Below are 72089 nucleotides of genomic sequence, written 5' to 3' on the forward strand. Positions count from 1 at the left end.
ATGGTTTTAGGGCGCAAAACTGCTACAGTCATTAGCGCCCGGTCTGTGGCTTGGGAAAAGATAAAAAAACCAAACTGGAAACCAGTAGTAGTGGGAGCGAAACTCAAAAATGTGGGGAAACTAAGAAAATAAAAAACCACTATAGAAAGCGGGGGATGTTTGTCCCCAAAAAGAGCTTCAAATGACTTACGTCATCTCTCTGACACTAATAAACTCTAGAACGCGATCGGCTGAGTGCGTGTTATCTACAAAAATGGAAGATATATCAGGCGACAGCTGTAGACAGGCGCGTAACGGAGTAATATAGGTGCACTTAAGAAAAAGGTGTTTCACCATCCACAGCTGAGAGCAGCTGGGACACAGCGGGGGAGGATTGCCACTTGAAAGATGTCGATGACTAAAAAAGCAGTGCCCTAGCTGGAGTCTAGTTAAAATTACCTCCTCCCGACGATGAGTTTGGGAGGAAGAGGTCCAAGCATAGGGAAGAGCTTTCACGTCCCACTACTTATTATTGGAAAATGTAGACCAATGTGCGTGCCATAAAAGAGCAACACGACGACATAAAACACTCCGTAGATCGGCGAAGGGAATCATCCGAATAGGAGGCTGAAGGAGAGAGACTGCAGCCTTGGCCGATATATCGGCCGCCTCGTTTCCACGGATACCAACGTGTCCTGGTATCCAGAGGAATGCCAAGGAGACGCCCCGAAGTGGAGCACGTGGAGGCAGTCCTGAATACTTTGGACCAGAGGGTGGACATGGTAGAGAGCTTGGAGACTGAGGAGAGAGCTGAGCGGATCTGAGCATATAATATCTGTATCCGCTGATGGCGACGGATGTATTGGACAGCCTGGAGAACAGCCTAAAGGTGCGCAGTAAAAACCGAACACTGGTCGGGAAGCCAAAATCGATTGGGGTGTCACCAACAAAATAGGCATTGCCAACACCAAATTATGTTTTTGAGCTGTAAGTGTCAATAAATGTGACATCCTTAATTTGTGCACATAGAACAGCAAATGCCTGACAATAAACGAGAGAAGGGGTAACATCCTTGGGAAACTGACAAAGGTCACAGAGCAGGCAGGTCCAGGGGCGATCGAGACATCCTTGAAGACGTCGTTCAAGAAGGCTGGTCCGTTGAGAGCTGTAGTAGAGCGCAAAATCGTCCACAAAGCGGGAGCCTGAGACATCAGGAAGGAGACAAGCCATAATTGGATTTATGGCGATGGCAAACGGTACAACAGCATGAATCCCTGAGGCACCCTGTTTTCTTGGGAGAAAGTACGGGAGAGAGTTGCGTTGACCCACACTTTAAATGTGCGCTCTGTCATAAATTCACGAAAACCCCAAGAGAACAGTGTGCGGAGAATTCCTGTATTCCAACAGGTATCCTATGCTCTCTTCAGATCAAAAACTAATGCTACCTTTTGACGTATCCTGAGAAAGTTGTTCATGAAATAAGCGGAGAGAGGAACAAGATGGTTCTTGAATGACATTTTTACTCTACAGCGGAGTGTGCTCTGATATGAAACTTCGTGGCAGATTAAAACTGTGTGCCGGGCCGAGACTCGAACTCGGGACCTTTGCCTTTCGCGGGCACGTGCTCTAACAACTGAGCTACCCAAGCACGACTCACGCCCCGTCCTCACAGCTTTACTTCCGCCAGTACCTCGTCTCCTACCTTCCAAACTTTACAGAAGCTCTCCTGTGAACGTTGCAGAACTAGCACTCCTGAAAGAAAGGATATTGCAGAGACATGGCTTAGCCACAGCCTGGAGGATGTTTCTAGAACGAGATTTTTACTCTACATCGGAGTGTTCGGAAGGTAGGAGACGAGGTACTGGCAGAAGTAAAGCTGTGAGGACGGGGCGTGAGTCGTGCTTCGGTAGCTCAGTTGGTAGAGCACGTGCCCGCGAAAGGCAAAGGTCCCAAGTTCGAGTCTCGGTCCGGCACACAGTTTTAATCTGTCAGGAAGTTTCAGGAACAAGATGGTCAACTGGAGAACCCTGCTTTTGGAAACCGCATTGGGCAGATGTTTAAAGGCTTCTGAACTCCAGCCACCATGCTAAATGGCAATCACCATACACTCCAAAACCTTACATACACTACTCGTGAGAAATACGGAGCGATAGCTGGAGGGGAGATGTTTGTCCTTTCCAGGTTTCGGAACAGAAACAGTGGTAGCTTCCCGCCATTTTCTCGGAAAGGTACTGTCGGTCCAAATTCGATTATAAAGACGAAGGAGGTAACGCAGACTATGGGTTGATAAATGCAGCAACATTTGGATGTGGATACCATCCGATCCTGGGGTGGAAGAGCGAGAAGAAGAGAGTGCGTGTTGGAGTTCCTGCATGGAGGAAACAGTATTATACCTTTCGCTATTTTGAGAGGAGAAAGCAATAGTTCGCACTTCCGTTGCACGTTTCTTCGGGGAAAAGGCTGGCGGGTAATTTGAAGAGCTCAAAATCTCAGCAAAGTGTTGATCCAGTGAGTTAGAAATTGCGATTGGGTCCACTAAGGCATCATACGCGACAGTGAGCCCAGAGATCGGGGAGAAACTAGGCGCGCCAGATAACCATCTAATTCCACTCCAAGCTACTGAGGAGGGAGTGAATGTGTTAAAGGAGCTAGTAAATAAGTCCCAGCTTGGCTTCTTGCTATCGCCGATGACGCGACGTCATGGCACACGTAATTGCTTATAGTGGATACAGTTGGCCAAAATCGGATGGTGGCGGAAAACGCAAAGAGAACGTCTCCACTCGCGGATTGCGCCACGGCACGCCTCTTTCCACGAAGGAACAGGGGGGCGGTGGGGAAAATCTGAGGTTCGAGGTATTGAACATTCTGTGGCTGTAAGAATAAGTTCTGATCGTCGACGCTAGAAAAGTGACGGTCCTAGAATGTCGCTAGAGACGAAAAAAGTGTCTAATCGGCTCAGGCAAATTTCCAGTGTCTCGGGCGCATAAACGGCAGTTGTGGCTGCAATCGAAGGACACATGGAAAATGGTCACTCGTGTGTGAATCAGCAAGAGCGAACCATTCAAAGCACCCAGCTAGCTGAACAGTACCGACCGAAAGGTCCAAATGAGAGAAATTTGTCGTGGAGACAGAAATGAAGGTTCCCCAGTGTTGAGGCAAACAAAATCTGCTTGGTGGAAGAGGTCAATCAATAGAGAGCCTCACAGACAAGGATGCGGAAATCCCCAAAGCGGGTGGTGGGCATTGAAGTCCCCAACCAACAAATAGGCGAGTGGGAGCTGACCAAGGAAATGAAGGAGATAAGCTCTTGCCATCGGTGTTGACGATGGAATGTATACAGTACATAGAGAGAAGGTGTATCCAGAAAGGGAAAAATGGACAGCCACAGCTTGGAAGGAACTGTTTAAGGGGATTGGGTGTTAATGGAGAGCATCATGGACAAGAATCATGAGTCCTCCATGTGCTGGAGTGCCTTCAACAGAAGGGAGACCAAATCAGACTGACTGAAAATGGGGGAAAGCGAAGCGATCGTGGGGACCAAGCTTTGTCTCCTTAAGACAAGTGATGACCGGGGAGTAGGATTGTAAGACGATCGACAATTCATCCAGATTGGCTCGAATGCTGTGGATATTTCAATGGATAATTGACATAGCGTGGTCAGAAAAGGGAAGAATCTTGCCACTGTTGCTGTCAACTGAACGACTACTGAGAGCCGGCGGCCGACAGAGTGGAACAGCATTCAGCCAAAGCCAGAAGGTCCTGATCCATAGGTTGTTCAGGGGCAGCTCCTGCCACCAGCAATTGGCCGGTTGATCGGCCACCAGCAGTGCGCCTTGGCGACACTGAAGACGGCCGAGGGTGGTTACCACCGGGTGGCGCTGTAGAGGAAACACATCATGGCGGAGGAGAGGAAATTTGTTTCTTATCAGCCTTCTTTGAAACAGAACGGTGAGATGGAGGAATCGATGGTTGTGACGTCAGGGTACGCACAAAGTCTTAGCGAGTAGGCTCTTTTCTGTAAGTCCGGGTGTCTGTATTGAGGCTCGTGATTTAGCAGGAGCCAATGAAGCGTGAGCCTTAGAGTGATCACGTGATAGTGTGGAGGTTCAACGGGTGATCATTGCGCTGGTCGATCTGACGGCCATGGTACTAAAGGTGAGATCACAAGTCTCTGTGGCTGCCTCCTTAGTGGGCCGAGGAGATGCAAGGACAGTGCTATATTTAGCTGCTGGGGGCACAGTGGGCTTTCGAGTGGGGAGTATCTTACGAACAGCATATGTTGACACCTTTTTGCTTCACTCGGATTCCCTGAGTAAGTCGTTCGTCTTTGAAAATGGGGCAGTCTCTAGAGGAAGCATCGTGGTCGGCCATACAGTTGATGCAACGAGGGGATGGAGGTCGACAAACACCCTGATGGGCACCCTTGCCACGTGTAACATTTGGCCGGACTGGAACACGACTGGCTGGTATGATTGAACCGCTAACACCGATAGCAATGCGTAATGTTGGGGATGCAAGGGCGAACTGAAATTATCTCATTGCCTACTTTAATGCTCGATGGAAGTTGAACTCTGTCAAATGTCAAGAAGATGGTATGCGTTAGTACCAAGTCGTTGTCAACCCGTCTAAGACTATGTACAGCCGTTATGCCCTGGTCAGACAGGTAGTTTTGAATGTCCTCATTGGACAATCCATCGAGTGAGTGTATTAACCACCCGGCGTTATGCGTTTATAGTGTGGTGTGCAGCAGTGGAGTTCGCGGCAATGTTTGTGCCTTGAGGGCACTGACTGTTTCTAACAACAAGTTGCCATTTCATAATCGGGAACAAGACTTTACAGGACCTGCAATAGCATCAACACCTTCCTGAATAATGTAAGGGTTGACTGAGAAATGACAAGGAAGTGTGGCACTGATGGAAGAATTGTCCATGGCTGAGACTCATCCAACTTTCGCTTGTGAGCAGAAATTGTAGACTTAGAGGAAACCATTGCGAAAGTATCTCCGAGGGCGCGCTCCTTCCTCGTGGGAATCGCCTTAGGTGATTGTTCACACCTCAGGTCACACCTCCCGAGAAACGGACAGAGGGAACAATCGGCACGTTCGGAAGGTACCAGCTCGGGTAATCACCCCTCCCTAGGCCTGGCCATTACCACGGGGTACGTACGTGTCCTACCTGTCTACACGGGGCGGGGAATTACGCGTTACCCCGTCACCGGATACGCGTGGGTCGGCCTTAGGACACACAGGTAGGAAAGAAAGAGAAAGGGAGGAACAAAGAAAAGAAGAAAGGTCTAACGTCACAGTGGAGAAGAGCATAAAGAGAAGAGGCAAGGAGAAGAAAAGACTAAGAGAGGACAAACATTTTCCAGCATAGACACTATGTCTTACAGTTACAAGCATCCTTCTCTGGACATAGGCACGAAACATTCTCCCACAGAGGGAAAACGGGAAGGGATGCGGTGGGGAGAGGGGGGGAGGATGGGGAGGGATAGGGAAGGATGTGGAAATGGAAGGTACACAACCCAGAAAGGAAAGAGTAGCACTAGCTCAGGGTCCCGTGCTCTCCAATCACGTATCCCCGAAAGAGTTGTGGACCCCCTGGAGGGATTTTACAGTTTGTCACCATACTTTGTCGTAGAGAATACTGCAAGAAGAATGTATGTCACATGCTGGAAATACACTATGTTATCAAAAGTATCCGGACAACTTCAAAAACATACTTTTTCATATTAGATGCATTGTGCTGCCAACTACTGCCAGGTTCACCATATCAGCGACGTCAGTGCTCATTAGACTTTTTTTCCTGGCTTTAGGGCGCACAACTACAGTGGTCATTAGCGCCAAGACTAAATTATGAATGCACTGGGAGGCACAATGTTAAAACAGCAACTAAATACGACAGCACTATAAAAGGCACATTAACAGGCAAGGGATTAAAAGAAAACAGCATAAACAAATGTCGTTAGACAGGTTTGTCAAGTGGATAAAAGGAAAACACGAGCAGCTGCATCTGGGTTATCAGCTAAAATTTCATCCAGAGTACATGGCAGGCCAAGATCAATGCCCAGGGTATAAAAATTCGGACAGGACGTTAAAAATGTGGTGTACCGTCAGCAATTGCCCACATGGGCAGAACGGCGCTGGCGCAACCGTCAGCAGATTGCGGTGGCTGAACTGTCAGTGTCCAATCCATAACCGGGCCAAAACGACCTCCCGCCGACGAGGGCGTGAAGAGGTCGTCCAAGCCGTGGGGACAGGTTTCAAGGCCCGGAGCTTGTTTTCGGTAAGTGTAGACCAATCGGCATGCCACAGCGATAAAATGCACTGACAAATGACCCTGCTAAAATCAGATGAAGGCACATAATAACAAGCTGTCCGAGGCTGGATGAACTCAGCCTTGGCCATGGCATTTGCAGCTTCGTTCCCAGGGATACCGACATGGTCAGGAACCCACATAAAGCTAACCGGAGAACCGTCGTCCGCAAGCTGCTAAAGAGAGCGTTGGATCCGGTGCACGAAAGGGTGAACTGGATACGGATCACTGAGGCTCTGGATGGCGCTCAGGGAGTCAGAGCAATGACATAAGCAGAGTGTCGGTGGCGGCGGATGTAAAGAACAGCCTGGTAGAGGGCAAATAGCTCAGCTGTGAAGACCGAACAATGGCCATGGAGTCGGTATTTGAAACTGTGTGCCCTGACAATAAAACAACACCCGACACCGTCATTGGTTCAAATGGCTCTGAGCACTATGGGAGTCAACTTCTGAGGTCATAGAACTTAGAACTAGTTAAACCTAACTCACCTAAGGACATCACACACATCCATGCCCGAGGCAGGATTCGAACCTGCGACCGTAGCGGTCTCGCGGTTCCAGACTGCAGTGCCTAGAACCGCACAGCCACTTCGGCCGGCACTGTCATTGGTCTTAGAGCTATCTGTATAAATGAAGATCATATTAACGAACTTTGAACAAAGTTTGACAAACCGCAAGCGGTATACCGAAGCTGGGGTAACCTCCTTCGGGAGGAAGCTGATGTCAAGGTGAATGCGAACCTGAGCCTGGAGCCAAGGTGGCGTTTGCCTCTAGCCCACTCTAAAGGTTGCAGGGAGTGGAAAATCAAGTTGCTGAAGAAGGCGACGAAAGAGAACTACAGGTGGTAGCAGGGCTGATACATACAACCCGTATTGGCAGTCAAGAGAGGAGTCAAAAATGGGACGATACTACGGGTGGTCGGGCATTGATAATAGCCGACAGGCATACCGACAAAACAGTATATAGCGCCGGTAGGTTAGTGGCAATTCACCGGCTTCAGCATTAAGACTTTCGACGGGACTAGTATAGAACGCTCTGATCGCAAGACGTAAACCTCGATGTTGTATAGAGTTGCGGTGGCGTAAGATGGATGGCCATGCAGAGGAGTATACAAAGCTCCCATAATCCACCTTTGAGCTGACAATTGACCGATATAGGCGAAGTAGGACGGTTCGATCCACTCCCCACGACGTACTGCTGACGGAGGACATTTAGGGAACGGGTACAACGGGAAGCCAATTATGGCATGTGGAGACCAGCTAAGTTTCCTGTCAAATGTAAGACTTAAAAATTTGGTTGCCTCCACGAATGGGAGAGCAATAGTACCGAGATGTAAGGACGGTGGGAGAAACTCTTTGTAGCGCCAGATGTTAATACAAACCGTCTTCTCGGCAGAAAAACGAAAGCCATTGGCGACACTCCAGGAGTAAAGACGGTCAAGACAACGCTGAAGACAGCCCTCCAGGAATCATGTACGCTGTGCGCTGCAGTAGATGGTAAAATGGTCCACGAAAAGGGAGCCTGATACATCAACTGGGAGGCAATCCATTATTGGATTGATCGCTATGGCGAAGAGAGCGACTCTCAAAACCGAGCCCTGTGGCACCCCATTCTCCTGGCGAAAGGCGTCGGACATAACACAACCCACACGTACCCTGAACTTTCGAACCATTAAAAGTGCACGAAGAAAAAGAGGGAGTCGACCGCGAAGGCCCCATGTATGCATGATGCAGAGAATGCCCGCCCTCCAACAGGTGTGTTAAGTCTTCTCCAAATCAAAGAACACAGCCACTGTCTGGCACTTCCGCAAGAAGTCATTCACAACGAATATCGACAACGTAAACAGATGGTCAACAGCAGAGCGGCGCCTACGAAATCCACATTGTACAGTCATGCTCAAAAGTATCCGAACGACCTGAATTGCATTTCTCCTGATTCGTATTCAACCCGCATAACGCAGCTGTCTAGCAGGTCCACTAATCGCTCCTAGGTACAGTCGTTTGACTAATGAAAATGGCTCCAACAAGTCACCACTAGAAAAGTCTTCTCTATATCGCAAGAACTCAAGATGTAAAGTAATACCACGATACTACAAATATCAGGAAACACCTTATCACCGATAAGACTGTCCTTAAGGCTTGTAAGCGCACATTTATTGCAGTAAATGTCATACCTGAAATGTTACTCTCATTATTACGTCAGATAGGTAATGCACGTAGTAAGTTCATCGCATTCATGATTTCCTCTCCAAAGTAACATACCGAACTTGTTATTGAACACAAAATGACATTAAAAGTTTAAGTTTTTCATGAGCAGCTAGTTGAGAATATGTATGAACTTCAAATGTCACGACGAACCGTCTCGTCCTACATATGGATTCAAAACCAGGTCATGCAGACTAAGATTTCGTGACTGACGGAAACTAACAGTGATTCCTGACTAGGCATACAGAGAGTGATATACCTCGATTTTAGACAGTATCAGTTAGCAAATATCAACTTTAAATTATTTAACGTAAACATTTTTAACGGACGCGAATTCCTACCCAGCATCTATTGTCCCTGTTAACGAACTACGAGAGATGTTAAATATAGCTTCTTCACAAGTAACTTACTTGAAATGCCGTGAGGTAAAGCTTTGTGTTGGACAGGGATTCGAAACCAGAACCTAATCGGATTGTTATCGAAGAACAATCAACTGTGACATATCGGATTTTCTCGGCAGTAGCTAGCTGTTTTAACTGAAATGACGAGACGAAACAATTTTTTCCTTCCCTGGGCCCCAACCCGGCACCTATCGCTGTTATATTCTAGAGAAAACGAACGTTAAATATGGGTTTGTTACACCAGCAGCGACATGTGAGCATGTTTGAACTAGAAATAATATTACGACGAGTTCAGTGCTGACTGGGAATCGAACCCCACACATATCGTTGTTGACTGCACACAAAGAGACGTCAGCTACCGAATTTTTCTCCACTAGCAGCTCGGAATAACATCCTTGATTTTACAGTGATGTTTCAAATAGTTCTGTGTCTCACTGGGAGTCAAAAACGTCAAATATCGTTAGTGTTGACAATGAATGAAAATGCATTAAAGATCAAAATTATTATCCACCAGCAGATAGTTGCCATCAGGCTAGAGCCTGGTAATACATAATGAAAACTTTATTGCCGGGCCAGGATTCGAACCCATTCACGCGCAATATGTGGACATGTTGAGGAATCTGCAGTTTTGAACAATTAACAAATTGTAGTTGAGCTGTATTAACCCTCGAAGTTCACTTGATTTTTCCTGTCATTTCCACTGAATAATCTGAGTTATTATCGCTTTAAGTCCAACAAAAGATTGTAAATTTACGGCTTTCAGCCCAGGAAAGCCGTTGCACGTGGAAATCGCAACTAATATCGTCCTTTAAATAGCGGTTTACGAGTTCTAGGCACTACTGGCCTTGTAAGAGGAAGGCACAAACATACCTCTTCGCTAGCTCTGTGGGGACGTGCTGACCTGTGAAATAGCGTCGCGGTTCCAGTCTCGCTCACTGACTTTTTTATCCCTTCTGTGAAAGCGCTATATGACGTCAGATGAAACATCGATAAGGAAATCGCAAGAAAATACTTTCAGCTCATAGTGCAATGGTGAAAAACTTACAATGCTGCATAACAGGTAACGCTGCCGACAAGCAAATTTTGGATTTCTAGGAATATATAACTTTATTTATGAAATGCCACATTTGCATACCTGTTGAGTGACAGCATACCAATTATACAAAGACCCAATCGAAATCTAAGTGAGTAGTATTTTACTAATTCGTGCCGATAGAAGCACGCTTGTGTACATATACTCAGTTTCATTAAAAAAGACTTTCGTCGTAAGGTTATCATGAGTAGTTTTATTTCATTTCTTATAATAAAGTGCACAATTTTCGTAAGGCTCATTTAGTGTTGTTAAAACAATACTAAACATGAGAGAGAAATTAATTATCAATGACATATGCTAATTCTCTGATATCTATAACAGTCTGACAATGCACATGCAGTTTATTTATTACATGCATGTAGAAAACTTGTTCCGAGTTAAAACAGTCAAACAAGGTTTGAAGAAGAATAAAATGCCACTACCAGACGACAGCTAATGTAGAAAATACTTTTCTGACTATTTTGGCACGATGCGCTCGCCCCATACATAATACAAAAGCTTCGAGATGCATCTGCTGCCTGGCCGCCCATTAAACCTGAAAAGAACAAAATGTTGCAGAAGTTAGCCCTTTTTCCACATGCGGCTATTTTGGGTTGAGAAGTGAAGGGAATTATGTTCAAATTCCATTAAATTTATAACTTCAGAAGACAGCAGAATTGCGTTTTAAAAATGTAGCAGCGATTGTAATAGAACTCGCGACGTCTTATCTACAGTGCGAGACGCTTACCGTTACGCTAGTAGCTGTCATGTAGCTACAGCGTCTCCAGAAGTCAAGAACAGTTCCTCCAGAACTTCTGCATTCCACAGTGCTGTGAGATAATGCATATGGCCGGATGTACACTTCTGAGAGAGACAGACAGTTACAACTTTTCTTTTGCACTGCACGACGTTTTCAACAAACAGATAACGCAGTACTCAAATGGAAAGTTACACTTCCTACTTAAATTTCAGCATCCTACACTTGACAGTTCTGTGTAGGTGGCAGTTACGTGATTTTATTTCGCTGATTACAAAATAGTCGAAGGCATGCACTTGGTGGCCGAGGCAGCTAGTTCATGGCGATTCGGTCAACCAAGTAAATGAATGTACTGAACATGCTGCAAACCACCAGAGGGAGCCTGTGTGTCAGAATTCTCATCGAGTGTGCCACAACGGTGTTACGACAGAAAATGAGTCTCATAAGAACATTTAGGGGTTTGTTGGATTGATGATTGGTTCCTATGATGGTGGTCTTGGTTCGATTCCAGCTTCTGCCGATGATTTTTAGTAGGGAGAGCCAGATTCTTTTCTATTCTGGCTGCACCAAGTGAAGAAAGTACCCTAATGGCATTGTGGTATGAAATTTACATTAAACATGATATTCCCTCTCTACCAAGTAGACGTTACGCTGAACCACAATAAAGTCAGGAGTGGCGAAATGTGGGAACTCGATCTCCAGTAACCTTTTGTAATGCCTCTTGCAGCGGTCTCTCCACGATATTTTCAGAAATTTTATTAATTATATAAGTCAGTACAAATCTCGAAATCTCTCTTTTTATCTTACCGATTATCAATGCAAAGTAGTTTCAAGCCCAATTATTCCTTGGAGCGTCCATTTACTCCATGGAATAGCTTCTCTGCTATCTATGTTTTCTCTTATAAAAAGAATAGGGGACTTCTTGCCGATTAGTCGTGAAAGAAGGATGTATATGTATGTATTGTTGAGCTAGTCGCCATCTTGATGAGATTCTGTATGATAAGGAATTTAATACATGAACTAAACTAAAAGTAAGCGTGTTCGCGTATTATTTAACTGATTATTGACAGTGTCTGCTTACTACGCTGTGTTGCACGGGATCAGTAGGGGACATCTGATTTACACTGGACAAACCTGCCGTTTTGTATGCTCAAGATATCCAGTTACTTCAAATAAATAGGCTAACACGATCTTACCAGCAGATCTCCGGTCTTCCCCATGTGATCACCGAAAGTTAATAATTATTACAGATGTTTCCAGGAGATCGACTGACAATTTTCGTCGCACCGAGACTTCGAAATTGCCTCACTGCCTTATGGAATTTAAGTTAAGCTCAATTGTATCAGGATAGAACAGTATTGAACTGTGTGAATGTGATAAGCCTGCTTTGTCAATGAAAATTCCCTTAATATACGTATGTTTTTACTATCCTGATCAGTGAAGCTAAATCAGGCCGGTGTGAGAGCTTTTTAAAATTTTAGAAATATTAAACTTTCTTATACTAGTTATTTATTTCTATTGACGAAACAAACGCTATGTAGGGTCACAGGACACTTATTCCGTCTTTTATTTGAGCTTCTGTGTGTCGATAAAATTGGTTCTGAGCTTGGATTGCAACTCAAACCGCCCTTAACGCGGAATTTGATCCTTTCGCGACAATACAGCTGGACTACAATTTGTCGTTTGTTCTAAAATGCAGATTCCTCAACATGTCCACATATTGCGCGTGAATGGGTTCGAATCCTGGCCCGGCAATAAAGTTTTCATTACGTATTATCAGGCTCAAGCATGAGAGCACCTATCTGCTGGTGGATAATAATTTTGATCTTTAATTCATTTTCATTCGTTGTCAACACTAACGATATCTCACGTTTTTGACTCCCAGTGAGACACAGGACTATTTGAGAGATCACTGTAGGTTCAAGGGTGTTATTCCGAGCTGCTGGTGGAGAAAAATTCCGTAGCTGACGTCTCTGTGTGTAGTCAACAACGATATGGGTGGGGTTCGATTCCCAGTCAGCACTGAACTCTTCGTCATATTTCTAGTTCAAACACGCTCACATGCCACTGCTGGTGTATCAAACCCATATTTAACGATCGTTTTCTCTAGAATATAACAGCGATAGGTGCCGGGTTGGAGTCCTGAGAAGAAAAAAGTTAATGTTTCGTCTCGTCGTTTCAGTTAAAACATCTAGCTACTGCCGAGAAAATCCGATATCTCACAGTTGATTGTGCTTCGATAACAATCCGATTAGGTTCTGATTTCGAATCCCTGTCCAACACAAAGCTTTACCTCACGTCATTTCAAGTAAGTTACTTGTGAAGAAGCTATATTTAACATCTCTCGTAGTTCGTTAACAGGGACAATAGATGCTGGGTAGGAATTGGCGTCCGTTAAAAATGTTTACGTTAAATAATTTAAAGTTGATATTTGCTAACTGATACTGTCTAAAATCGAGGTAGATCACTCTCTGTACGCCTAGTCAGGAATCACTGTTAGTTTCCGTCAGTCACGAAATCTTAGTCTGCATGACCTGGGTTTGAATCCATATGTAGGACGAGACGGTTCGTCGTGACATTTGAAGTTCATACATATTCTCAACTAGCTGCTCATGAAAAACTTAAACTTTTAATGTCATTTTGTGTTCAATAACAAGTTCGGTATGTTACTTTGGAGAGGAAACCATGAATGCGATGAACTTACTACGTGCATTACCTATCTGACGTAATAATGAGAGTGGTAACATTTCAGGTATGTCATTTATTGCAATAAATGTGAGCTTACAAGCCTTAAGGACAGTCTTATCTGTGATAAGGTGTTCCCTGACATTTGTAGTATCGTGGTATTACTTTATATCTTGAGATCTTGCGATACAGAGCAAAGTTTTCTAGCGGTGACTTGTTGGAGCCATGTTGGATAGTCAAACGACCGTACCAAGGAGCGATTAGAGGACCTGTTAGACAGCTGCATTATGTGGGTTGCTTGCGTATCACGCGAAATGCAATTCAGGTCGTTCGGATACTTTTGAGCATTACTGTACATTGGTAAGTAGGGGTCGAGTTTCGAGCAGCCAAACGAAACGAGAGTTAACCATTCGTTCCATCACCTTATAGACACAGCTGGTAAGCGAGATGCGTCGATAACTGGAAGGCAAGTGCTTGTCCTTCCCCGGCTTAGGAATCGGTACAACAATAGACTCGCGCCAGAATGCGGGAACATGTCCCTCAATCCAGATGCGATTGTAAGTACGAAGAAGGAAACCTTTACACGCAGGAGAAAGGTTCTTCAGAATCTGAATATGAATAGAATCAGGCCCTGCAGCGGAGGACCGTGACCGGGTAAGTGCACTTTCGAGATCCCGCATGGTGAATGAGGCATTGTAACTCATGATTCGAGGAGCTGAAGTTAGGTGGCCTTGCCTCCTCTGCCTGTTTTCAGGGGTCAGGGTGATAATGAGCGGAGCTCGGAACCTCTGCGAAAAATCGGCCGAAGGCATTGGAGACATCGTCAGGGGCCAGAAGTACTTCATGCGCGACCGTCAAGCCAGAATCTGGTGAGTGGACCTTAGTGCCAGATAGCCGGCGCAGGCTACCCCAGACAACAGGAGGAGTAAAACTATTGAAGGAGCTTGTGGAAGCAGCCCAGCTGTCTTTCTTGCTTTCTTTAATAACACGACGACACTGCGCACGTAATCGTTTATAATTAATAAAATTCGCCATCGTAGGGAAGCGTTTAAAGGTGCGCAAAGCACGTCGACCAGCACGTATAGCGTCTCTACATGCTGCGGTCCACCAGGCGACCGGTATGTGACGTGAAGAAGAAGTAGTGTGAGGGATGGAATATTCAACAGCGGTGAGAATGACTTCCGTGACGTGTGCGAGCTGACTATCGCAACTTGCGAAGTTTTGATCCTGAAATGTCGCCCTGGTAAAGAAGAGTTGAGCATGGAGATGGGGTAAGGTGCAGGAGATGGATAACACACGGGAAGTGGTCGCTCGAATACGTATCAGAAAGTGCATACCACTCAAACCGGCGTGCAAGTTGAGGAGCACATATAGAGAGGTCTAAATGGGAATAAGTGTGAGTTGTGTCCGAAAGAAAAGTAGGGGCGCCAGTATTGAGGCAGACAAGATTGAGGTGGTTGAAAAGGTCTGCTAACAGGGAGCCTCTCGAGCAGGATGCTGGAGAGCCCCAAAGGGGATGGTGGGCATTGAAGTCACCAGTCAATAAGAACTGTGCAGGTAGCTGAGCAATAATTTGCATCAGGTCTGCCCTAGTAACAGCAAACGACGATGGAGTGTAAACAGTACAAATGGAAAATGTGAAAGTGGGGAGAGTAATTCGGACGGCAACTGCTTGCAGATCGGTGTGCAATGTGATGCGATCGTAGTAGATATCATCCCAGACCAGCAACATAACCCCTCCATGAGCCGGAATAACTGCCACAGGTGGTAGGTCAAAACGCACTGAGGTATAGTGTGCCAAGTCAATACGATCACATGGGTGTAGGTTCGTTTCCTGGAGAGCTACTACGAGCTGACAGTGAAAGCGTAGCAGCAAATTTAAGTCCTCTCAGTTGGAGTGAATGCCACGAATATTCCAATGAACAACTGCCATCGTGAGAAGAAAGAGAAGCAAGAAGGGATCACCTCGAAGGCCGCTGAGGGCCTGGCTTCGAGCGAGCACTGCTGCCGCTATCAATACGCGGAAAGTCATCATCCATTTGTTCAATAGGTTCGTCGGCCATCTTGGTAAGATGGCCGGGAGGGGGATCTTCGTCCGCCGGTGAAAGGCCAGGTGTTCGGCTACCAGCGGTGCGGCCAGGCGAAACGGATGACGGCCTGGTGCGGCAACCGCTGGGTGGCGCAGGAGAAGAAATGCGCCGTGGCGGAGGAGAAGAACTTTTCTTCCTATGAGCCTTCTTGGGAGGTCGTTTAGTCGAGGTACTGGTCGTTGGCTGGGAGGTCGGAGTACGTAAGAAGTCTTCACGGGACGGTTTCTTCTTGAAGGCCCGTGTATCTGACTTGTGGGTCATAGACTTGGCAGAAGCTGATGAAGGTGCTTGTGTATTAGGGGTGACAGGAGGAAGAGAAGAAGTAGACTGGGCGATCTTAGCACTGGCCGAACTGACTACCATAGAGCTGAGGGTCAGATCGCATGTCTGCGTCGATACCTCCCTGGTAGGCCGAGGAGAGGCGAGGACAGTACTGTATTTCCCCGCCGGGAGCAGCGTGGGCTTCCTACTAGCAAAAAGCTTGCGAGCAGCTGAGGTGGACACTTTCTCTTTGACCCGAATTTCCTGTATACAGCTTTCATCCTTGTAGATGGGGCAATCGTGAGAGGATGCTGCATGGTCACCCTGACAGTTCACAGAACGAGGAGATGGAGGTGGACAGTCACCCTCATGGGCATCCCTGCCACAAGTGACACATTTAGCCGCATTAGAACAAGACTGGCGAGTGTGGTTAAAACGCTGACACTGGTAGCAGCGCTTAGGTGTCGGGACATATGGGGCCAACAGAAATAACCTCATGCACGACGGCAGCTGAACACTATCAAAGATGGTTGGTTCAAATGGCTCTGAGCACTATGGGACTCAACTGCTGAGGTCATTAGTCCCCTAGAACTTAGAACTAGTTAAACCTAACTAACCTAAGGACATCACAAACATCCATGCCCGAGGCAGGATTCGAACCTGCGAACGTAGCGGTCTTGCGGTTCCAGACTGCAGCACCTTTAACCGCACGGCCACTTCGGCCGGCTACTATCGAAGATGAAGAAAAGTGTCCGGGTCGGTACAAGGTCATTGTCTACCTTTGTCATGACCGTATGGACAACCGTCACGCCCTGCTCAGCGAGGAAACACTGAATCCCCTCGTCAGACAAACCATCGAGTCATCTAGTAGATACCACACCATGCGACGAATTCTAAGTGGGGTGAGCCTCCACCCGGACAGGGAACATATACAGGAGTGTGGCCCAAAGGAGTTTTTGTGCCTTAAAGGCGCTCTCAGTTTCAAACAACAAGTTACCGTTATGCATCCCGGTACAAGACTTGACAGTTCCAGCTATGGCATCTACGCCCCTCTAAATAACGAAAGGGTTGAGAGATGAAAAATCCTTTCCGTCCTCATATCTAGAAACTACAAGGAACTTTGGGGCAGGCGGTAGTACTTTTGTCACTGGTGCCTGGTCAAGTTTCCATTTTTGGGCGTAAGTCGAGAGAGAAGAAGAGAACTCCATTGCGGATGAATCCCCCACGATTGCCAGTGTCTCTGATGGCGCACTCCTTCCTTGTGGGGACCCTCTCAGAGGGCGCTCCCGCCTTAGGTGAATGTTTACACCTGAGGTCACACCTCCCGAGAAACGGACAGAGGGACCAATCGGCATTGTCGGAAGGTGTCAGCTCGGGAATTCTCCCCTCCCCAGGCCTGGCCTTTACCAGGGGGTACGCACGGGCCCTACTTGTCTACCCAGGGCGGGGAATTACGCTTGACCCCGTCACTGGCTACGTGTGCGAATGCGTGGTTCGACCTTCAGGCACGCAGAGGGAGGAAAGAAGAAGAGGAAGAAAAAGGGAGACAGGGAGAGAAATTACAGACTGTCTCAAACGCCGAGGTGGAGACCATAGGGTGGAAAGCAGGCGAAGGACGACGAGGCAAGGACGACGAGGCAAGGACGACGAGGCAAGGACGACGAGGCAAGGACGACGAGGCAAGGACGACGAGGCAAGGACGACGAGGCAAGGACGACGAGGCAAGGACGACGAGGCAAGGACGACGAGGCAAGGACGACGAGGCAAGGACGACGAGGCAAGGACGACGAGGCAAGGACGACGAGGCAAGGACGACGAGGCAAGGACGACGAGGCAAGGACGACGAGGCAAGGACGACGAGGCAAGATAGAAAGTAAGGAAGACAGTGAGAGGGAGATGGACAAAGAAAGGAAACAAAGGAAGAAGAAACCAGAATAAGCGAAAAACCAAAATGACCACAGATGTAAGTCGTTGAACCGTCTGTCTCCGGACGCATCCGCAAACTACCCCGTTGAGGGTGAGGACTCCTTTTAGTCGCCTCTTACGACAGGCAGGAATACCTCAGGCCTGTTCTTACCCCGGACCTGCAGGGGGGGATTAGACATCGTGAGAGAGCAGAATGGGTAGCTCTATGGAAATCACGGATTTCGAACGTGGTCAGGTCATTGTGTGTGTCACTTGTGTCATACGTCTGTAGGCGAGAGTTTCACACTCCTAAACCTCCGCAGGTCCACTGTTTACGACATGATAGTGAAGTGGATACGTGAAGGGACACGTACAACACAAAAGTGTATAGGCCAACCTCGTCTGTTGACCGACAGACCGTCGACAGTTGAAGACGGTCGTAACGTATAATAGGCAGACATCTATCCAGACCATCACACAGGAATTCGAAACTGCTTCAAGATCCTGTGACAGTTAGGTGGGTGGTGAGAAAACTTTGGTTTCATAGTCGAGCGGCTATTCATAAGGCACTCATCACGCCAGAATACGCAAAACGACGCCTCGCTTGGCTTAAGAAGAGTAAACATTGGACGATTGAACAGTGGAAAAACGTTGTGCTAAGTGACGAATCACGGTACACAATGTGGCGATCCGTTGGCAGGGTGAGGGTATGACGAATGCCCATTGAACGTCTTCTGCCAGCGTGTGTAGTGCCTGCAGTAAAATTCGGAGTCTGTGGTGTTATGGTGTGGTCGTGTTTTTCATGGATGGGGCTTGCAGGCCTTTCTGTTTTGTGTGACACTATCACAGTACAGGCCTACACTGACGTTTTAAGCACCTTGCTTCCCACTGTTGAAGAGCAATTCGGGGATGACGATTGCGTATTTCAGCACGAACGAGCACCTGTTCATAATGCATGGCCTGTGGCGGGGTGTTTACACAACATCCCTGTAATGGATTGGCCTGCAGAGCCCTGACCTGAATCCTATACAACACCTTTGGGATATTTTGGAATGCTGATTTCTTGCCAGGCCTCATCGAACGACAGCGATACCTCTCCTCAGTGCAGCACTCCGTGAAGAATGGGCTGTCATTCCCCAAGAAACCTTCCAGCACCTCACTGAACACATGCCTGGGAGAGTGGAAGCTGTCATCAAGGCTAAGGGTGGTCCAACTCCATGTTGAATTTCAGCATTACGGCTGGAGGACGCCACGAACATGTAAGTCATTTTCAGGCAAGTGTCCGGATACTTTTGTTCACGTAGTGTATATTTATTACATTTGACAGAGAGAGGTGGCGCAGTGGTTAGCACACTGGACTCGCATTCGGGAGGACGACGGTTCAATCCCGTCTCCGGCCGTCCTGATTTAGGTTTTCCGTGATTTCCCTAAATCGCTTCAGGCAAATGCCGGGATGGTTCCTTTGAAAGGGCACGGCCGATTTCCTTCCCCATCCTTCCCTCACCCGAGCTTGCGCTCCGTCTCTAATGACCTCGTTGTTGACGGGACACTAAACATTAAACACTAATCTCCTCCTCCTCTTACATTTGAATATTAACACTGTTGCATTCCACACGACTAACAGGTCGGAAAGCGCACCGCTCTAGCAGTATAGCATGCTTATGTCCAGAACTGTGTAGCATTAGGAGAGCGTGTGTTAATGTTCTTACCAATACCTTCTTTGTACTGACCCTAGACACTAGTACGATTTACAGTTGATAGCGGAGTTGATTTGCACAAAATGATTCGAACTCTGTTCGTCTGTAGTTTCATAAAGCGTAAAAACCACAAGTTTCTTGTTCTTATTACATCGCTACACTTTCAGATCTACTACTATACAAAAATAAGGAGTGCTAACTTCCTCGACATGGGTGCATCTGGAGGAATCTTGTGCACTTTTATCAGTACAGTAAACAAGATTGGTGCGGAACAGTAGTTATGGGCTCGGGTCGCTCTATTCCTTCACGAGACGCGGAATGTAGCGGTCTACTTCTGGTCAGCTGCATATTAAATCAGTGACAGTGCTGCAGGGAGGGTCGGTCAAAGACAATGTGAGGAGATCTTTCAGTCTCTAACTTTATCCTAAGAATGTTGGAATGCTCTGTGACCTCCATCTGCATAGGGGAAGATCGTAAATTACGCACTATGAGCAAAGTGCTAGAAATATGTAGATCACTGTCTGGTATACTTTGGTGTAAATGTTCGAGAATTAACAACGAACAGATTTACCTACATATGGAATCAAGTATATGGTCCTTGCAAAGTAGTGGAGGGGTAGTTTAGTGATGATACAGAAATTGCGAAACATGCAGCCGCGTCATTGGACAATGTTGAAATTACGATAAAATTGCAGCATCTCGTCGACGTCTCTGGCGCTCATATTGAACAAATTGTGTAGACGGCAGTTAGTAATAAAATGAAGATTGTGCCTTTCCACTTGTTTCACCTTTATGCCCATGTCCTATTCCTAGTCTGTTATGCACAGAAACAATTCCATACTTCTTGCATTCACAGCCGCAAATTTGCACCTGGTAGCTGAACCTAGAACTAATGTTTTCCAGCGTAAATCGGTTCCGTATTCTCATTAGAACATGTTTCAAGTTTCGCTGCCATACGATAATTACAGCCCACACTGGACCTCTGTGACTATCTGCACTTTAATTTGCGCCCAGTACTTCATTTCGCTTTGAGACAATACACTAACTACACAAAAACGACTACGTTAATTGTAGCATGTTGTTCCTGAACTGCTTCCACACATTCCTCACACATTTTCATTTGTGTCAAACATAATGGGATAACGGAAACACAACAAAACGAACCTAGCAAATTCATGGTTGGAAGTGAAAAATCAGGACGGTATTTTAAATCCCATGTTCCTCAAGTTAAATAAATGTCTACCAAAATATATTAGCTACACTAGTTAAATACGAGTCTTTTTTTTCTCGTATCGTGATGAAACATAACATGTAATTGCAGTAATTCAGCTATTTTTCAAACATTTCTTTGACGCTGCATATTTTCTGCAGTTTGTAAAACCAAAAAAGAACTAACTGGATTGTAGGTTCTTTTTTGCCTTCTAATTCATATGTACCCCCTTCAGGAAATCTACCGTTCTTCCTGCAAGTTCATTCTAATACCTCTGATCTGTAAGTGGAATTATTACGGTATTCTTCACTAAAGCAACAAATTGGTTGCAAAGTTTATGTACGGACTCTAGCATAGTGCACGAACTGTTCCAGCATGTGCAGAACTTCGGCTCGAAGCATGAGCAGAAGCCACTTTTCCTCAAATGTCCTAAGTGCTGTTATACAATGAGCACAACAGAGATGGCTTTCGCGTTCTTCCGAAACTTTTTTTATTGGAACCCTGGTCAGAGAGAAAAACAAAATTATGCAACATGTCCGGCGAAATTTAGTATCAGTCATCCTCTCTTGTGCGTCTTTCATAGTATTTACTGCCGTCAGCTTAACGTCCGTGAATTCGGTTATAAATAGAACGTTATTTGCAAGAGACCGATCTGTGCCTAAGTAATGCGCTCTGTCAAATAGTTCAACTTTTACACGTATCGGTCCACGTATATTAACCGTCGTAGACTTTTTTTTATTAATAACTTACTTAATAACAGCAGGTCTTATACGGTTTCGGACTGCACGAAGCCTCTTCTTTGATATGCCTACTTACAGTAGAAATATTTAACGTAACATCTGAAACGCTGACATCTCGATAATTCTTTGACACTCATCAGAAACACCTCTCGCTTCTAAAAGGTGTCATCTGTTTAGCACACATTGCAACAAACTTCGCTGTTGTCTTTTATTACTACCTTCATTTCTGAACGATGTCTGTGTGAGATTTCTTACAACTGTGTTTCTTTAAATGAGTTGTTCCCGACTGGAAACACAGTAATGTTGATCAGTTTACTCGTGACACATGCTGTAGAATTTCTGTTTTAGTTTACAACATATATTTATTCCTTCCTTCACTTTTTGGACTCTCCCGTTTCCTCTACGTTTACGCATTGGTTTCAGTTTTACTTGATACTGCAAATACTTCTTCACTCTGCCTGATTACAAATACACCACGAATGAGAAGCCTCTGCTGGATGTAGCTGCGCAGGGATGAAAGCACGTTTAAGGTGTTTGGAGTCAAACGTTACCTAATACTCGGCCATGGCCTCCACTTAGTGCGGGCCACACACACACACACACACACACACACACACACACACACACACACACACACACACACACACACAAAATTTGTTGACCGACCGACGAATTTGGTGACTGTCTACACAACGCACGTCCTAACCGACAATACTCATTTATTTGAGCGCCGCCCTGCTCCTAGAGCTGGTTGTGACGTTCTGTTCTAGGCGATTCCGCTTAGTATTCCACAGGAAAAGAATTGGGATTTGGCTTGGCTGTTCGAACTAACAAGGCCAGAAAAACCCGTGTTAAAGCTGTGGGTAAAGAAATGGCTAATGCAATGGACCAAATGCACGTACGCTTTGTTACTTACGGAGCCGAGACCCGAAGGTTTTCGGAATTATTTAAGAATGGATGAAAAATGCTTTTCGGAGCTCCTGAACGTCAAACGATAGCCACATACAAATTAGAGCCACTGGTGGAAGTTACGAGGACCTCAGATTCAGTGCAATTAATGCCCACAATTATTATCTAAAATGATTCTTGAAATGTGCAAGGTGATTCGTAGTTGCTTGAGGAAATATTTGTGATAAAGCAGAAGCGAAACGAAAATTAAATTCATAAAGTTTACATGAATATAATTCATGTTCGTATGTAATAATATTATACTCTGTAAGTTCAAGAAAGTTATTTCAGATTAGAAGGACGACTGCAAATGGCGGTGCATATTATGTAATAAATTCAGCAACATATTCTTAAGAAATGAAACACTTAACAGTTGTTATAACTTAAGAAAAGTACTTCACTTTGCTCTTCATAGCAGGAGGGGTGACGATAGGTAGAATTTTTGTAACACTTCCAATCATGATCCAAGTGTGTAAGTCCGTCTACTGTCTGTAATTCGGTTTCTAATTTTTATTTTCTATACGTATCGGAATAAAAATCGAATCTGTCTCTCTTTAAGGTTATCTGACTTCCTTTCCGATGAGTATTGGAAACAAAACCGAGAAACAGACAGACGACTAACAGTTATTCACAAATGTGTGTACTTTTTGTTTTCTCTGTTTGGCACATGAAACTACTACAGATTCGCTTAAAAAAGAAAGAAGCACTTGACTTCTTACCCCTCTATTGCTATACTGCTCGCACGGCACGTCCCACAGACATCTGAAGACTCGAAAACTTTCCAAAAACTCTGTCGTCAAAATTTCGTCTGCCTCGCACACTGCCATGTTAGCCACATTCGGCATGCACTGAACCCCGCGCGTAGTCACTGAAGAGGAACCGTTGTAGGGGGCGGCTCGCACCACAGGCTACACAGTTTGTACGGCGAATGGGGCCGTGGGCAGGCGGGTGCGGCTGTCTGCTGGTCTCACCTAACCAACCCAACGCAAAGGAAAATCGCTCTTTAGACCACCAAGCCTACAGGCGTACAGTTAGTCGGTCGGTCGGTCAACAAGCTACACACGCACAATTTATCGGTCGGTCGATAAATCGGCGCATGTATAGGGTTTAGGGAAGGACGGGATCGAAGTCGGCCGTGCCTTTTGAAAGGAACCATCCCGGCATTTGCCTGGAGCGATTTAGGGAAATCACGGAAAACCTAAATCAGGATTGCCAGGTGCATGTATAGGGTAGGGTCCTTTATTGAAAGTGAGACTCTGACAGTAACTGAATGAGAGAAAGAGCTCGAAAATCTAGATTTCGGAGCAGCAGATTACGATGTCTCATAACAGGCTTCTGACTTCAGTGTTGAAGGATTTCAATACTATATCTTGCCAGATATGTAGTATACCGAAGCAACATTACGACAGATCACTGGCGACACACGCTGAGGAGTTACTGGCAATGCTTGAGGAAAGTTCGGTTGGGTGGCTGACTACGATTTCTCGCGTTCGGCCATTTAGGTATAGTATTTCCGTGATTTCCCTAAATTACTTACTGAAAATGTCGCGATGGTCCTTGTGAAAGGGCACGGCCGACTTCCTAGTCCACCCTTCCGTAGTCCGAGCTTGTGCTCCGTCTCTAATGGCCTCGCTGTCGACAGCACGTTAAACTCTAACCTCCACCCCCAGCTACGAAACTGGAATTAATTTTTGTCCAGATATATGGAGCCACAATTTGTACACGGAAATTGGTGCCACTAAGAACCTGTGCGCCATACTTTGGGAACGATTCTCTACTTTTCATCCGGAAGTAATTAAAATTCGCGCCAGAACGGAAGCATTTATCCAGCTGCGCTGGATATCATCAAAGACCAGGCAAAGGAAACAGAGGCAGCTCAGTGTCAGGAAGCTGGAAATACGGATTTGGCATCAAAAATGGTTCAAATGGCTCTGAGCACTATGGGACTTAACAGCTGTGGTCATCAGTCCCCTAGAACTTAGAACTACTTACACCTAACTAACCTAAGGACATCACACACATCCATGCCCGAGGCAGGATTCGAGATTTGGCATCGGTTTAGGGTCTAAATGAATGGTATTTGAATATACAAGGCTCCTACACACACACACACACCAGTTTATCGGATGGCAGAATGCCCAAATTGGTCGCAGCCTACACACGTCCGAACCGACTATACTCGGCGATTATAGTGCCGTCCTGATTTTTGTTTTATCTTCAGTTCATTGCGTTTTTGTTCCATGAGATCCGGCTGGTTTTTCACAGAAATAACAGGGTTTGCTTTGGCTGTTTTAAAGGTAAGAAGGGAAAAAAAGCGGAGAGAAAGCTGTGGGCAAAGAAATGGCCAATGCAAGGGAAGAAATTCACCGATGTTCAGGCTGAGAGCTTATAGATTTCCTGATTATTTAAGAAGGGGTGAATCATGCATTTCGGAGCTGCTGGACATCATAGAACCAATCTTAAAGGAAAAATAATGCAGTACTGACAGACGTGTTAAATTTCCAGGAGACACTGTTAGCTGTATTATGATATCTCGCCACTGGCGACAGACATTCAGTACTGTCATACCGCTCCAATTATGAACTAAAATTATTCCTGAAACGTGCAACGTGATCTGTAGTTGACAGAGGAAATAAATCATGATAAAGTAAAATAAATAAAACAAAAGACGTTCATGAAAACGTTATTAACTGATTTATGGATGTAGTGTTAAAGACGACCTGTAAATTTCAGAACCTCATTTCATATTTGAGCAAGAAACACTACACACGAGGGTGCATCATCTAGTATATACGATAACAGTTACGTAAGAAATGAAACATTTAGCAACTGTTAGAAATGAAATAAATAAATAAATAAATAAATAAAAATAAATAAAATATCCCAAAATTTGCTCTACATGGAAATAAAATCTAAAAGCAGAAATAAAGAAGATAGACAGAGCTAATCTCGTGTTGCACATAGAGCAATCAATATGGATTCGTTAAAAAATGAAATAAGTGCCTTATTTCTTGCATCTCTATTGTTATACTCCTTGCACGTCGTATCGCGGAAGCATCTGCAATCTTTGAATTTCTCTAAAAACTCTGTCCTTAAATTTTCGTCCGCCTAGGACGTCGAAATATATATTACAAAAGTATTTAATTCCGAGAGCTGTGTCAAAACAGGAGTTCTACTCATGCGGTTGGCACGATCGCGCTACACACGACACATTTTCTTCGGTCGGCTGTCGACTGGTCGGACGCGCCCGACATACCGAAAATGAAATTTTGTCGGTCGGTCAGTCAAAACACCAACACACAGCCAATTTGTTAGACGGTCGGTTGTTGGGGCGCCGCGAGAGGCGCTGCTATCGAGTCACGTGATCTGCCTGACGGCTGCAACGGATGATACGAACAGTTGCGGGTTATTCGTCTTACTTGGTTATTCTTGTAGACATCGCGTATTGCAGAGTTGTTTGTACAGAGTTGGCGGGAGTTGTTGTTGTTGGCAGGAGTTGTTGTTGTTGGCGGGAGTTGTTGTTGTTGGCTGGAGTTGTTGTTGTTGTTGTTGGCGGGAGTTGTTGTTGTTGAACAGAGCTGTTTATTTGTTGTTGGGAGTTGTTTTTTGCTGTTGGGAGTTGTTTTTTGCTGTTGGGAGTTGTTTTTTGCTGTTGGGAGTTGTTTTTTGCTGTTGGGAGTTGTTTTTTGCTGTTGGGAGTTGTTTTTTGCTGTTGGGAGTTGTTTTTTTGCTGCTGGAGTTGTTTTTTTGCTGCTGGAGTTGTTTTTTTTGCTGCTGGAGTTGTTTTTCTTGCTGCTGGAGTTGTTTTTTTGCTGCTGGAGGTTGTTTTTTTGCTGCTGGAGGTTGTTTTTTTGCTGCTGGAGGTTGTTTTTTTGCTGCTGGAGGTTGTTTTTTTGCTGCTGGAGGTTGTTTTTTTGCTGCTGGAGGTTGTTTTTTTGCTGCTGGAGGTTGTTTTTTTGCTGCTGGAGGTTGTTTTTTTGCTGCTGGAGGTTGTTTTTTTGCTGCTGGAGGTTGTTTTTTTGCTGCTGGAGGTTGTTTTTTTGCTGCTGGAGGTTGTTTTTTTGCTGCTGGAGGTTGTTTTTTTGCTGCTGGAGGTTGTTTATTTGCTGCTGGAGGTTGTTTATTTGCTGCTGGAGGTTGTTTATTTGCTGCTGGAGGTTGTTTATTTGCTGCTGGAGGTTGTTTATTTGCTGCTGGAGGTTGTTTATTTGCTGCTGGAGGTTGTTTATTTGCTGCTGGAGGTTGTTTATTTGCTGCTGGAGGTTGTTTATTTGCTGCTGGAGGTTGTTTATTTGCTGCTGGAGGTTGTTTTTTTGCTGCTGGAGGTTGTTTTTTTGCTGCTGGAGGTTGTTTTTTTGCTGCTGGAGGTTGTTTTTTTGCTGCTGGAGGTTGTTTTTTTGCTGCTGGAGGTTGTTTTTTTGCTGCTGGAGGTTGTTTTTTTGCTGCTGGAGGTTGTTTTTTTGCTGCTGGAGTTCACCTATTTGCTATTTGGGAGTGGAGTTTCTCACCAAGTTAACAGCCATGGTAAGTGAACTGATATTTCTTATAAATTCTATTTTACAGGGATGTTAAGTTTTAAGAAAACGAATGTTAATGTTTTAATTGATGTTCTTGTAAACATGTTATGCATGTAAAATGAAAATAGATGGTATGTCGATATCATCCACTCATTAAAACTTCCCTCTGGGATAACTTGTATAATAGCTTGCTCTTTGCGAATATTTGTTTTTTTTTTTTTTTTTTTTTTTTTACAGTAAACATCAAAAATGAACATTTTACATCATTATTTTGCGTGTTTGGATTCGATAGATGGTTGGTTTTATATTAGTCAGCAGTGGCTGCGCTATTTATTTTCGCAGTAGAGGTTTTCCTTCCGTCATCTGACTTCAGATTTCGTATCCATCCAACTCTAAAGGCTCTGGGTGAAGGCTGTGAGAAGAAAAGCTTGTAAACTCACCAAATGTCGCATAAGTAGTTTTCTGAATTTTCGGGAAGAGGACAGGGAATGCATATAAAATTCATTGTCTGTGATAATGAAATTTACGAGCAAGTCATTGCTAGTTGCAGTGGGAGAAGAAATTGTCTGTGATAAGTTTCCAGCAACTATTTCGTCCAATAGCAGACGATTATTTCCATTAATTGAAGGTGTTTTCTTGTTAGTATTTGGCAGTTGTTAGATAGTGGTTGGTAGGTGTCGTCGACTACGGTTTACCGTCGTTGGTTGGTCATATTTTTTGTACTATGGAGAGTTATAGTTAAAATGTGGACTTTGTGTTATATATGTTAACTGAAGGTTTACGTAACGGGTTTGACGATTTCAGTGTTTTTTTGTCACTATGGGCTTTCTTTTTTCTGCTGTATAGACCAAGTGAAATATGCTGTATCGATTTCTGGAGATTTGTGTGCGTTTCTGGTACCGAGGGTTTGGTTCAAGCAATACAGGTCAAGCGATATTACAATGCCATTGGTTTTGCGTGTTTGGATTTTGCTTACTGTGCAGATTTTCGTGTGCTTGATTTTAGGGTTAATATTTGTCTGGAAAGTTACGTTATTCATACAGCCTTTTGTCTCCCCCCCCCTCCCCCACTCCCCCCCCCCTGAGAATTCCTGCTTCTCGTGGTTGGCTCGTTAATGACTTTTTAGTAGTCGTTATTGCGCATGTTACTTAGGTTTGTTCGCGGATGCAATGAGTGGCACTATGAGGGACATATTCTTTATGCTTGAAAACCGGATTTCCGGTATCTTTATAACGTCATGAGTCAAAGCAGAATGGTGGGAGTCACAAACTTTCGGTAATCCCGTAAACAGTGCTATGCATTTTGTCATCTACTGAACTCTTTGTAGTTACTCAATGAATTGCATCCATTCTGATTCCGAACTGACGTTCTGATGAACAGTAAAACTGTACTGGTACATGACAGAATATGTTTACATCCTGATACTTCAAGCACAAGGTTTGCAATTGTAGTTAAGGGATTATATGCTCGCGTGTTCTATAATTTGCAAGTAACAGGTTGGAGTGGAATGTAACGGTTGCTGCTCTACTAGACGAAAGATATGTTCTAGACCTATAAGAAAAAGGTGGGATGGAAGCGACTGCCGATTTACTTCGATACACAGCTCTCAAGGGACTTGTTCGAAGAGTTCGTAATGAGTAGAAAGATAGTGCAAATCAGAAATTTTTTCCTTCCATTGGAACTTTCAAGGAAGGATCCGTCTTAGGAAAAATGAGAATCTAAAAGGGAAAAATAAACACCTTACGATACACCAAATAAAATTCTTAATGGTTCAAATGGCTCTGAGCACTATGGGACTCAACTGCTGAGGTCATTAGTCCCCTAGAACTTAGAACTAGTTGAACCAAACTAACCTAAGGACATCACAAACATCCATGCCCGAGGCAGGATTCGAACCTGCGACCGTAGCGGTCTTGCGGTTCCAGACTGCAGCGCCTTTGACCGCACGACCACTTCGGCCGGCTAAAATTCTTAGAACGGTAACAATATGCTAGAATGTCTCATAGGAAGTGAAAGAAGCCCTTTCATTTTGTTATAATGCCTGAAGGGTATTCGAAAACTGAAACAAATATAGTCATTCAGTGCTATTTAGGCGGTAACGTATACTAAATGTTCCTAGGCTTCGAACCTGTAAAAATATGGTCGCGTATTGTTTGTTGGTCTACATTAAGAAAAGACTACCAAACGTAATTTAAATTTCTGTCACTCAATGACATGATGGAGCTGCACCTAAGAGTGATTTTTATGCACGTATTCAAGCTGTTTCAAGCAAAGAGATCCTACAAGACCCCTACACACACTATCATCATCCTTTGAAGGATGAGGCTGTTGCCTGTTACGACCTCTCGAACAAAATCATACCCACCATTTCCCAGGCCTTCCAATATCTCCCATTCTGCTTGTAGTTCACGATCGTCTGAGGAATTCTGTGACCTGGAATTCTCATGAGGTGTTAGCTTCCAATCTTGACGATTTTTTTTTTTTTACTTTTTCATTCATGAAGAAAATATTTCTCTTCTAATTCTTCGTTTTTAATCATATTCTTGGCCAGCTCTTTGTCTTTCTTAGGAACCCCTTGTTTTTTTAGGTAACCAAACTTTCGACTACTTTATAGAATATCATGATGGTTTCTTTTTGTGCTTTATAGCCCAGTGGTGCCACAGAGGGCTTGACATTTCTGTATTTTATTTTCAATATCAGGTTCCAAATCAAAACTTACAACACAGCCTAAATAAGAGTTGAGACACTTGTTCTAAAACTGAATTATCTAAAAAAAATTTTTGACCTGACTGGAGATTTTCCTCAGAATGTCATTTTTGTTTTGTTACTAGAAATTCAAAAGCTGTTTTTCTTGTTAATTTCGCTTAGCTTGTATATTCATCCTTGTTAGCTGGTACACTGATCTTTGGAGGTCAGTCTGAGGTACATTCAGATACTCCTCATTCGTTATGTTAATTCCTTTGTTTACTTTACATTTACATTTGGGATAATGTCATTGTAGTATTGAAAAGGGTTGGTGATAGTCCACATCTAACGCCTTGGTTCAAATGGCTCTGAGCACTGTGGGAATTAACTTCTGAGGACATCAGTCCCCTAGAACTTAGAACTACTTAAACCTAACTAACCTAAGGACATCACACACATCCATGCCCGAGGAAGGATTCGAACCTGCAACTGTATCGGTCGCGTGGTTCCATACAGTAGCGCCTAGAACCGCTCGGCCACTAAGGCTGGCCTAGCGCCTTGGTTAATAATTGTCTTCTAATCGATTCCTACCTGTGTTCATAGCAATGCATGTGCTATTGTAAAGACTTTTCACTAACTCTGTTAGGTGGTAAGTATATCAATGTTCGGACATAATCTTCCATAGGATATCATGGCTCACACGTTCAAAGGCCTTCTGAAGATTGATAAGGCCCTATGGGTTTCTGCATTAAATTCCGTGTTTTTCCTATCAAGTCCTTAATTACATCCACAATGACTGTGCACAAACGACCTAAAACCATTGTGTTCTTCAGAAATAATAGTTTCTGTAATATTCTGCATGTTGTTATTGATCTATCTATACAGTTTGTAGCCAGTGTTTCGAAGACTTATGCCGCAATAGCTTCTACAATCATTGTTTCCATTTTCTGGAAAGACATTACTTCTGCTATATACAATGATCTGGCACTCTTACATTTCGATCAACAATCATTTATTAATTTTAAAGCCTTATTTAGTGGTAACCCTCTATATTTAATTATCTCTGCGTGTATTCCATCTATTCTTTTTTCCTATATTTCATGCCTTTCAAGGCGTGTTATAGTTCGTCTGTAGTAATTGCATCTACTGATTCATTGTACATACCTCCTCGAGTGTCATTTTCAGCCTTCGGTGTACACCACATATCTGTATAATTTATGCATTGCTAATAATGTTTAGTGAGACAGCGTCTTTTTCTTCCTTGTTGAGGGCTTTCATGACCTCGCATGCACATTGCTGTCTGCCATGTACATCGTGTTCTAAGACGCTTATGAATGGGTCCCATGACTGTTGGTGTGCTTTGCACGGTAATTGTTTGGCAGCATTCCGCTTTATTTCGTACGTCTGCAAACTTTCTGACGTTTTCATCTGTAGAAACTTCATACAAGCTATGTGTTGTTGTTTAATCGCTTCTTTAATTTCTGTGTTCCAAATTGAGTAGTTTTCCCCATCTGTTTTCTTCCTTGTACCAAGTGCTTCTAGGGCTTCTTCAATGATGCGGTTTTGATTCTCCATTCTATATCTATGTCTTTATTGACTGGTAATAAAGCAAGCTTTCCTTGGAATCAGTACTGATGAAGTTTCCTAACACTATATTCCGACAGAAGATATATTTTGATCTACTGTTGCTGTGGTTTCTTCACGAGTTTGTCTCCTTCCATTTTGGCAATAGCCTCATCTTACTACGTAGAAGGAAGTGGTCACTACCTATGTCTCGTCCTGTATAAACATGTATAAGATTCTTCATTTTATAATTAATCAGTGTGTAGTCAATCACAGACATTAATCTTCGCGCACTCCATATAAACTTGTTACTGTCTTTGTCTGTAAAATGTGTTTGTAATTTTGTGTGTCCTCTACATTTATCGTTGACTGAAATTGCCACTCCAACACTAGCTCATTTTCTTTGCGGGACGCCAGTGTAAGCTATCGAGTAGTCCGTCAGATCTTTTGTTCTTTTTAGTTTTTTCTTAGTTTCTGTTCTTGCAGTGTATGCTTCCTTCTCCTTGCGTACTTGGTTTAACTCGTTTTCTGTGTTGATCAGCCCTCTAACATTCCACATTGCCAAAGACACACAATCTGCGCACGTTAAGTCACGTGATAGGGCTGCCACCTCTAGGTATCGCGACCTGCCTGATTTTCTGTCGGGGTTGTCTGGCTTGGGAGGCTGGGTGCACAGCGCCTCTAGAGGCCTCCCTGCCCCACGTATGAACCATAACTCTGTCTCGGTATGGTGACGTGTAGACGGATCAAGTCGGGCATAGATATTTTGACACTGCAGTACTGTTTTTGCGAGTGATTCGGCAGCACATTTAATTTTTGATTCACAAATGAGAATGAAGATTTCAGAAATAGAATTTAAAAAGTGACAGTAAATAGGTCTGTCAGTATGGTTCACGAATGGCTTTGAAGTTGACAGTTGAACTCTGCTGAACATTCAGGCAGAAAATTCGGAACGAACTGCAGAAGCATCAACATTTAGTGCAGAATTTTTCATTTATGTCTGTTCACCTGTTTTCTAGAAAAAGTGTAAGTTACAATTAGATTCCCTTCAGGGGCTCGACTGTTGCATTGTTGCTATAATCTTATTAGTGGGAGTAAATGAGACTATTTTTAGCCAAATACGTGAATCAGACTCAGGTTTCACTTATGAATGGAAAGGAAATGGTGGGTAGATTCGGCAACAAAATAGGTGCTGATATTCCCACACTTGGTGTTCTTTTAAAGGGTTCCGAAGTTGCCAAAACGTCTTGGGTAATATGTAGGATAAATGGCGAATAAGAATGACATTTCAAGATTTCTCTGTCAGTAGGGTGTGTGCATGGATACCAGAATGCACGTCAGGGATCACGAGGTGTGTCCACAGTGGCGAGCGGCACCGCCGGCGTCCAAGTGGACCCTACCAGCGCTCAGCAGCCCGGGACTGCCATTATGTTCGGTGTTGTAATTGCGTTTCCGAGCGAAAACAAGGATGCTTCGTCAATGTGAATTTTTATTAGTGACTGGTGATTGAATACAGAGCTACGGCGTAATTATCGGCGTGTTGAGGGATTTTTAGAGTAAGTTCTTAAGTGAAAAATGATGGTTTGCTATGCGCACTACCCCCCTGCGGGTTCGGGGCTTAGAATAGGCCCGCGGTATTCCTGCCTGGAAAGAGGCGACTAAAAGGAGTCGCCAATGTTTCGGCCTATATGTGATGGTCCCCTCTCGTGTTCGACCCCCATCTTTCCAAATTCTTCTGAAGAGCGAGCCAATTGGGGAAGGGCGCCTTACATGGTGCATTGCCTGGATGCGATTTCCACCATGCACTGTGCAGTGTTGCTTTTTGCGGAGACGGCGACCATGGACTTCCTTGCACCTAATATCCAGCACGGTAGCCAGTCCGTTGTGGTCGGGCCGCCGTGTACCCTGTTGGTTGTAGCCCCTGACGACGCAGGCATCAGCAGAGCGATCCCTGTGTTAACTCCCCACGTATGCCAAGGAGTAGGGGCCTATCTCCCTGGGGCTTCGGGACTCCCAGCAATGGCCATCCTGCCAGGTGACCCGTGCTGAGGCTGCGTGGCGCTCGTTGGGAGGGCCCTTGGTCGGAGTGGGTGGCACCAGGGCAGATGACCCCCAGTGAAGCGTGGTACGTCATCTCTCGCTGGTGGCCAGCCGCCGGCCGCCTCTAAGCGTTCTCCGACTCAATTCAACGCTCAGAAATACGATCCCAAATCGTTCCCCTCCCTGGCCACACCGTGCGAGGAGCGTAAGGCTCTGGATAGCAGTGACACTTATCCGCCCCGGTTCCTAGTTTGTACGAGAGCTGATGGGGAGTCATTCATGTCGACAAAGCCTCAATTCTTCGTAGAGCATTTAGAGGAAAAGATTGGGGAAAACGCAAGAAGTGATTCAGTCACAAAGAGAGCAGGCTGAACACAGGAAGAACGTAGATAATGGAACCATTGATGTAACAGTTGTAAATTGTCGTAGCTGTGTTGGGAAGTACAGTGAGTAAACCTTTAGATGGCAGACCTCTCCTAGTCCCGACTCGGTAGAAGTCGGTAAACGTCGGGAGGCTTCGGTAGGCACGCAGTTTCGACTGCTGCCAACATTACGTAGCTGACTGTGTTGTACAAGGTACCCATTGTCGTCTGCTTCGTTATTGTTTTGCGCTGTACTGTTCTGCGTGTTTTTATTGTGCAGTTGTGCTAAACATTATCAAAATGAGTGAAGAGGCAGTTGCTGGCCGATCTCGGGAGTCGCCAACAACCCCTACTGGTAGGACTACGGTTAGAAGGAAACCAGTATTACTTAGCGATGCTCGCAAAATTATATTGCGTGTGATTGAATGCTGCGAAAGGGAAAGGGAGCAGAAAAAATTGCTTCACCCCATTTACAAATCTTCAGTGAGAGCTGCTACATACATAGGACAAAGCATGTGTAGCATTGGAAGATTCAAACATTTTTCCAAGGATCATCCTGGCGTATCACCACAAACGCCTGTCAAGAAAAGGTGAGTTTCCATGTCAGATATTTTGTTCGCGATCACTTTGAAGGAGCCCCCTATGTCGTCCGAATTACCTTATATTTCATTTTTCCTTGCTACCGTATTGCTTTGTGCCGGCCGCGGTGGTCTCGCGGTTCTAGGCGCTCAGTCCGGAACCGTGCGACTGCTACGGTCGCAGGTTCGAATCCTGCCTTGGGCATGGATGTGTGTGATGTCCTTAGGTTAGTTAGGTTTAAGTAGTTCTAAGTTCTAGGGGACTGATGACCACAGCAGTTGAGTCCCATAGTGCTCAGAGCCATTTGAACCATTTCGTATTGCTTTGTATGGAAACACCACTGGTTACTGTATTATTTCGAAACAAATTCATATTGCAGTACATTTCCAAATTCAAAAAAATACATGCAGTGCGGAAGGCATTTTCTTATAAACCATTCTCTTTCTTTTAAGTTATGAAAAGTGGAGAAATCGAAGTAATGATGGATGATTTTTCCTGTGGTGGCATCTCATTGTTTAACATATCTCCTCAAGAATGTGTCTTATTTCTTTTATTTCGGCTAGGAACCTTCGTGGGCTTGCGCAGAACAAATCACCAAAATTTCATCGCAATCGGATGAATGGTTTGGGAACGCACAGAGGGCAGACATACATACATTCATTTTTAAATACATAGATTGACAGTTACGTTATACTATATGACCTGTTTACGCATATTTAAATTTTATAATTAATAGTTAAACATTGATGGGAATGAAAAAAATGCGGGTAGTGGGAATCGAAGCGGGGTCCACTGCATGACAAATTGCGCTACGCATGCTACAGTGACATTATCGTTGATTCATTGTCCGTTACTCTTTTCGGGCGTTCGAAGAACAACTCACCAAAGTTTCACTGCAATGGTTTGTAAGCGCATAGTAGACAAACATACATGAGTATTTGTTTCGTTTACGAACAACATTTAAAGCGAGTTTTACTTCCAAACCTTTCGTCTGCTTTCGTGTAAGCATGACGCGCAATTTGTAGTGCCAGCACTGCAACTGGAAGGCGTGCCTTGTCGTCGCCCCCCCCCCCCCCCCAACGGCTCCTCTCCCCGAACTCCCCTCACAATTCTACCGTCTTACAGTTAACACTCTGTACCAGAGCTCCAAGCGCTTGTAGAAAGCACTGATGATGAAATCGTTATAGGCACTGAAAGCTGGCTAAAGCCGGACGTAAGCTCAGCCGAAATTCTTGCGAAGAACCTAACGGTGTTCCAAAAGGATAGGCTAAACAAGGTTGGCGATGACGTGTTTGTTGCTGTCGGAAGTAGTTTAACTTGTCACGAAATTGAAGTAGATGCTTCCTGTGAGTTAGTGTGAGCAGAGGTCATTGTTGGCAACCGGAACGAAATAATAATTGGATCCTTCCACCGACCTCCCAACTCAGATGACACAGTTGCTGAAGGTTCAAAGAAAACTTGAGTTTGATGTCGAACACGTACCCGAATCATACGATAATAGTTGGTGGTGACTTTAATTTACCCTTGTTATGTTGGTGAAAATAAATGTTTAATTCCAGAGGTACGCATAAAATATCATCTGAAATTGTGCTAAATGCATTCTCTGAAAATGATCTCGAGCAATTAGTTCGAGCCCATGCGAATAGTTAATGGTGTTGTGAAAAGAAACTTGACCTCTTAGCAACAAATAATCCTGAGTTAATAACGAGCATCAAAACCGATTTGGGGATTAGTGAACACAGGGTTGTCGTAGCGAGATTGAATATCGTAATCTCCATATCCCCGAAAAATAAGCGAAAAGTATACCTATTCAAAAAAGCAGATAAAAATTTACTTGACGCCTTCTGGTGGCGTCGGCATCTACGTCTTTCACTCCCTTTACAGCGAGTTTGTCCCTCTACAAATGCCTTTAGAGGCTGTTGCTTTTCGGGTGTGGAGGACGCCTCAGGCTGTTACTGCCTGCAGTCTCTATCTTCCACCGGCTGGTGATGTCCCACAGCATGTCCTGGCTGCACTGATAGCCCAGTTGCCGCCACCTTTTCTGTTACTGGGCGACTTATACGCCCATAACCCTCTGCGGCGTGGATCGGTGGCAACAGGCCGAGGCAGCATCGTTGAGTAAGTATTGGCACAGCTTGATTTTTCTCTTTTGAATAATGGTGCCTTCACACATTTCAGTTTGGCACATGGCACGTACTCAACCATCGACCTTTCGATCTACAGTCCTAGCATATTACCATCTGTCCAATGGAGTGTGCATGACGACTTGTGCAGTAGTGACCACTTTCGATCTTTCTGTCACTGCCACAGCATCACTCTTCTGGGCGTCCCTGCAGATGGGCTATGAATAAGGCTGACTGTTCACCTCCATTACCACTATTGAGCCTCTTTCCAATGACACTATTGATGCGATGGTTCACTTGGTCACCACTAGAGTCGTTACTGCCGCAGAATCTGCCATTCCCTGTTCTTCTGGGTACCCTCGGCGGAGGACTGTGCCTTGATGGTCGCCCGAGATCCCAGAGGCAATTAAGGATCGCATGTGGACACTCCAGCATCACAAACGGCATCCCTCATTGGAACACCTCATCCCCCTTAAATGGCCCCGTGCGCGAGCCCGCTGTCAAATGCTGAAACACCTCTCGGTGGACTGCCAGCGATGCCTCCTAGACCTTTTCAACCGTATCTGGGTTGAGAGTGAGTTCCCGCGGCAATGGCGGGAAAGTGTTATCCTCGTTTTGAAACCAGGCAAAAACCCACTGGAGGTGGATAGATTCCGCCCCATTAGCCTCACGAACGTTCTCTGCAAGTTACTCGAATGCATGGTGAGCTGGAGGTCGAGTTTGCTACTTTGACTCTCAGGACCTTCTGGCTCCGTCTCAGGGTGGGTTCCATCAGGGCCGCTCTGCCGCCGATTATCTGGTGTGCCTGGAGTCTGTCATCCGTACGGCCTTTACCTGCCGTCAGCATCTGGTCGCCGTCTTTCTTGACATGCGGAAGGCATACGATACGACATGGCGACATCACATCCTCTCTACGCTTCATGGTTGGGGTCTTTGGGTCCCGCTCCCGATTTTCATACAAAATTTTGTGAAATACAAATAGTTGAAGTTAATCATTTAGATTAAAGGTGACCCCCCTCACCGAAAAGCAGAAGCGTCGGTTTGTCGATAGGCACACATGAAAGGGGGAAAACTTGCTAACTTCTGGATTTTATCCTTTGACGAGCTAGAGCAATAGAAGGAAAACAGAGTAAATAAAATCCGAAAGTTTGCAACTTTTCGGCCTTTTGTGTGTGCGTAGCAACAAGTAACACTTTCACTCTTCAGGGAGTGGTTTCCTTTCATCCTTAAGTATTTGCGTTCTTAAGTTTAAGTACGCCAACTCCAACACGCAACTGGAAGACGAATACTCCAACTTGAAATAAGGAGGTGACAGTTGCTAAACACACTCCTCGGACGGCGAGTGACGTCAGCGGCGAGCTGCGGTTGGCCGCTGCCACAAGCTGTTTCTGCACGTATTCGCTGGAAGGTGAAACGACAGGCGAAAGTAGGGAATGGAGTGAACTTTAAACTCTATATCCACATTGCGCGACGCTTACTACTTTTTTTCTACCGGCGATGGTAGCGGATCTGGATTTTGTTTCCATTTCTAAACCATTTGCATGTTTCGACACTTCCCACTTTTTTAAACAGGTGGGGACCGAGTGGGCAGAAGGCCTGGTCGCAGTGCCCCCTATGCCTGACAGAATAAGGGAGAGGGAGCAGGAAGGAAACTTTCTAGCTTTATTAAATTTCTTACTTTAATTATATCCCAGAGAAAAGGTCAGATACGAAAAATAAAAAGTAATGTAGGGCCGAAGTGACGTCCTTGTCACTCCACTGGGAGGATCTCACCGCGTGGTCGGTCGTGCAACATGTTGCCTAGGAAGTAAGCAAAGAACATTTTGCAGGAAAGTGATGTCGGGTGACGTCATGTTGTCCCAGTAGACAGGGCCTGGAACTACTGCCCAATGCCGCGGTAATAGAAAGATCGAGCAGATGCTGAGATTTAGCGAACTGCGTTTGTCACTTATTTATCCTCTGTGCCCCTTCTACTTTCTCTAAACTCTCAAGGCCTGCAGAAGACTTTACCCGTGATTCTACATGTTTTCACGTGAGTGATGAACGCACAGTGTCGTTAAAACAGTTTCAGGCGTTTGTTCAAGTTGCACCTCACAAACGGTCGTATCCTGTGCTTGCAACGGGCAACTATCTCGTGTGCTGGAAAGACTAGCTCGAAGCTTTGTTTCACGCTTGTGCAGCCAGTAGAGATATTTGCAGGTTCGGAAATAATACATAAAACGCTAAATAATCCTTGGAAGTGGTTGTACTTCTGATTTCCAGATTTTGTCTTGCCAGTATTTAACAACCGATTTAAGCAAATGCAGAGATGAAAAGCACTCCCAGATACGTCACTTAATAAAGGAACGATGTGAAGCAACAAAAACCGTTGCAGACTTACGTGAAACATGCACATGTCACTAAGTAGGAGAAAGTAAATTTTACTTTAAAAATCCGACACTTTCAACCGTTAGAAACCATTTATTTCGCTGTGATAAACTGTAGTTACGAGTTTCGCTTTATTTCCGCTGATGAGGGTGAAGGAGGGCCATGGTTAATTTCTGTTGTAGTGTCATTCGAAATCTTCTCTTCAACCGGTTCGCGTTGACTTCCTTCACTACAACGGAGTCTGCAACGCTACCCAAGCAAACCGGGAGACTTCAAGCGTCCCTAGCGCGCTGAACATGCTTCTTTCACTCGTTCACTGTGTGTCTAGCTGAAGTGTGCCACAGAGCTGTAACAGTTGTATTGTAAAGGAGGAAGGGAAAAAAAGGTTTAACGTCCCGTCGGCATAGAGATCATGAGAGACGGGAACACAGGCTCGGATTGTGTCAAGGATGGGGAACGACATCGGCTGTGTCCTTTCAAAAGAACCGTCCCGTCATTTGCGTGGGACGATCTAGGGAAATCGTGGGAAACGTGAAACTGGATGGCCGGACGTGGCTTTGAGCCGTTGTTCTCGTCAAAGAGTCCAGCGTGCTAACCACAGCGCCACCTCGCTCGTTGTAGTACTTTCGTAAACTGATTACGTAACGTAACTTGTTTGGACAGCTGTGTGAACTTGGTTGGCATAACGCAACTTGTTTGGACATTTAAGTATCGAGGTGAGCCGTAATATTATGCTGCTGTTGATCATCGCCCTCTCAACCAGAATCATGCAGTGATGGGAAAACGTCACAGTCTTGAGTAGCTGCTGTTTGCCCCCCCCCCCCCCCCCCCTAGTTGAATCTGGGATGCAGACTTTTTATCGAGCACAGAATTCAGCTGAGAATTATGTTGCTCACGAATGCAATCTTCTATTGGTTAGTAATTCCCCTCCCCTACACCACATACACCATCAGCAACATTAACGCCTTGCTAAACGAATTTTCTTTGAATAATTTTATGTTTAAAATCACGTAAGCTAAATTATATTGTACTTCATTTTTGTAAATGTTTTATTAAACTAATAACTACCACCATCATGTCACTTGCTATTATTTGGAAAATTAAATGTTGGATCTATTCAGTATTACAATTCTGCTGTATTTATGACAATAATAACAATAATAATAATAATAAACCCCGCAGAGGCCCGGGATAAGAATAGGCCTCTGGTATGTTCTGCCAGTCGTAAAAGGCGACGAAAAGAAACCACTAATAGGGCTAACCACCTTTTAGTGTGATTAGTTGGTTCAGGACAGAACTAATGAAGCTTCGGACAAGTGCTGTCATGGTCGGGGACGACGCTTGAACCCTATGCCCGTCCACAATGGTAACGACACTGCTAGCCACACGGAAAATGATTTAAATCGAAATAGAGGTGTTCTGCAGGATATGCTTCCTGCAACCACTCTAGAAGGAAAACAGACAGAGGATGAGATGGTCAGATGAAGTTAATCGACACCTCATGTTCTGTTATTACCAAGCAACAAACTTACGAACCAACACAATGGGATACAGATCACAAGTATACACAACATTTATTACCAGATACTCAGAATTAAAATTTTTAACAGAACAACGACTAGCTGATCAGATCCGTGTAATAATAAAAAATAACAGGATACCCCAGTCAGAATTAGAAAACATCAAATAACAAGTACAACAAATACTGGAACAAAATAATGTGCAATCAGAAGAAGAAGAAAAAAATACCGTAATGGACTCAAACATCCCAGAGCAAACAAACAAAGAACACCACGCATCAATTAAACAATCAGAGGAAAACGAAATTTTAAGACTGCCTCCAGAACAAGGACAAATAGAACATGAAGTGACACACGTTAGATATAGAAGAAAAATTTCAGCTGACATATATAGAATACAAAGACACAAATACAGACATTAGACCATTGTTGCATAGACCACCAAATAACCCACAAGTCGAAACAAGTATCAACACAATCATACAATAAGTGAAAATACAACTATGGGAGAGCTACAACTACTGGTTTATATAGGAGCACTCACTACACTAAATATACACACTAGGCAGAGATCAGAACAAACCCACACACAGAAGAAACCCACGAAACCAGCATGGCAACACAGGCTACAGGTCAGAATAGAAAAACTGAGAAAAGACATAGGACAGCTAACATAATTTATAAGAAATGAAATATCAGACAAAAAACGAAAAAGGTTAGGTAAAATCTCACAACAAGAAGCGATAGAGCAATTAGATGAAAAGAGGCAAAAATTACAAGCATTGGCCAAACGACTTACAAGATACAAAAAAAGTGAAAATAGAAGGAAACAAAACCAAACATTCAACACAAACAAAAAGAAATGTTACCAGACAATAGATAACACACACATTAAAATAGACAATCCACCAAACATAAGACATGGAACACTTCTGGAGCAACATATGGTCAAACCCGGTACAACATAACAGGCATGCACAGTGGATACAAGCAGAAACAGACACATACAAGATGATGCCACAAATGCCTGAAGTGATAATTTTGCAACATGAAGTCACCCAAGCAATTAATTCTACTCACAATTGGAAAGCCCCTGGAAAAGATAAAATAGCGAATTTCTGGCTAAAGAAGTTCGCCTCAAGACATTCACATCTAACTAAATTATTTAACAGTTACATTGCAGACCCATACACATTCCCTGATACACTTACACATGGAATAACTTATCTGAAACCTAAAGACCAAGTAGACACAGCAAACCCAGCTAAATATTGCCCCATAACATGCCTACCAACAACATACAAAATATTAACTTCAGTCATTACACAGAAATTAATGACACATACAAAACAGAACAAAATTATAAATGAAGAACAAAAAGGATGTTGCAAAGGACCACGTGGATGTAAAGAGCAACTGATAATAGATGCAGAGGTGACATTTCAAGCTAAAACTAAACAAAGGTCGCTACACTACGCATACATTGATCACCAAAAAGCTTTTGATAGTGTACCCCACTCATGGTTACTACAAATATTGGAAATATACAAAGTAGATCCTAAATTGATACAGTTCCTAAACATAGTAATGAAAAATTGGAAAACCACACTTAATATCCAAACAAATTCAAATAATATCACATCACAGCCAATACAGATTAAGCGTGGAATATACCAAGGAGACTCATTAAGTCCTATGTGGTTCTGCCTTGCCCTGAACCCACTATCCAACATGCTAAATAATACAAATTATGGATACAATATTACTGGAACATACCCAAACAAAATCACACATTTGCTATACATGGATGATCTAAAACTACTGGCAGCAACCAATCAACAACTCAACCAATTACTAAAGATAACAGAAATATTCAGTAATGATATAAATATGTTTTTTGGAACAGACAAATGTAAGAAAAATAGCATAGTCAAGAGAAAACACACTAAACAAGATTACATATTGGATAACCACAGCGACTGCATAGAAGCGATGGAAAAAAGATGCCTATAAATGGGTGTCCAATACGTAACTGTTTCGATTCCCTTTTATTTTGTAATTTAATTTGCACGTCAGATAAGACAACTTAATCTTGTTTTCCAACTGATATTTCAAGTCCAATTTCCTGTGCTGTTTGTTGTAGCGATTTAACTTGTATTATGTCTTGAGTATTGTTGGCTAGGTGAGCAAGAGCATCAGCAAATCCCAAGAAGTTGAAACTTCATTTGTCACACACCCAATTCTTATTTTCTTTTGATTATCTTCTTACCATTCTCTCATTACATATTCCAGTCGATCATTACATATTCCAGTGCACAGTTGAAGAGTAGTAGTGATAGGCTGTCACTTTGTCTGAAGCCAGTTTTCATATGGAATGCTTCAGAAGTGACCCCTGTGAACTACTTTCGTTGTGGTGTTGGGTAGAGTAAGTTCTGTTACCGTCATTAAGCTGGTCACTTTTCATCCGTTAGTTGAGTGATCAGTGAATATAAATAATACATACAGTAGTGATACATAATACATTCATCTTTATATATTACATATTGCAGTCGAGGGCCTTCGGCTTGGAATTCCTTTAGTACAAACACGTATTTACTAGGAAAGCTAACCCCCTGTTTCACAAATTTTTGATGTATGTGGCAGCTTGTTGAACCATATGTTGTTGTTGTTGTTGTTGTTGTTGTTGTTGTCTTCAGTCCTGAGACTGGTTTGATGCAGCTCTCCATGCTACTCTATCCTGTGCAAGGTTATTCATCTCCCAGTACCTACTGCAACCTACATCCTTCTCAATTTGTTTAGTGTATTCATCTCTTGGTTACTTCCACCGTTTTTACCCTTCACGTTGGCCTCCAATAGTAAACTGGTGATCCCTTGATCCCTCAGAACATGTCCTACCAACCGATCCCTTCTTCTAGTCAAGTTGTGCCACAAACTTCTCTTCTTCCCAATCCTATTCAGTACCTCCTCATTAATTATGTGATCTACCCATCTAATCATCAACATTCTTCTGTAGCACCACATTTGAAAGCTTCTATTCTCTCCTTGCCCAAACTATTTATCGTCCATGTTTCATTTCCATACATAGCTACACTCCATACAAATACTTTCAGAAGCGATTTCCTGACACTTAAATCTGTACTCGATGTTAACAAATCTCTCTTCTTCAGAAACGCTTTCCTTGCCATTGCCAGTCTACATTTTATATCCTCTCCACTTTGACCATCGTCAGGTATTTTGCACCCCAAATAGCAAAACTCCTTTACTACTTTAAGTGTCTGATTTCCTAATCTAATTCCCTAAGCATAACCCGAATTAATTCGACTACGTTCCATTATCCTCTTTTTGCTTTTGTTGATGTTCGTCTTATATCCTCCTTTCAAGACACTGTCCATTCCGTTCAACTGCTCTTCCAAGTCCGTTGCTGTCTCTGACAGAATTACAATATCATCGGCGAATCTCAAAATTTCTATTTCTTCTCCATGGATTTTAATACCTACTCCGAATTTTTCTATTGTTCCCTTTACTGCTTGCTCAATATATAGATTGAATAACATTGGGGAGAGGCTACAACCCTGTCTCACTCTCTTTCCAACCATTGCTTCCCTTTCATGCCCCTCGACTCTTACAACTGCCGTCTGGTTTCTGTACAAATTGTAAACAGCCTTTGGCTCCCTGTATTTTACCCCTGCCATCTTCAGAAATCGAAAGAAAGTATTCCAGTCAACATTGTCAAAAGCTTTTTCTAAGTCTACAAATACTAGAACGTAGGTTTGCCTTTCCTTAATCTTCCTTCTAAGATAAGTCGTAGGGTCAGTATTGCCTCACGTGTTCCAGTATTTCTATGGAATCGAAACTGATCTTCCCCGAGGTTGGTTTCTTCTAGTTTTTCCATTCGTCTGTAAAGAATTCGCGTTAGTATTTTGCAACCGTGACTTATTAAACTGATACTTCGATAATTTTCGCATCTGTCAAAACCTGCTTTGTGTAGGATTGGATTTATTATATTCTTCTTGAAGTCTGAGGGTATTTCGCCTGCCTCATACATCTTGCTCACCAGGAGGTAGAGTTTTGTCAGGACTGGTTCTCCCAAGGCTGTCAGTAGTTCTAATGGAATGTTGTCTACACCTGGGGCTTTGTTTGGACTCTGGTCTTTCAGTGCTCTGTCAAACTCTTCATGCAGTATCATATCTCCCATTTCATCTTCATCTACATCCTCCTACATTTCCATAATATTGTCCTCAAGTACATCGCCCTTGTATAGAACCTCTATATACTCCTTCACCTTTCTACTTTACCTTCTTTGCTTAGAACTGGGTTTCCATCTGAGCTCTTGATATTCACACAAGTTGTTCTCTTTTCTCCAAAGGTCTCTTCAATTTTCCTGTAGGCAGCATCTATCTTACCCCTCATGAGATAAGACTCTACATCCTTACATTTGTCCTCTAGCCTTCCCTGCTAAGCCAGTTTGCATTTTCTGTCGATCTCATTTTTGAGACGTTTGTATTCCTTTTTGCCTGCTTCATTTACTGAATTTTTATGTTTTCTCCTTTCATCAATGAAGTTCAATATTTCTTCTGTTACCCAAGCATTTCTGGTAGCCCTCGTCTTTTTACCTACTTTATCCTCTGCTACCTTCACTACTTCATCCGTCAAAGCTAACCATTCTTCTTCTACTGTATTTCTTTCCTGCATTCCTGTCGATTGTTCCCTTACACTCTCCCTGAAACCTTGTACAACCTCTGGTTGTTTCAGTTTATCCAGATGCCATCTTCTTAAATTTCCACCTTTTTGCAGTTTCTTCGGTTTTAATCTACAGTTCATAACAAATAGATTGTGGTCAGAGTCCACATCTGCCCCTAGAAATGTCTTACAATTTAAAACCTGGTTCCTAAATCTCTGTCTCACTATTATGTAATCTATCTGAAACCTATCAGTATCTCCAGGCTTCTTCCATGTATACAACCTTCTTTTATGATTCTTGAACCAAGTGTTAGCCATGATTAAGTTGTGCTTTGTGCAAAATTCTACCAGGCGGCTTCCTCTTTCATTTCTTCACCTACTACTTTTCCTTCTCTCCCTTTTCCTACTACCGAATTCCAGTCAACCATGGCTATTAAATTTTCGTCTCCCTTCACTATCTGAATAATTTCTTTTATCTCATCATAGATTTCTTCAATTTCTTCGTCATCTGCAGAGCTAGTTGGCATATAAACTTGTACTACTGTAGTAGGCGTGGGCTTCGTGTCTATCTTGGCCACAATAATGTGTTCACTATGTTGTTTGTAGTAGCTTTTTTATTCATTATTAAACCTACTCCTGCATTACCTCTATTTGATTTTGTATTTATAACCCTGTATTCACCTGACCAAAAGTCTTGTTGCTCCTGCCACCTACTTCACTAATTCCCGCTATATCTAACTTTAACCTACTCATTTCCCCATTTCAAATTTTCTAACCTACCTGCCCGATTAAGGGATCTGACATTCCACGCTCCGATCCGTAGAACGCCAGTTTTCTTTCTCCTGATAACGACGTCCTCTCGAGTAGTCCCCGCCCGGAGATCTGAATGGGAGACTATTTTACCTCCGGAATATTTTACCTAAGAGGACGCCATCATTTAACCATACAGTAAAGCTGCCTGCCCTCGGGAAAAATTACGGCTGTAGTTTCCCCTTGCTTTCAGCCGTTCGCAGTACCAGCACAGCAATTCCGTTTTGGTTAGTGTTACAAGGTCATATCAGTCAATCATCCAGGCTGTTGCCCCTGCAACTACTGAAAAGGCTGCTGCTCATATATACCTATTAAAATTGGACTATTCTTATATTTAATTTTGTCCTCTGCATGAACTTGTTTCCCCCTTGTAGTGTCATAATTGTGTGTATCACGCTTGCTTTGTTTTTATTGTTCACAAAAAACTATAGTAAGTTAATACAAATATTTTTCAGACGAGGACTCTCCGGACCTTAGCCTGTGCATTTACGTCGTTGCCCTTGTCTACAATACCAACAGTGTATTCAGGTGTAGGCCTGCCACGCGGCAGCACACTTCGGTATCGTGATTAACAAATTATCCCACGTTTAAGGAGTGAGGATTGAGCTGGAACTGTTTTGCCACTTCAGTTATCAGGTGGAACCTACTGCTTACTTTCTTGCACACAGAATATATGTGGTTTACGCGACGAAAATTTTTGTCGAGAAGGACTCGAAAAATTTTTTTACCTATTTCTTTCTTTGTAATATCACATATTTTATTTTCACGATAGCAAGTTGTTTCATTGTTAGTAACAGATTTACTGACTTCAGGATTTAGGCCTCAATGTAGGAAAATACATGGTTACTTCTGTCACTCCTTCAGTTTCAAATGACTAATTCCTCAGCTTTGCTGGTAAAATAAAAGGGCGGTGTCTTCAGCATAGCTTACCAGATGAAAGTGGAAGAACTGTCACGTAGTAGTAGTAGTAGTAGTAGTAGTAGTAGTAGTAGTACGGTGCACTGCTTGCTATTTATGTTAACAGTGACTGCATAGACAAGTCTTTGATGTTCGATGCCTTAAATTTCATTAGCTATCCACGGCTTACTATATCAGAGGCTTTGGAAAGATGTAATACTGTGCCTGTTGTTCTCATTCCTTCATTCAGGAGGGAGTACAGTCTTTCCTAAAGCCACGCTTCATTTATTTATTTAGTCAAATGAGTGGAAAGCCTATAAAGAATAACCATTTCAAAAATCATACTAAAGCTAGGGAACAATGATACTGAGCTGTAGTTTGAAGCCTCTATTTTATGTTACTTCGCTTCTTAATACCGGCTTAACAGTGTTTATTTTTAGACTACTAAGATGTTTTCCTTAGTACTACAGATTGAGGCAAGTTGTGGTTCCTTCCATGCACTCTCTTCGGGGCTCGACGTAACAGCTGAGTATTTGTTCTTTAATGTTAGGATTACCATGCTTGTTTCGTTTCCCTTAACCTTTTCAGGCTGAAACTTCACAGTTGTGAGTGGTATGATATGGTGTCACATGGTAGATGCCCGTAACAAGTATTGTATTTTCTGCTGGTTATACGAAATTCTTGTCAAAAGAATACATACTGCTCTCGATATTTTTACGATATTACCGTACTGTACTAAGCATAATGGCTTGCTGACTCTAGATGCCTCAATCAGTTTTCAGAAGCCTTTGCTTACGTTAGCAGATTGCAATATTTCGGTACTGTTAATGTTGTTTTCCAAGGTTAGAAAGTTCTTCTTTAAGCGTTTTGTACTGTTACACTTTTACTAGAAAATACGCATTTTTGTTTTGCACAGGACACCTAGGTCGCGAAAGGGATACTGTAGGCTGCCGCACGAAACACGTGAAAAATACTAATTGTTATTGGAACGCAGTACATTTAAATGGACGGTTTCTGTGAAATGAAATATTTTAAGGTAAGGTTGTCCCAGGTTTTTCAGTGAAGCGGAAGGCAACAATCAGTGTGGTGCAATCTTACTGCTCGTCTCACTTTCGTCCCGTTATAAACGGAGTCTAGAAGAAACCGCACCTCGCCGCTCGTCAATCTGAGAAATGTCCCGGCTTCGTGCTCATCCTCAATCCGTAGTTCCCGAACTAGCGTATGGGCTGCGCCCTGTCCTCTTCATCCAGTTTCACTCACAATCTTTCACGTGTACCGTGATGAGAAATATGAATCATCTATGTACACGTTGGTATCATTTCTAACTCTCACTAAAAAAATATGCGTATACGTATTCAGTAAATTGACACCTCACAAAACCTTTTGCATCACCCCGGTTCCCAGACCTCCTGAAGATAGACGTTGAATGTGGATATTGTATCACAGACACAGTCCTTTGACTGTTCAGAGATGTCACTAAACCCACGCAGAGATGTAAACAACCATTCATGAGCAGCGCCTATTAAAGGAGGGGGTCCACAGTCGATCAGTTTGTCATTCCACCAGGAAGCAGGTACAGGGCTTGTGTTTTCTGTAGTTCAACCATGCCTACACGGTCAATACTGGGGTGCCATCGCGTCCGCATTGTTACTTTATACCAGGAAGGGCTCTCAACAAGGGAAGTGTCCGGGCGTTTCGGAGTGAACAAAAGCGATATTGGGACATGGAGATACAGAGAGACAGGAACTGCCGATGGCACAATGCGCGCCCCCATCGTGCACATCTTGTAAATGACTTACTTCAGGATAACAACATCGTTCGCCTAGAGGGGCCAGCATGTTCTCCAGACATGAAAGCTATCGAACATGCCTGGGATAGATGGAAAAGGGCTGTTTATGGACGACGTGACCCACCAACCACTCTGAGGGACCTACGTCGAATTGCTGTTGAGGAGTGGGACGATCTGGACCAACAGTGCCATGATGAACTTGTGGATAGTATGCCACGGCGAATACAGCCATGCGTCAATGCACGAGGACTGCTGCTGGGTATTAGAGGTTCCAGTGTGTACAGCAATCTGGACGACCACCAGTGAAGATCTCGCTGTATGGTGGTACAACATGAAATGTGTGGTTTTCATGAGCAATATAAAGGCCGGAAAAGATGTTTAGGCTGACCTCTATTCCAATTTTCTGTACAGGTTGCGGTGATGCAAAACTTTCATCGATGTGTGTATTTCTGTCGTGCGCATATAACAATTGTTGTTTATTTTATACTTGCCGTTTAATCCCAGTTACATCCAGTTTCTTGTAACATTTGCCGATTTCTGTAGTGCGAATGAGCACGACGTTGCGGACATGTGACTGTCGTGATACGTTGTATCAGGATAATCCCTGGGCAGCGTTTGGTATTCAAAGGACGTTTACATGGCCCATATTTCACGACAGTGTGTGTCCGAAGTCGTGTTCCCTTTAAGAATGCAGCAGTGTGGATGCAACACGCGGCACTTTTGCGGTATGGCTCCGCAACATTTCTGTGTGAAGGCGATGATTCAGGCAGTTTCCAAGGTGTTACCGCTGTCACCCAACAACGGTGGAGAATACCTGTTGCGGCCGGACAGACGGAGACAGCGCTGCTATGCCAGGCCAGGCAATCGGAGCGCAGGCACAGGTGTTATTTCGTGTCAGGTAGAAAACAATGGTGCGTGTTGTAGACACACTCGATTTGTTTACGTACAGGTAACGACAGTCCCACTGCTACAATTGCTACTTATCTGCAGCAGTGAGCCGTAAATGTATTTTGCATAGGTTCTTTAGATTTCTGAACTTTCCTGAAGTTTTCTCAGATGTTTCCTCCTTCATATACACCAGCTTGCCAATTGTTCCTTTATTCCGGGCTTTTAACAAATTACTTTCCACGTCCTACAAATCTTGTAGACGAAATGCATTTATAAAGTTATAGTTCGCTCACTCTACTTGTGAACCGCAATAAAGTATATACATAAAGATTTAATTGGTATTCCAAATTATATTAATGAATTGCACAAGCCCTTGCACAATTGTTGCAGGAGTTTCGTACCTAGAGGCATAATTTATCGTTGACCAAAGGTGTGTGAAAACTTCTGTATGAATCACGTGTAGCCAAGCCATGATGGATGATCAGTAACCCAGCTGTAAACTGGTACAGTTATGTCTTAGTACTGCTATCGCCAGTCTTCGTACCAGCTGCTATTACGATATATTAAAGTGTCTTAATTTGAAACTGCTTTTCTATTCCTGAAGTACAATATTCGTGTTCCACAGTCTTAAATGTAAAAGGTGTCCTCAGTGAGTGTTTTCTGAAAAATACAGTCTTCATTTAAAGGAATGTTTATCAGCCGTTAGTGGGTGCGTTTGACATAACTGATAGAGATTGATAGGTGGGACTCAGGTGGTCGCTCTTGGGTTTCCAGACACACTGTAGTCAGGCTACTCTCGCATTGTGAGCCACCCTTATACCTGCATTACACCATAAATTTACCTAACACCTTTTGTAAAGGTCATGTTGTACGAAGCTGACAAATGAAATCATTAGAAGTCCAATAAAATTCCTAAACGTGGGATTTGACATTTGGCGGGTGCTATCCTTCGTTCAGGAATGACCAGCAGAGAAGTGGAAGTGTTAGGCCTGTGGAAGTGCATTGCCGAATGATAGCACATTACCTGATCCTTGCATGTCCCTGCAGCAAGTTTATGAATACAGCAGAAATTATAAGAGGCGTAACTTTATTTTTTTTTAATTTCTTGGCTTTCGGAACGTGCACATACAGCCAACCAAACACAGGAAATGTTATTACAGTTGGTTTCGATAGTTCATGCAAGACATTATTTGAATTCGTGTCCTGGTATGATGTAACATAGGGTTAAGAAAGGTCGGATCCGACATAAAACAAGATTTACAGTCAGAGTACACGAAAACGAGTGAACAGGACGAAAATGGAACACAAGATACACAGTGCTAGTGTACTATAAAAATTCTACTGGTAACACAACAAGAAATGATAACTCGCCGTTGGTACATATTTGGGATATTCCCATGTCAGTCCCCATTAGTGACTATATATCTACATTAACAATAAAATGTTCTTTGTATGTTCTCTGAGAATTGTTTCAAAAGCTTTGGATAGAGAATCGAATGCTTGTACAGGTCTATAAGTTCCATCTACACAGAACAGAACAGCAGAATAGTTCACAAGAACTAAGGTTGTGCATTACAGCCACACGCATAGATACACCAGTACACAGCCAAGTTCACAGCACATAAATTTAGAGGCTGAGCGTTCCATAGCCTACAGAGTAGCAGAGACAGTCAATTGAGCTTTGGTCTTCAGTATAATTCGTATCAGGATCAGTACCCTTCCCTTGGGAGAGCGCAGTCTGGAGTTCCTCCAGCGAAAAGGGTTGCGTAATGCCACTTCTCCTCTCTTCTTTCCGCCTCGCCCCCTATCTGTTACGTTAGGTGGAGCTATCATGCACAAGAACGATTCTAAAAGTCGGATGTCTGTTGTCTGGTTGGTTTCACTGTTCTGTATTACATTCCAGATCCAGGTTAATGCAGTTTCTTCGCCGACTGGAGTGCAGAAATTGTCAATATATTTAGTTTTTTCTGCGTGAATATTTTCTTGGCTGCAGCTTGTGCTTTCTCAATGGCAAGAAAGCTTGTCATTAGAGATACTTCTGTATATTCTTAATGTCTCCTTGCGTTCCTTGAGGACTGCGTCACATTCTGAACCCCACAATCAGGGTGACTGGCGAGTAGTTGTCCTCATATGTCGCTTTACAGGTGTTGAGACTACCGCTGCTTCATCGATAAGCGACACAAGGCCGTCATAGTCTATTTCATGATTCTCAGTATAGGCTATGAACTACAGTTTTTCTTCCAGTAGTATTTCGAATACGTTCCAGTTCACTTTGTTTGTGTTCAATTTCCGTCTGATTGCGCGGTTGACAGTCTCCCTAAATTGTGCATTTTTCATAATTTGAGTTGGCAATGGATCCGCACCGAAAGTATCCGCTATTACTTTCCATGTTGTTCTGGTACAGAGTGCAGTTGATGCTAGGCTAAAATCCACTGCCGTCAGAGCTTCATTTGGTCGGACGATTCGTGTGGATGAGCCGCCATTTAGTACTGTAAGGTTTTCCCAATCTAGTACATCCACTAGCATTTTTCCCCCATTGTGTTGGCATTTCTGCAGCCCCACAGTGCATGGTGGTCGTTAGTCTCCTAGGAGCAGAAGGCGTTTTTCGAGCGAGGCAGTGATTGCTGTTCACTGCTGTCTGGAAAGGCTTTCATTAGGTGCTTTGTGTACTGAGGCCAAATTCAGAGGGAGGTCGTTGATCCGCAGACGGATACCCATAGTTTGCAGTGGGTCATTCTGAGTGCACATACTGACAACGGAAAAGTGGCTGCCTTGTTTTACCAACAACGCTGCATCGTCCCTATCCTCTCTAATGGCAGAGTAGCCCTGGCGTGCGAACGATTCGTTCTGTTTTAACCGTGTTTCGGTGATGGCACAAATGTCCGCTAGAGTTTCGAACAGAAAATGTCGAAGGCTATGTTTGTTTGCCTTCAGCGATCTTGCGAGACGAAATATACATCACCGTCTCTTGTACATTTTGAAGTACACAACTAAGCCAGTGCAGAACAACCATACTGTCAATGAAGATAAAAAAAACATCGAAATTGGAAATTATTCGTGTAGCTGCAAATCTTTGTTCAGTGGTAGCACGTTGTGAAAGATTACACAGGGCAACAATTTTTTTTAAAAAAAAGTTTCTTACTTTGATAGCTGATCTTTATACGAGATTTTTATGAGCCGAATTCAAATCTAGCCTTAGTTTTTTGTGTCTGCCGTAGTTTACGAGCAATATGCTTTTTACAATGTAGCATAAAAATCGTATGCTACACGGTAAACGGGGAAATTAATGAAACGTTTTGCTACAACATAAGCATGGTTTATATTTACAGTAAGCTACTTAAAACAAAGATACGTGTTAATAGAGCTTTCACTTGTCAGCTGGAATTGGTTTGTATTTCCTTTCTCTTTTTTCGTTGAAGCTTCTTGTGTAGCTTTTTCTACGATGAGTCGCTTGCTGAACTTCTCGGTGAAGTGACACAGTAGTCCCCCATAATGTTGGTGTTCCAGCGGCCTTGGTAGCGTTTTCCCATCACTTTAATGTCCTGGTGAAAACGCTATCGTTGCTTCTCACTGACATCTCCAATATTGTCCGGGAAGTATTCAAGGAGACTGTTCAAAAAGTGAACTTTCAGGCTCATTAAACATCCTAAAGTTTTAAACTTCCTTAACATTGTAGCTATAATAGAAACATTCTAGCTCTTTTTCGTGCCCTAAGAACTTTGTAACGACTTGCTTGAATGATACCCATGCTCTATCTCATTTAAGGTCATTGTGGATTCAAAGTTAACATCAGACATCAATTTTCCAATGTCAGGTCCGACAAAGGCTTCTTCTTTTAGTTTAGCTTCCGAAAGGTTTGGAAACTTTCGGCAGAGGTACTTAAAACATGGTCCATCTTTAGGCAAAGCCTTTACAAACTTTATATGTAAGGGTGGTAGGAGTATGTTGGAGCTACAAGGTTTTCGCGTGGAATGTCCTTTCGCCAGGTTTTAAAGACTCCCTCACAGGCTAGTTCTTTCTGCATCAGTGTTGATCCCTAACCCTACTGTCTCATTCACACAAGAAACATGTAAATTTGGTAAAGCCACCTTTCTGACTAAGGGGCATGCATGTTACTTTTAAATCTCCACATATCATCCAACCATGAGCAGAGTAGCCTATTTTATTTAGCACTATTTCTAGGTTTTCGTAGCTTTCTTTCATATGCATAGAATGTCCAACTGGTATACATGTTACCATTGTGTAATAAAACAGCCTCCAGTCTTCCTTTTTGTATTCAGTCCCAAACTCATTCATCACACTGGGAATGTCTGAGCAGTACACTAAATCACCTTTTTGAAAAAAACTTCGAAAATTGCCGCTATTTCTTTCTATACATGTATATGCTGGTTCCATCTGCCAATAAGTTCTTTTCTTTTAATCTAGAGCCAAACAATTCAGCTTTTTCTTTCGTTAAGCCCAGATCCCTAACCAAATCGTTAAGCTCGGTCTGACTAAACAATTCGGGCTCTAGACTTTCTGTATTACAATGGAATTAATCATCATCTGGTTCATGTAAATCAGATTGTACAACAGAAAATACTTCTGTTGGAATAGAATTTAAATCATCTGGTGGTCCAAGAACCGGCAAATCTACACCATGCCCTACTGGTCGGATGGCGGACGGAAGGTTAGGGTAGCTAATAACCTTGTTTTTCGAATTATGACCAGTAATATCAACACTGCAAAAGTAGCAACCATCGGAATGATTTCTTGGTTCCATCCATATCATAGAAACAACAAATCTAAAGGCTTTTCTCTCCTTTTTGGATCATTACACACACACACACACACACACACACACACACACACACACACACACACACGCCCAAGATTTACCTTGATCACCAAGTTTAGATCCAAAGTACGATAGATAAACATTTTCACAAAGTCTGTAATGTGCCTTTGGTGTTTTTAAATCACAAGTTCGCTACGAATATAACAAAAACTGTCCACAGAGTTTTTACAACCACGATTCGACATTGTACTGAGCACATGTACAGGAAACTGGAAAGTGAAGTTAGGTTGACAGTTAGCAAAACATCATCTGTTAACACAAAACAGAATCGACCGTTTTTTGTCAGCAAATGTTTTTTAGCAGTGCTACCAACGTCATATACATTCATTATACCTCCTTTTAAAATTATTTTAACTATATAATAGCTGTTAAATTCTTTAAAAATCGCTTAAAATAGTAAATTTACCAGAAAAATGTGATTATTCCTTGGGATTCACAAAAAACAGTGGCCATCGCCTTAACAACTGACCAAATGGTCTTTGACTTCTGTGGTGCACTTTCAGCAGCCTTTTTCCATTGTTTCGACTGCTGTTTCGACTCTGGAGTATAATGGTCTGATCGTTTCAGGTTTGATCAATAGTAACAAGTCGGCGTAAAAAGTCTAGCGGATTCCGATGAAACATCGCCAGACATTGTTGAAATGTTGTGCCGGAAGTGCTTTTGGTCAACAGTGAGCAATCGAGACACCCATCTCGTACAGTTTCTTCGTAGTCAACTCTCGGTGCAGAATACTGAGCACTCGCTCAGTTCAGACGTCTACAGTCTCAGCAATCTCAGGAATTTTTATTCGACTGTCTTGCATTAACGTATCGCGGATTTGTCAGCGGTTTACTCTGTGGTGACCTCAGTTTGCTGATGGAACGCACTTCGTCTTCGGTACTTGTACGACCGCGTTTAAATTAATTAGTCCAAAATAAATCGTTTTAAAAGATAGTGGATGCATTCTTGAAATTCTTTGTACGGTTCTTGGAATAATAAAGCATGCCGACAGTGAAGGCGTAACAAAAATTTTCACTTCTTTATACTGTTTGCTAAATCTCAATTTTTGTTGTTTATTTGCTCGAAGGATTTATATTTTTTTCAGATGACGCAATCCGACGGAAATAAAATCTTATCAGGGGACCGCCCCTACTCATCACAGATTCCGTCCAAATTTATGGTATATACAGTGCTTAACAATGAAAGAAGGGAAGAGGAGCTCCCTATGGGCAAGCGTTTAGAAAAAGATTTGCATTTTTAGCGCAGGTCGGCTGATGCATGGGCCGTCTGTTAGCGTAGGTTGCATGCAACGATTGGCACAGCGGAAGGGATACGCAACGGTGGTCAGAGGATCGCAGGGTCGAGTCTCTGTGTGAAAACTGTCTTCCTTTTCAGTGTTTACGTAACTGGCACTGCAAAGCAACCGGAATAATGCGCAGTGTATAGCGTTTATTAATATTCTCATGTAAGGCATGAAAAGGAAAGACAAAGGAAAATTTGATACTGTAAATAAATTTCCAAGAAAGGACTGTAATTGAAATGTACAGGACTTGGTATTCCATTAGGTTCATTTTGGTGTTTAACAGCGCTCAGCAGCTAAACGCAAACACTATGGTCCCAGTGAACTAAAATCGGCCAATCCAGAGTGAAAAAGAAATCATAGACCGAGAAGACATCATCAAAGTACATTTTTTTCGACAACACCGGCGCTTATGACCTCAGTTGCTTCTGCGCACTCTGACAAATCCAAAAACAAAATTCCACAACACCAACTATCCTCATCAAAATTGAGCGAAATAATGGGTAGCAGTTTGTTTGCAAACTGTGCGATGAATGTAAACAAAGTTCGTTTCTCTATAGAAACTTCAAGGCAACCATGTCGCCCAAGTCGAAGAAATGTGGCGTGTACGACGCGTGCAAGATGCCGAGACAATTACTGCATCCCTGTTTTCACTATAAATATTACCACAGCACGTGTAAATAAACTATAAAATAATAAATGTATCAAATTGCATATACCTTCCCGGAAATTTATTTCCTGTTCCTAACTTTCCTTTGCCCTTCCTTTTCATACCGTTATCAAAATATTAATACTCGTAAATATGATGTATTGAGCATTATTTCGGCCTATCTGCAAAATAAAAAAAAATATGCTGCGAAGGGATTAGAGACAACCTTCGAACCACCGCTCTGTACTGCCTCGAAACTGAGCTAACATAAATGGTTAATGACTCTCCTGACCAGGGCCAAAATACTTTTCTTCTAAGCGCATGGAAAACATTTATTCTTAAGCACTGAATGTTTAGAGAGTTGTGATAATGTATCTTCTACCTTCGAAGAACTAGACCCCTATATGAGGCTTGATGAAAAATAACGAACTTTGTAATTTCGCTGGCTTTATGCATTTGGTTTTCAAACTCTTTAATCTTGTTGTTAAACATGCTTCTGATGTGTGTCCGTATTTTCAGCTGTTTTGAATGTTTTGTTTGATGGCGATGGAAAAGGTTAAATATTGTAGAGTGCTGGAGAATTTTTACTTTTCAAGATGATGTATCAAAGAATTTGAATTAAATTTTGATTGACAAGAGGAATAACGTGCAGCACCGCATTCGACATGTTGACTGTGGATCTTCTGTAAGTAAGAAGAGTGTTTACGGTTGGTATAACCATTTCAAAGGGCTTGGAGAAGATATTGAAAACGAATACCGTCCTGGACCAGCTAGCACATAAGACATGTGGAAGAAGCAAAGAAAAAAGTTGCGGAAAACCGCCGAATTACCATCAGAGAGGTTTCTGACGACGTCGGCATATCGTTCGGCTCATGCCAAGCATTATTGTTTCCTGATATTTTGGGCATGAAACGTCTAGCAGCAAAGATTTTTCCAAAATTGCTGAACTTCCGCCGAAAGCAAAGTCGCTTAGACGTCGCTCAGGAATTGGTGAATGAAGTCAGCTATATAGAACTTCTAAAGATGGTTTAACAGGTGACAAAAGATGGGTATAGGAGCCAAACCGTCCTGTTCTTTGCCAAAAACATCACGTATTCCTTATTGACTGTAAGACTCAAGATACACTGCCCCAATGGAATCGAAGAAATCAGTGGAAACTGCCTGAAGAGCAAACACCGAAAAAAAATTCGACAATCACGATCAGATGTGAGGGTTTCTCTCACTGATTTCTCCGATTACAGTGAGATAGGGCATCGTGAGTCGTACGCTCAGTAAGGAATATGTGATTTTTTTGGCAAAGAAAAGAGAACTTTTATGTGTAACCAGCCAACCTATTCGCCGGGCATGCCCCCCCCCCCCTCCCCCCGACTTCTATTCCCGAGGCTGAAACGACGTTTCGGCACCATCTACATCTACATGATTACTCTGCAATTCACATTTAAGCGCTTGGCACCACAATCATACTATCTCTCTACCGTTCCACTCCCGAACAGCGCGCGGGAAAAACGACCGCCTAAACCTCTCTGTTCGAGCTCTGATTTCTCTTATTTTATTTTGATGATCATTCCTACCTATGTGGGTTGGGCTCAACAAAATATTTTCGCATTCGGAAGAGAAAGTTGGTGACTGAAATTTCGTAAATAGATCTCGCCGCGACGAAAAACGACTTTGCATTAATGACTTCCATCCCAACTCGCGTATCATATCTGCCACACTCTCTCTCCTATTACGTGATAATACAAAAACGAGCTGCCCTTTTTTGAACCCTTTCGATGTCCTCCGTCAACCCCACCTGGTAAGGATCCCACACCGCGCAGCAATATTCTAACAGAGGACGAACGAGTGTAGTGTAAGCTGTCTCTTTAGTGGACTTGTTGCATCTTCTAAGTGTCCTGCCAATGTTCCGCAACCTTTGGCTCGCCTTCCCCACAATATTATCTATGTGGTCTTTCCAACTGAAGTTGTTCGTAATTTTAACACCCAGGTACTTAGTTGAATTGACAGCCTTGAGAACTGTACTATTTATCGAGTAATCGAATTCCAAAGGATTTCTTTTGGAACTCATGTGGATCACCTCACACTTTTCGTTACTTAGCTTCAACTTCCACCTGCCACACCATACAGCAATCTTTTCTAAATCGCTTTGAAACTGATACTGGTCTTCGGATGACCTTACTAGACGGTAAATTACAGCTTTCCGGAAATATAGAAATCCGGAATCAACTTGAGATCCCCTGTCGATAGCGGCCATTACTTCGTGCGAATAAAGAGCAGGCTGCGTTGCACAAGAACGATGTTTTCTGAAACCATGCTGATTACGTATCAATAGATCGTTCGCTTCGAGGTGATTCATAATTTTTGAATACAGTATATGCTCCAAAACCCTACTGCAAACCGACGTCAATGATACAGGTCTGTAGTTCGATGGATTACTCCTACTACCCTTCTTAAACACTGGTGCGACCTGCGCAATTTTCCAATCTGTAGGTACAGATCTATTTTTCTTGAACACCGTCCGAGACTTCGTAAAAACTTCTGCAGAACTTATTTCAGGCTTTAGCCAGCTTTCTGTACCTGCAACGATTTCAGCTTCTGTGCTTTCTATTAACGCTTGAAGCTCAGGGACTTTCCCAGCACAACTACAACAATTTACAACTACAATTCCAACTGTTCCTTGATCCAAGCACGTCCTGTATTTGCCATCCACCCTTTGAGTATGCAGCCCCTACCGTACTTTCCCGAGGCCTTCTAACCTAAAAAACTGCCCAGTCCCCGCCACACAGCCTCCGCTACCCGTGTAGCCGCCAGCTGAGTGTAGTGAACTTCTGACCTATTCAGCGGGACCCGAAACCTCCCCACCCTATGGCGCAAGACAGGGAATCTGCAGCCAACACGGTCACAAAACCGTCTGAGCCTCTGATTCAGACCCTCCACCCAGCTCTGCACCAAAGGTCCGCAGTCGGTTCTGTCAACGATGCTGCAGATGAAGAGCTCTGCCTTCATCTCGTAAGCAAAACCGGCAGCCTTCACCAAATCAGATAGCCGCTGGAATCCAGAGAGAATTTCCTCAGATCCAAAGCGACACACGTCATTAGTGCCGACGTGTGCCACCACCTGCAGGTGGCTGCACCCTGTGCTCTTCATGGCATCCGGAAGAACCCTTTCCACATCAGGAATGACTCCACCCGGAATGCACACGGAGTGCACACTGGATTTCCATATCCCTAAGGGGCCCCATTACGTTACTAACACTGGAGCTCCCAACTACCAATAAGCCCACCCTCTGCGATTGCCCGGACACTGAAGGCTGAGAATCATCCTCTGAAACAGGGCAGGCAGCTGCATCTGGCTCAGCCAGAGACAGTGCCTAAGACCTGTTTGTCAGGTGCACCGGGGAGGCTTTTTGATCAGCCTCCGGGGACGTCTTTCACTGCCTGCCACGCCCTGGAACGACCTCCCAATCAACCACAGGCGAGGGCTCAGCCCCACTGCGGGCAGCAACCGGGGCAACCACAGTGGCAGACCGATCTGGGGACAGACGGGACGAGTTTGACATCCCCGTGATACCCAAGTCTGGCTCCCCACAGTGGTGCCCATTGGCAACAGCCTCAAGCTACGTGACCGAAGTCGGCGCCGCCTGCAGCTGTGAGCGAAGGGATGCCAACTAACCCCTCATCCGAACACAGCAATCACAGTCCCTGTACATTCTAATCGATGTTGAACAACGGTTAGTGAAACACGAGTTCGTGCCTAGGTAACGCAAGGGAAACACGCAAAGAATGTATGAACTAACCTGTGCAACTGCCTAACGACTGCGCTACAATCTGCCTGAATTTACGATTACAGTAACTAAAACTCGAAATTACACCTCCTATACGAAACTCACACGCAATGTAAGTAAGAATCTATGAAGTAAACACAGAAAAGAAGCTATATACGTATCTTTCTGCGCTGTCGATGTGCACCAACTGGGCGCTCAGGCCACACTGGTCTCCGAGAGCCTACCACTGATGAGATAAAATCAAAATCGTTGAAGGAGTTGAACGGTATAACGAAAAGCGGGTGCGGAAGTGCTTCAAAGATCGGTAATAGGACTGGCGCGTGTGTGTTCTGAAGGGGAGTACTCTGAAGGGCACAAGGTTGTGTTGATGAACAACAACTTTTTCAAGCGAACCAAAAATTACCGTTACTTTTTGACCACACGTCGTACAAGCGAATGGTACGATGTTCCGCACCTGCGAGATACTGAGTTGTTGTTAGGTCGACCGTCCCGTTCACGATTCGTAGGAAATTCAGTAAATTATAGAAGAGACCTACAATGATTCACTTTTGAATTATAACGTAAAATGCGTTTATTAGCGCCTTAGTAGTTTTTTAAGATAATCTTGCCCATGCAAGACTTTTTTAATCCAGATAGATCGAGGGAAGTACGGAAAAATTTCGAAGTGATCACTGGTTCAACATTATGGTAACCAAACATTCGGTCACTTAAAATAACGAGAAATTCTGTGCTGAACCTGCGGGCTCCTTCAGCGATGCCCGCCCTGCCGGTAGTCGACTGACCACCTTGACCTCAGCAGCCGTGAGTGCCCGAGTAGTGAGCAGCAGCGGGCGGCCACAGAGCCTCGCTCCTGTCTTCTGCGACAGATTAGTGCGACCAGCATTCAGAGACACTGCGGCGGCGGCGGAAGCGAGTCTGTCTCCCTGTCGCAACGTGGTAGGCTGCGAGCGCAGGCAAGGTTCACCGTGCGCAGGTCAGCATCACCACTTAGTAGGTGTTGGTCAGCCTTCGTGATCGCACGTGTTGCGAATGTTCTCCGTGGAAATTTGACGATATTCAATATGAGCGAGTGTTCGCGCCGGATAATTAAGCCTCCCCTTTGTAAATTGACCGGTTGACTGCTTGAATGCCATTTGGTTGAGAGAACATATTTGTTGTGTGCATCTAGATGGTGAGAAACCGGTCAAGACACGTTTGCTGGTTCTCTAGTCACAAGTGTTAAAACGTTAGTTGACTTCGTAAAGTGCAAAGATGATCTGGAATCTATTAAATCATTGACGTAGGTATTCATTGAAAAATAAGAGTGGAACTACCAGTTTACTGTAGTTTCGAGTTTACATGTAAAGATCTTCGCAGATTATGTAAGTTTCTAGTTTCTCAGTGGTCTGCAGCGCGTCTACATCTACATCTACATCTACATCGATACTCCGCAAGCCACCCAACGGTGTGTGGCGGAGGGCACTTTACGTGCCACTGTCATTACCTCCCTTTCCTGTTCCAGTCGCGTATGGTTCGTGGGAAGAACGACTGTCTGAAAGCCTCCGTGCGCGCTCTAATCTCTCTAATTTTACATTCGTGATCTCCTCGGGAGGTATAAGTAGGGGGAAGCAATATATTCGATACCTCATCCAGAAACGCACCCTCTCGAAACCTGGCGAGCAAGCTACACCGCGATGCAGAGCGCCTCTCTTGCAGAGTCTGCCACTTGAGTTTATTAAACATCTCCGTAACGCTATCACGGTTACCAAATAACCCGGTGACGAAACGCGCCGCTCTCCTTTGGATCTTCTCTATCTCCTCCGTCAACCCGACCTGGTACGGATCCCACACTGATGAGCAATACTCAAGTATAGGTCGAACGAGTGTTTTGTAAGCCACCTCCTTTGTTGATGGACTACATTTTCTAAGCACTCTCCCAATGAATCTCAACCTGGTACCCGCCTTACCAACAATTAATTTTATATGATCATTCCACTTCAAATCGTTCCGCACATAATGACCTTCGTTATGTTCCGGTTTCTACAAATATAATTTCCACTCTTTATATTCGGGCCCCCCTGCGGGTTCGGGGGTTAGAATAGGCCCGCGGTATTCCTGCCTGTCGTAAGAGGCGACTAAAAGCAGTCTCACATGTTTCGGCTTTATGAGATGGTCCCCTCTCGGGTTTGACCTCCATCTTTATAAATTATTCCGAAGAGCGAGCCAATTGGGGAAGGTGCCTTACATGCTGCACTGTATCCGTCGTGCATTGAGACCTTTAGCCGGCTTTTTCGTCGTTGCGATGGCGTCCCGCTCGTTTTCCATCTCTTGGGCGAGGATCCGTCCCTGGGTGCGATTCCCACGCTGCACTCTGCAGTGTTGCTTTTAACTGCGACGACGAACTTGGACATTTTTGCACCTCAGATCCAGCACGGTAGCCAGTCCGTTGTGGTGGGGCCGCCATGTACCCTGTTGGTTGTAGCCCCCTGACCACACAGGGATAGCTCTACTGATGCCTGCGCCGTTAACTCCCCACGTATGCCAAGGAGTAGATGCTCATCTCCCCGGGGGCATCAGGACTCCCGGCAATGGCCATCCTGCCAGGTGGCTATTGCTGCAGCTGGGTGGAGCTCGTGGGGAGGGCCCTTGGTCGGAGTAGGTGGCATCAGGGTGGATGACCTGCAATGAAGCGTGATACATCATCTCTCGCTGGCGGCCAGCCACCAGCAGTCTCTAAGCGTTCGAGGGCTCATTTTAAAGCTAACGTTTATGACCCCTGGCCACACCATGGGAGGAACGAAAGGCAATGAATGACGGTGACGTGTATTGGCCCAGGTATCTCGTCTGTACCAGAGCTGATGGTGACTCGTTTCTATCCGTGAAGCCTCATTTCTTTGTAGAGCATTTAGAGGACAAGTTTGGGGAGGTGGAGGGCTTGTCCAAAATGCGCTCTGGGTCAGTTTTGATAAAAACGGCATCCTCTGCCCAGTCACGCAGGTTACTTGCTTGTGACAAGTTGGGGGATGTTAACGTTACCATCACCCCACATAAGAGTTTAAATATGGTCCTGGGTATTATTTTCCATCGGGACCTACTTTTGCAGTCTGATGACGAGCTGCGCGCCTATTTAGAGCGCCGTGGTGTACATTTCGTCCGGCGCGTTCATCGGGGTCCGAGGGACAATCAGGTAGCTACCGGTGCCTTCATCTTGGCCTTTGAAGGTGATACATTACCAGAGAAGGTCAAGGTGATGGTCTACCTATGTGACGTCAAACCCTATATCCCTCCCCCGATGCGGTGGTTTGAAGTGGTGGAAGTTCGGTCACATGTCCTCTCGCTGTACTTCTAGCCTCAAATGTCGATATTGTGGACGTCCATCTCATTCCGATACTCCATGTGCCCCGCCTCCCATCTGTGTCAACTGCGGGGAGCACCATTCACCTTGCTCGCCAGACTGCAGAATCTTCCAGAAAGAACGCAAGATCATGGAATATAAGACCCTGGACCGACTGACCTACACTGAGGTTAAGCGGAAATTTGAATGGCTACATCCTGTGCGCATGATGTCATCTTATGCCTCCACTGTCACTCCTGCTCCAGCTCCTTCAGCTGCAAGTCATACCGTCAGCTCTCAGTCAGAGGACCTCATCTGCCCCCTTGACGATGGGGGCCCCTTCTCTCGCTGTTGCTCCCACACCATCTACCTCGGGAGCAGCACCCACTAAACCGCTGGGGACACTAGTCCCCACTTCTAAGCCGGAGAAGCGTAAGTTTTCTTCGGCTTCTCTGGCTCAGAAGGGATCCCTTGGGTCACTCCCTTCCCGGGTTCCTACCAGTGGCACAGCAGACACCAACCAGTGGCTGCAGACGCCACAGGTCGCTGGTCGACGGGCTTCTTGATCCTCTTCGGTCCTGGAGACTGACTCCAATAAGCCCTCTCAACAACGGCAACCAAAGGAACAGCGAGCGAAAACGACTTTGAAGACCCATAAGACCAAGACCCCTGCGGTGGCACCTACTCCACCGCGACCTAAAAGCTCTGCGTCTGACGATGAGGTGGAGATGCTTGCGTCCACTGAGGACCTCGATCTCGCCGGTCCCTCAGACGCAATGGATAGCACTTGCACGGGTGCTCCATCGGAGGCAGCAGGTGACCCAGCGGCGTAATCTGCCTTCCCAGTCCGATCACACCTTTCTCCGCCATGGACAATACCATCCTCCAGTGGAACTGCAGCGGTTTCTTCCACCATCTAGCTGAGCTCCATCAACTTATCAGCCTTCACCCTTTCTTCTGCATTGCTCTTCAGGAAACTTGGTTTCCAGCAATGCGAACCCCCACCCTCTGTGGCTATCGGGGTTATTATAAGAACCGGGCAGTATATGAAAGTGTGTCTGGTGGCGTCTGCCTCTATGTTCTTCACTCTCTGCACAGCGAGTCTGTCCCTCTCCACACACCTTTAGAGGCTGTCGCTGTTCGGGTGTGGATGCCACAGGCTGTTACCGTCTGCAGTCTTTACCTTCCACCGGATGGTGATGTCTCGCAGCATGTCCTGGCTGCGCTGATAGCCCAATTGCTGCCACCTTTCTTGCTATTGGGCGACTTCGACGCCCATAACCCTCTGTGGGGTGGGTCAGTGGAAACAGGTCGAGGCGCCACCGTTGAGCATTTATTGTCGCAGCTCGATCTCTCGGTTTTAAATGATGGTGCCTTCACACACTTCAGTGTGGCGCATGGCACATACTCCGCCATTGACCTCTCGATCTGCAGCCCTAGCCTCTTACCGTCTGTCCAATGGAGTGTGCATGATGACCTGTGTAGTAGTGACCACTTTCCAATCTTTCTGTCACTGCCACAGCATCACTCTTCTGGGCGCCCTAGCATGTGGGCTATGAAAAAGGCTGACTGGGACATGTTCTCATCCATGGCCACTATTGCGCCTCTTTCTAATGAAGCCATTGATGTGGTGGTTCACTCGGTCACCATGGGCATCGTTACTGCCGCAGAATATGCCATTCCCCATTGTTCTGGGTCCCCTGGGTGGAGGCCTGTGCCTTGGTGGTCGCCTGAGACCGCTGAGGCAATTAAAGGTCGCCGGCGGGTGCTCCAGCGTCAAACTGGCATCCATCATTAGAAAACCTCATCACCTTTAAACGGCTCGGTGCATGGGCCCACCGCATCATTCGCCAAAACAAACAGGAGTGCTGGGATTGGTATATTTCTATCATTGGCCTCCATATCTCTCCATCAGAGGCCTGGGCTAAGATTAGACGCCTGTATGGCTATCGGACCCCTGTCAGCATCCCTGCACTGTCACTGAATGGAACAGTTTGTACTGACCCCGACGTCATTTCCAACCACTTAGCAGATCAATTTGTTCTGAGTTCCGCTTCTGTGAATTACTCGCAGGCCTTCCATTCCATTAAAAAGCGGGTGGAACATTGGAGCCTTTCATTTCACACCCGCCATCCTGAATCCTACAATGTTCACTTCAGTGAGTGGGAATTTCAGTGCCCTAGCCACTTGCCCTGATACCTCTCCTGGGCCAGATCGCATCCACTGTCAGATGCTGAAACACCTGTGAGTGGACTGCCAGCGACGCCTCCTCGACCTTTACAACCGTATTTGGGTCGAGGGTGAGTATCCGTCGCAATGGCAGGAGAGCATTGTCATCCCCGTTTTGAAACTGGGCAAGAGCCCTTTGGAGGTGGACAGCTACCGCCCCATTAGCCTCACCAACGTTCTTTGCAAGCTTCTCGAACGAATGGTGAGCCGGCGCTTGAATTGGGTACTGGAGTCTTGGGGTCTTCTGGCTCCATCTCAGGGTGGGTTCCGTAAAGGCCGCTCTGCCGCCGACAATCTGGTGAGCCTGGAGTCGGCCATCCGTACTGCCTTTGCCCGCCGTCAGCACCTGGTCGCTGTCTTTTTCGACATGTGGAAGGCGTACGATACGACATGGCGTCATCACATCCTTTCCACGCTTCATGGATGGGGTCTTCGGGGCCCTCTGACGATCTTTATCAGAAATTTTCTGTCGTATCGTACCTTCCGCGTGCAAGCCGCGGCCTCATCTAGTTCCTCCCACGTCCAGGAGACCGGTGTGCCACAGGGTTCTGTTTTAAGTGTCTGCCTGTTTTTAATAGCCATTAACGGGTTCGCTGCGGCCGTGGGAAATTCTGTCTCCGCTTCCCTGTTTGCTGACGACTTCTGCCTTTACTACAGCTCTACTGGCATTGAAGCTGTTGAACGTCAGCTACAGGGCGCTATCCGCAAGGCGCAGGCTTGGGCTGTAGCTCATGGGTTCCAGTTTTCGGCAGCCAAGACCTGCGTTATGCATTTCTGCCGGCGACGTACTGTCCACCCAGAGCCGCGGTTTTATCTTACCGGCGAACTTCTTTCAGTGGTGGAATCACAGGTTTTTAGGGGTGGTTTTCGATGCCCGGTTGACTTGGCTGCCTCATATCCGGCAGCTTAAACAGGCGTGTTGGCGGCATCTAAACGCTCTGAGATGCTTGAGCCACACCCGCTGGGGCGCCGATCGATCTACCCTGTTGCGGCTCTACCAGGCGTTAATCCAGTCCCGTCTGGATTTTGGGAGCCTGGCTTATGGCTCAGCATCCCCATCTGCGTTGCGGTTGCTGGACCCCATTCTCCACAGCGGGATACGCCTTGCCACTGGTGCTTTCCGCACCAGCCCTGTGGACAGCATACTAGTGGAGGCGGGTGTCCCTCCACTGCAGTTACGACGCCAAAAATTACTGGCTCTTATGCTGCCCATGTTTTTAGCTTGCCCGGTCATCCAAATTACCGTGTCCTGTTCCCGCAGTCAGTCGTCGATCTGCCAGTCCGTCGGCCCCGGTTGGGTTGTCCGTCACTGTACGCGTCAAAGAGCTCCTCTCTGGGCTTGAGTTTTTCCCTGTTCCACCTCCTTTCCGGGCACCTCTGCGTACACCCCCGTGGTGTGTTCCTCGCCCTTGCCTTCGGTTCGACTTGGCACAGGGCTTGAAGGACTCAGTCCCTCCTGAAGCCTTCCGCCGCCGCTTTTATTCCATCCTAGCGACATATCAGGGCTCTGGAACTGTCTACACTGACGGTTCGATGGTTGCTGGTCGTGTCGGGTATGCGCTAATTCTAGGGGACCATTCTAAACAACGTTCCTTGCCGGATGGCTGCTCCTGCTCAGGTGAGTCCTTCGTTATCTGTAGCGATTCCCTGAGCGGTTTACGAGCTCCCGACCAGTGTTTTCCACGTTCTTGTCTGGTGATGGCTATCCATGAGTCCCTGCATACTCTTGCGCGTTGCGGCCGCTCTGTGGTCTTTGTGTGGACCCCCGGTCACGTCGGCATCCTGGGCAATGAACGTGTTGACCGCCTGGCCAAACAGGCCACCAGGGAACCCACCCTGGACGTTGGCCTCCCGGAGACTGACTTGCGGGCAGTCTTCCGCCGCGCAGTTCTCTCGCTTTGGGACACTGAATGGCGCAATCTGCCCACGCTCAACTAACTCCGTTCCCTCAAGGCGACGACGCGTGTGTGGCAGTCATCCATGCGAGCCGCTTGCAGAGATTCAGTTGTTCTTTGTCGGCTCCGCATTGGCCACACCCGACTGTCTCAAAGTTATTTATTGCGTCGTGAGGACCCGCCTCTCTGTCGCTGTGGGGCGGTTTTGAAGGTGGTGCACATTTTATTAACTTGTCCGCTTTTAACTGTGCTCAGGCAGACATTTGCGCTGCCTGATACGCTCCCTGCCCTCTTAATAGATGACTCTTCCATGGTGGACTTAGTTTTGCGTTTTATTCGGGCAGGGGTTTTTTATGGTTTAATCTGAGTGTTTATGTTTTTTAGTGTTGATTCTGGCTTTTAGCCTCTGATTTTAAACAGAGTTTTTAATGTGTTCTTGGTGGTTGGCTTTTCCTCTTTTTTTCTCTATGGTCGGCCAACCACCGTCACCATCTCTGTGTTTTAATTTGTTTTGTCTGATCTCTGTCGGAGTCTTTCTCGTCCTGTGTCGTCTGACGTCTTTCCTGCTGTTCGTTTTTTATTCTCTTTGAGCGGTTTTAATTTTTTTGGAAAAAGGGACCGATGACTTTCGCAGTCTGGTCTCTTTAATCCCACAAACCAACCAACTTTATATTCGGTATTACACTGTGCAAGCGATCTGTAGCACAGTGCTATGTGGTCGATATCGAGAACAGTCACATAAAGGGTATATTCTTGCAAACTTCGTGAAAATACATGACATTCCGGAAATTCTCGTATGCTTCTCGATGATTTCAGCACAAAAGTGTCATAAGTACGTAGTTTCTTCTTTTTTTGTGTAAAATCGTATGTTGCAGCTTATATCGGTTTCGAGATGGGTGAATTAATTCGGGATTGACGAATTCGACAGTGTTCAGAAATAAAATCTTCTTGTAATCCCAGAGTTGGGAGATGATCGCAGAAACCACAGCAGCAAGCCGGCCAAATCGGAAACAGTACCATCAGCAGACGTCTTTGTGCCAGGGAAACTAGCCCTGCCTGTGTACACGTTGTACACCAGTTCAGGGAGCGACCGCTGACCGTGGAAGACGCTGGCATCAGGCCGTTGTGTGTGTGTGTGTGTGTGTGTGTGTGTGTGTGTGTGTGTGTGTGTGTGTGTGTGTGTGTGGTGGGGGGGGGGCGGGCGGGGGGGGGCAGTTGACTCGTGTTCATTGGCCGCTGTGGACGACCGACTGACCTCGCGGGAAATATCTAGTTCTGAGATTACTAAATACGGTGCATGTGGTTTTCTTCCGATCTGTCTTCGCGGTAGGGCCTACATGTGTCTCTGGTGTTCGATAGTTCTGTACAGGATGCACAAATGATTTTGTGTGGTGCAGGATACGGTTTAATACAACGGTATGGTGTGGTGGTAAAGTCGCTTGTGGTGATATATCCTGGTTGCATCTACATACACATCCATGCTCCGCAAGCCACCTAACGGTGTGTGGCGGAGGGTATTTTGAGTACCTCTATCGGCTCTCCCTTCTATTCCAGTCTCGTATTGTTCGTGGAAAGAAAGATTGTCGGTATCCCTCTGTGTGGGCTCTAATCTCTCTCATTTTATCCTCATGGTCTCTTCGCGCTATATGCGTAGGAGTGAGCAATATACTGCTTGACTCCTCTGTGAAGGTATGTTCTAGAAACTTCAACAAAACCCGTACCGAGCTACTGAGCGTCTCTCATGCAAAGTCTTCCGCTACAGTTTATCTATCATCTCCGTAACGCTTACGCAAGTACTAAATGGGCCTGTAACGAAGCGCGTTCCTCTCCATTCGAGCTTCTCTCTCTCTTCTGTTAACCCTGTCCGGTACAGAGCCCACACTGGTGGGCAATATTCAAGCAGTGGGCGAACAAGTGTACAGTAACCTACTTCCTTTGTTTTCGGATTGCATTTCCTTAGGATTCTTCCAATGAATCTGTCTGGCATCTGCTTTACCGACGACTAATTTTATATGGTCATTCCATTTAAATCACTCCTAATGCCTACTCCCAGATGCAACTGGATGTAAACGACTCCAGTAATATACTACGCCACTCGATCAGAAAAATAGTGCATTTGCGCTAGGTGTTGACAGATGTTTTACATTTACAAGCAATTTTAGAAGTGATGTCATGATCGCATGGGTAGAAGTGACATAAATCGATAGACTTACGAAAATGACGGAAAATACATATAAATTGAGGGAAAATATACTGAAATGTGGAGAAATTGACGAAGTACTTCCGTGTCTTTTGGCTGGTGCAGAACAATTCTTGTATGTGGGAACGAGTATGTGACAGCAAGAGGAATCGGAGAAACGTTGACATGGAAGCACCAGGAACTAGGGAACAGTCACTTCTTTTTCTGTCGAGGCAGCATTTTATTGTATGTATACTGAAGTAACAGTGATATACCCGAGTTGCCCACTGTATTTGACGCTTTCCAGGAAAACAGAGAACCATCTGCCTCTAAACTTACATGCATCTGCTTGAAAGGATAACAGAGTGGATGGGTGATTGATTGAGATGGAGCTGTAACGAGGTTTGATTTAATGGCTGACTGATGCAGCATTCTAGAGATGCTGCTGCAGGTCAATTGATCATTTTTTCCTTGGTTCTGTCAGGATGCATCAGTTGTGTGACGCAGAGCACTGTCTGCTTGCGACCGTTAACAGCAAACCTGTCTGTCACCAGAGGACTTCCATCTCATGTGTGATGAAAAGTGACCACTTTGTTTAGACACTTCCCTATACACATACGATGATTTATATGACACTCCATTCTCTTGTCGCATCTTGAGTGAAAAATCGAGACTTCAATTTCGTGACAAAAATGATTATAAGTTAGCAACAAGTGTTCGTAAGGCGCTGCAATCCTTTAACCATCTGCTTCACGAATGTCCTGTTTACAGAGTTAGTGGCGGCATGACGTGTAATTTCACATGTCAGACACCGCTGCTATGCGTTTATCTGTTGCCTTGTAAGAGGTATTCTCCATTACTAATAATCATTTTATACAGGACTGATGCGGGCATAGTATAATTTCGGAACCATGATCGGATGTGAACAGAGGACGCTAAACGACTCTCGAAAGCTAGACTGTGCGTATATCACACAAAGCTGATGGTTTAAAGAAGGAGTATTTCCATTTTACAGTTTGTTACCATAGTTAATTGTAGAGAAACCTGCATGTATGCCATGTGCAGGAAATATATTTCTTACATTAGAATATTAACAGTGCTTCATTCCACACAACTGATAGGTAGGAAACTCTAGCGATCTAACATTATAACCTGCTTCAAGTGCAGAACCGTGTAGCCTTAGGAGTGCATGTGTTCGTTCTCTCAAACCCATAATCTCCTGGTACTGACCCCGGACACTAGGACAATACTTCAGAATTGATAGCGCCGTTGATTTACGTAAAATGCTTCAAACTCCATCTGTCTGGAGCTTGATCATGCACAAAAACGGCCCGGTTCTTGTTCTTCTTAACCGTCTATTACATCACAACGCTTTCAAATCCACTTCTATATATCTATAAAGGGTGCTAACCACCTCGGCATAGGGGGATCTAGAGAAATCTTACGCACTTGGATGGGTGCGGACATTGCAAGCTCCATTGATTCACAAGATGTGGAATGTACTGGTCTAGCCCTGGTCATCTGCAGGTTTAATCAGTAACAGTGTTGCAGGATGGGTTAGTCGAAGATAGTGCGAGGGATCTTTCAAACTTTATCCTAAGATCGCTAGAATGCCCTGTGACACCCATCCGCATAGAGACAGATCGTAAATTAGAAACTGCTCAAACTTCTAGAAATATGTAGATCGCTGTCTGGTATACTTAGATGATGTATATGTTCGAGAATTAACAATGAATGAGGTATTGCAGTCACTTATCTACATCCGCAATGGTACTTGGAAAGTAGAGAAGGGGCGGTTTAGCGGTGATACTGAAACTGGAAAGCATACTGTCCCAAAATTGGTAGGTGTCTAGATTACTGTAAAATTGTTCACACTATCTGTGATGCTTATTATTGCAGAGCATCGACGGTGTCTTTTCCATCCCACCCATCCACCGGTACACTGTTGATTGCCACATATTGATTGATGTCCCTTGTTTGAGATGGAGCAAGAGTCTTGGTGGAGGGGCTGCAGCTTCTGGGGCAGCTAGCACCGAAACAGTGATCACATACGTGACTGCAACATGTATCACCAGCTATCCCATCACTGTGACAGATGAGTTTCAATGTAGAGATTGTCAGTCACCTTGGGATAGCAGTTTGGAAAGGCTCCACAACACTGTAAAAATCTACCAGTTTTGTTACGTTGTGACTGTCTTCAGTAGTAACATGACTTACACCAAGCGATGTCTAGTTTTCTGTGAGAGACAATGAATCAGAACATGTTAATGTCAGTTTAGAACCTGACACAGACGTCGAACTTGTGGGGTAAAACAGAATGTATGGCAATGTACAAAGCCTGTTAGAGCGGAAAAAGAACAGTGTTCTAAACGACGACACAGGAAACCTCTCTTGCGACTGACTGTATTGTCTGTGGGATATGGTTATCCTCCTATTGTACGGGCGTTGACACTTTACACTGGTCTGTGCAAGAAATGTGCAAAGAAAATGATTGACGTGTCGTAAGGGAAGGTATGGATTTGATGTGGAATACTGCGATAGCCACAAAGGGAATGAAAGATTTTTTTTTAACTTGGAGAAGTACGTCAAGTCATCAGAGTGGTACAGATATTTCTATTTCCATAGCCACAGCCGTCAGAAGGGGGTATTTCTGATACTTCGCTCTTTGTCGGATGTTGTCGTATTGAGACTATAATCGTAATATTTAATTGTAAATATAGTGATCAGATATGTATGAGGGACACTCCAAAAGAAATGCACACTATTTTTTTTTAAATCCATCTTTTATTCTACAGCTTTGAAAGTCATACAGTGTGTAGATACATCCTTTAGGAAAAATATTTTC

At 44.5% G+C, this 72089-nt stretch overlaps 1 protein-coding gene across 1 annotated transcript; it reads right to left on the minus strand.

Moving 5' to 3' along the window:
- Positions 1-25573: 25573 nt before the first annotated feature.
- Positions 25574-30643, minus strand: LOC124620320 (putative uncharacterized protein DDB_G0286901). Its single transcript, XM_047146994.1, has 2 exons — positions 30629-30643; positions 25574-26746 (listed from the first exon to the last, which is right to left on the minus strand). Exons 1-2 carry the CDS (start codon positions 30641-30643, stop codon positions 25574-25576), a joined length of 1188 nt encoding a protein of 395 aa, XP_047002950.1.
- Positions 30644-72089: the final 41446 nt, after the last annotated feature.

The sequence above is a fragment of the Schistocerca americana genome, chromosome 6 (genome assembly GCF_021461395.2).
Source record: "Schistocerca americana isolate TAMUIC-IGC-003095 chromosome 6, iqSchAmer2.1, whole genome shotgun sequence".
In the NCBI taxonomy this organism is placed as follows: domain Eukaryota; kingdom Metazoa; phylum Arthropoda; class Insecta; order Orthoptera; family Acrididae; genus Schistocerca; species Schistocerca americana.